The sequence below is a fragment of the Urocampus carinirostris genome, chromosome 18, assembly GCF_059441175.1.
Source record: "Urocampus carinirostris isolate Australia breed hairy pipefish chromosome 18, RoL_Ucar_1.0, whole genome shotgun sequence".
NCBI lineage: Eukaryota > Metazoa > Chordata > Actinopteri > Syngnathiformes > Syngnathidae > Urocampus > Urocampus carinirostris.
Genome location: NC_142366.1, coordinates 343,742 through 415,830, shown reverse-complemented (window position 1 = coordinate 415,830; position 72,089 = coordinate 343,742). Strand labels below are relative to the sequence as shown.

Genomic DNA, 72,089 nt, shown 5'->3' with positions numbered 1-72,089 from the left:
GAATTAGCCTCGTAAATCATAGGACAAGAGAAGACAGGCTAAAAGTAGTCCGCTATTGTGAATATATAAAATCTCTGCAGTCGGTAGAGTCCCCTATTTGAAATCCTTTTAAAATGAACAGGTCAAAATAAAAATTAAGATAAAACACATGGCCTCAATGTGCACTGTAAATTGAACTAATTTGTGTGGGCCCTATGTCTGTCATCTGTGTTGTCATCCTTTCCTATCACGCTTAAATTCCAATGTTTTATGTTGTCCTTTGTGTTTTGAAAAATCGAGAAAAAAAAAGAAAAAGCGACGCAAATTAAGTGCACATTGAAACGAGAAAAAACTTCTTTTTTTTTTTTAAAGAGTAAAAGCATTTAAAATATGTTGTTTTTGGGTGGAACCGGGAGCACATCTCGTAAGGAATCGAAAACGTTCGCTTTTTGGAAAATCGGCGTTTCACACGAACTAGTAATTTTTTTTCGGTCCAATTTTTTTTGTTTTTTCAATTGGAAAACAATAAATTCAGGAGTGGAAAGTTTAGAAAAATTATGTTTGAGTTATTTTAGATGCGTTAAATGAAGTTAATGCCAGAATAACACTTAAAAAAGATACAATAACAAAAATAAAGATAAAATATTCCGGTTTTCAGTTCAAAATTGGAAAATGAAGGACTGTAAAGACGAAGAAAAATCCAATTGAGTGATTTGGAAGAGATTGATTTGAGATAAAAGCATTTTTGTTCAAAATTATTGAAAAAGAGCGAATAATAATTTATTTTAAATGGAATACAAATGAATAGAATGACTCGTTGTACACGTCATTTTCACATTAAATAGGTGAAGCTAAAATAGTACATTTAATTGGTTTGAAAAAGAAAGCTAAAATTGAGTGAGCTGTCAATTTCCCATTAAACTGGTGAGCTCAAAAGCCAGTGTTAGAAGGCGCAGAAGGGAAAAATGTTATGTTGAGAATGAAAGCAGGTAGGTAAGTTAAAAATACAGAAAGAAGCATACAAGAAATAAATAAAGGGAAAGGTTAATTAAATAAAAATAATCAATTGAAAATTGGCTAAGTACGAAAAACAACACATTATATAGTATTTTTGCAGTCCCTCGTGGTCTTGAAAAACACTTTATAAATGCAGACCATTTATGATAAAATAGAATATACCTTAGCCATACCCATAGTTACAAAATGGGTTAACATATTGTGACTGACAATGAAATTTGGCATGACACTCCATCTTCAAAGTGAGGTAAAGGAACAGAGAAGATGAGGTTAGAGTTATAATCAATACAATATTTACACAAAAAAGGTTTGCATGTAAGATGTTACATACAATTGAGGTTTGTGTAATATACATTTGGTGAAAAATAGTCATCGTAGTGCAAAACATTGTCAGCATTGTGCAAAACATATAACAGTATTTTTATAGATAAGCTATAAAAATAAAAGAAAGTTATTAAAAGGATGAATATCTAATTGAAGGCAAATGAACATAGACATAACATATTGTTTTGCTTTAGAATAAGAAGATGCATACCACACAATACATAAAAAGTGTATTATAGATAAATATGCTGAGCACAGGGGTAAACAAATTAATCAAATATTTTTTTTCCCACAATTGGGTCAGAATTAAACCTCTAGGGTTTAATCCAGCCATTCATTTGCAGTTAAGCAAAAAAGAACAAGAAATGAGATGGCAAAGTATTACAATAATATAAATTCGACTACAAAAATACTATAGTAATACTATACAGACACTACACTATTTCGTTGCCACAATAAGAAAAAATATAGACTACAGAAATATTGTTAGGGAACTATTGTCAAAACACTACAAAGGAACTAAGGTAAAGTTTGATTTTACAGTAAAAGTGTTGCACTAACTGTGTTTTATAAGTTTTAGAAATTTGGCTCTTTTCTCATTTGGACTCAACAATCCCCCATGGCCCACGAGGAGGAAATGGGACAATTGGGAAAGGTAGCACTAATAGCGATAATGAAGATATTACATGGCATGGTAAGTGAAAAAACAATTTTGATGATATTAAAGGAATATGTCAACACTAAGGGTGTTACAGGTGAGAACCAGAAAATGTTTTGTGTTCATATGCGGCCGGTATGAACCATAACCAGGATAGGTAAATCTCGTCTCATCAGCTGCACCACTTGTCCTCAGTGGGGTAGCAGGAATGCTGGAGTCCATCACAGCGATCATCGAGCAGCGATTGGAGGACACCCTGAACTGGTTGCAAGCCAATTGCAGGGCACACAAAGATAGACATTTCAGTCACTCATTCACACTTAGGGACAATTTGGACCAGCCAGTCCACCTGAAATACATGTCTTTGAAAGAGGTAAGTAAACCGGATAGCCAGAAGAAACCGACCTAAACACGGTGAGAGCATGCCGGCTTCGCACAGGAAGCCCGGTGGTTGGATCTAAACACACACACAGGAGGTTCCCAGGTCCTGTCGCACACGTGATGGCCACTGCGCCGCCGTGCTGCGCACACATACACATATGACATATATATATATATATATATATATATATATATATATATATATGAAACAATTTTAAAACTGAACTATCAATAATGATAATGTGGTAGATGTAAAAGAATAGATTTATAGAGATATTGTAATGTACGGAGTTTATTTTGCCCCTAAGGGATTTTGAATTCCGTGAACTAGCTTGCTAAAAGATTTATAGATCCAGGCAGAGATCTATGAGCCCCTAAAATATAGTGATACAAAGACTGAAGTTGTGAATCAGTGACAAATATAGTGTATTTGCGTATTCATTCAGTTTTGATCATCAAATTTCTAATTTATTTTCTGCATTTAATTGTTGATGGTGATGGCAAATGACCACAGGCTTGTATTTCATTTCATCATTTTCTTTTTCCAATTCTCTACTTTCTGTACTTCCTTCTTTCCTTAACTTCTTAGTACAAGATAATTCGTGATATCAATCATCAAAGAAAATAAACGGTTTAAAAGCAAGCTCTCTTTGATGAATTGAACAAGGAAAAAAAAGCCGTTTGTCTAATAAAAAAAGACTTAACCTTTGCTCGACAACAATTACCACCAACAATGACGTAATCTCGAAGCGACGAGATCTCATTAGCTAAGATCGCCGTGCAGAAAAATAAAAACTAATACAGCAAAACCAAAATAACGATAAAGCTTGTAATGCGTTAAATCATTGTTAAAGAGTAACTAAATGATAATGACAATTTAAAGGGAAAAAAGTTGCGTCCCCAGCATAAATGATGCGTCTAGGACACAGGTACGTGGGGAAATGATAACACTGAGTGTATGATGCAAGATAATTATACAGAATACTTTAAAAAGAAAGAATATTTGAGTAACCAAACTAATCATTTCTCGTTGAATAAGCGAATAGCAAAAGGGTAATAACTTAAGACGTGTAGTTTTGCTCTTAATAAAGCAAAGATAAAAAAAGCAAAGAAGATGACTGGAAACCGTCCATAATTTTAGTGTCCATCTTCTCGTTCGTAAATGGACAAATTCAAAAGAGGCGTAGTACGTAAAAATATTATTTCCTTAGTTGTTTTTATATTCAATAATAGATTACCCTCAATAAAATGATGCAGGTCATTTGAACCATTTCAAATAATCAAAAGTCCGAAAGAAGTTTGGAAATTACGACAAATTAACACAGAAAAGAAAATTCGAGACTAGAATTCATTAATAACGTAGCTGAAGCTATTTCAGTCACTGAATGAAATGTTTCTTTTAAACTGAAAAGAAAAGAAAAAACGAGTTTTAATAGTCGGTCCAGATCATGTTAATTTGTATAGCCTTAATCGCAAGGGATCTCGAAGGGCTGCATGGAACAAAGACTATTGCTTAGAACAAAGACTCTTGCTTAGAACAAAGACTAATGCGTAAAAACAAAGATTGTTGCGCAGAATAAAAGATTGATAATAAGATAATATAAATACGAGTCAACAATGTAATTCATAAGTGACAAGTATGTATTGCTCTATATTGAATCAATAACAAAATATTGATTATGATTACAGAGAGGAAAATACAAATTTTTTTGACATTGAGTTCGATTTGGCATTTTTTTAGTTTTTTTTTTTTTTAGATGATTAGATAGTGTGAGGGTTTGGAATTTTGACGATTTTCAGCCCAAAAGACTAGATCCTCTGGGAGGACAGTTAATTTCACACTGAATTTTTTGTAGAATGAGTGTTACAATTGACAAATGATAAATAAATGTGTAACAAATACTGACTTATGTTTTGGTTAAGTTAAAACGAAAAGGTGTCTATGGAAAAGAGCATTTTTTAGAAGACAATGAGAAACAGATTGATAGATCCTGGAAAGGATTATAGGAATTTAAAATAATGGATTAATAGATTTCGAGACATATCATGGTAATTTAAAAATATAACTGTATGGAAAATGAATGAATAGAAATTAATTAAACTAAGATAATGTCTACTAGTACTTAAATTTTGAGAAAATTTAAGACATTGAATAATCCGGCTAATTTACTAAAACATCCCAGTACGTAAGCACGATAAAATTAACGAGACTCTTAAGTGCCACTGAATTCCACAAAAGACTCTTTCTTTTCTTTTTTAAAGTCAATGCACTTTCCAAACGACATATCAATCTGTCAAAAAGAGGTCATGAAAAAAAAAAAAAAGATTTGCTGTGAGGGGGACCACAGTTGAGAACAAAGACATCAGTCATCCATTATCTGCGCCGCTTATCAACAGCGAGGCCAAGGGGCTGATGGAGCACATCCCAGCTGCGCGCATCAACAACGAGATCAAGGGGGTGATGGAGCACATCCCAGCGGCCTTTCAGACAGCTAACAGGAGATTCCTGGACTCGTCAGTGAAAAAAAAAAGACAATAAAGTCATTTCGTGTTTGACTACTTACTTACTTATTGCTCCAGCGAAGGTCGGGGGGTCCCATCCCTGTGCGTTGAGCCGACCAGATGAACCAGGTTTTTCCAATGCTGGCGGTCTTGTGCCAGCTGTTCTGCATCCTCTACGGCAACTCCGTGTTGTTGGAGGTCGCCCGCAACGACGTTGAGCCATCGAGTGCGGGGTTTCCCTCGTGGTCGTCTCCAGCCTGCGGCCTTTGGGTCAAACTGGAGAATGGCTCGTGTCGGATGGTCTGGTGGTAGACGAAGGACATGGCCAAACCAGCGGGTGCGGCGTTGTGCGACCAAGGAAGATGCTTGGGGCTGGCACGTGCGGGCTCTGAGCTCTTTATTGGAGACTCGCTGGGGCCACCTGATGTTCTCGATGGTTCTGAGAGCTCTGCTATCAAAACCATCGATTCTTGTGGCCAGGGTGTCGTTCAGGGGCCATGTTTCTGAGCCATAAAGCAGGATAGGGATTACGCGAGGTTGTAAATGCGGAGCTTCGTCTTGCGTGCGATGGTCTGGTGCCGCCAGAGTGGTTTCCAGAGAGACTGCAGAGCAGATGCTGCCAGGGCTCTTCTGCGGAGAATCTCTGGTTTTAGGTCCCCATTGTCTGTCACCATGGACCCCAGATATACAAAGCTCTTGACAGGCTCTACGATGTCGCTACCAATTTGGATGGGAGGTGGATCTGGTCCATCACGGACATACATGAACTTGGTTTTCGTCCAACTCACTTGCAGGCCAAGCCGCGCTGCCTCTTCGCTGTAAATGCCGAGAGCGTCTCTCAGCTGGCTGTAGGAAGTGCTGAGAATGATGGTGTCGTCAGCATACTCCAGGTCAGTCAGGTGGTAGTTGCCGAAAGACACTCCGGGGATGCGCTCACTAACCCTGAACATCAGATGGTCGATGATGCAATTAAAAAGGTCGGGAGCAGCCACGCAGCCTTGGCGAACGCCGCTGGAGATAGCAAACCAGTCGGAGTCAATGCCGTTGATACGGACACAGCTCTCTGCGTTGCTGTAGAGCAGCTTGAACAGGGCTATGATCTTGGGTGGTGCTCTGAGAGCTTGGAGGATGTTCCACAGTGAAGAGTGGCAGACGGTGTCAAAGGCGGCCTTCAGATCAATGAATCCGATATATAGATGGCGATCTTTACGGAATTCACGGGTCTTTTCTATCAGCAAACGGACGGCAGAGATGTGGTCCGTTGTGGAGCGGTTGGGCATAAAGCCAGCCTGCTGGGGACGGCGGCAGCTTCTGATTGCTGGAAGGGCACGGCTGAGCAAGATCCTGGTAAAGACCTTGCCCGGGATGGAGAGTAAGGTTATGCCTCTGTGGTTTCCACAGACAAGCCTGTCGCCCTTGCATTTCCAGAAGGGCAAGATGACTCCTCTGGTCCAGTCGGTGGGCAGCTGCTCCGATTCCCACACCTGGTTGAATAGGCGGGTTAGCCACTCCACCATGCCATCACCGCCGGCCTTGAGCATCTCGCCGGTAATGGCACAGATGCCGGGGGCTTTCTTGGTGTTCAGCTTCTTCAGAGCAGCTCTCACTTCCTCGGGTGTTACAGGGTCTGTGCAGCAGGTGTCGTTAGGAGGTGCTGTGCTCGCAGCCCCTAGGAGGGTGGGATCAGCCGGGATGGTGCTGTGCTGCAAGAGGAGGCTAAAGTGCTCCTTCCAGCGCTCGAGGCAGTTGGCTTCTGTCATGATGAGGTTGCCGTCTGAGTCCTTTACCAGGGCTGTCTTTATGTGTGGGCCGCTACGGGCTTGGCGTAGTAGACTGAATACGCGGCTCATGTTGTTGTTGTTGGCCGCGGACTCAAGCTGTTGGGCTTCTGCCTGCCAAAACCTCTCCCTATCTTCAGCAATGGCCACATTGCGCAGGCGATTCAGTCTCCGATACTCTGTGAGGTCGCCTCGGAGTCGGGCCTCACGCCGCTGGTCTATGATGTTTAGTGTCCTCTCTGATATCCAGGGCTTTCTCGGGGAGGATCGCGGGCGTCCGAGGACATTGTGAGCAGCCTGGAGGACACTTTCCTTGAAGGCCGCCCAGTCTGTCAGCTTGTCAGGAGCCAGGGTATTAAGAGAGCGGCGGATGGAGCAACTGAAGTCTCTGGCGATGTTGGGGTCGCTGAGTCGGGAGGAGTCGGGGCGAGGCAGAGTCTTGTGCTGGTTGGCTCGGAGCTTTAGCTTGAGCTGGGCCACCAGCAGACGATGGTCTGTGTTGCCAAGCTGTGCTCCTCTGAACACCCGGCAGTTGGTTACAAACGACTTCCAGCGTCGTGATATCAGGATGTGGTCCAATGCCTTCCTGGTTCTGCCATCTGGGCTGTACCACGTCCAGTGATGGATGCATTTCCGGGGAAACCAGGTGTCAGCAACACAAAGGTTGTTTTGGTGGCAGAGGAGGAGGAGGCGGTTGCCATTGTCATTTGTTGTGCTGTCAACGAAGGTGGTGCCGACAGGTGAGCAGGGGACCGATCATTGCTGGATAGAGTGGCGTTGGCATCAGTGAGGATGATGGTGACGTCGTGTGGTGGGGCTTGGTTGACAGCCTGGTGGAGTTGGTCAAAGAACGCGTCCTTCGCATCCTCATCAGCGACATCGGTGGGGGCGTAGGCGACGATCACTGTCATCTTGCCGTGATGGTGGAGGAATCGAGCAGACAGTAGTCTGTCGCTTATTGGTGTCCAGCTGATGAGGGACCTCCGGAGGGCTTTTGGAATGGCAAGAGCCACACCGTAAAGGCCGGTCCGACTCTCGGGGCCACTCCAGATGTAGCAAAGGTTGCCAGCTGTTGTTTCACCATTGCCTTGCCATCGTACTTCACAGAGCCATGCCATGGTGATGTTATAGCGACAGAGCTCTCGGGACAGCAGGGTGGCAGCTCCGGGGCGAAGGAGTGTCTGGACATTCCAGGTGGCGACACGGGTCTTATGACGAAGATCGATCCGTACTCGTTGGTCGGGGGCAGGCTGGGGTCCGTTACCGTGTTGGTCAGTCCGGCTTCTTTCTCTGGTCAGTTTCGTAACAAAGTGTGTTTCTCCTGGGTGAGTTGTTAGCCCTCCGCAGGATAGTCGGTTGGTGGGGCTGCCACCTCACAGCGTACCGACACGCTGGGGTCTTTGTTTGTCTGGAACCTACCCCGGAGACCGGCCCGCCATGGGTGACCCTACCAGGAGCAAGTTCCCGACGGTATCGCTCTCCAGGGTCACTGGAACACGCAAGCCCCCTCGCCGCATCAAGGCCAGACCCATCCGAGGGGGACGTGTTTGACATGGACACATTTTGAAAAAAAAAAAAAAAGTACTTTTGATGGGCCAAAAGTCAAGTCAAGTCAAATTTATTTATATAGCCCTTAATCACAAAAATGTCTCAAAGGACTGCACAGGATTACAGTTACAAAATTACACAATTACCTGATCTTAAACCAGCATGCGGGCAAGGAAAAACTCAAAAACCTCAGTGTGAGGAGAAAAAGCACTACATTACTGGACTTCCGGGGTGAGAGGACGCTGGCGTGTATGTCGCCGCTTCTCACTCCAAAACTTTTCCAAAACTTTTTCAAAGCTCAGATACTTTTTCTGATCTTTCTTTTGCCCTTCTGTTTCAGACTGTGGGTACTTTGGTTGATGTAACCTGAACCAACGTTTCACCTAATCAATCAAACCCTCGTAACTTAGCCCACGGGCTAACGCCGGTAGCTTAAACATACCAACTGTCACTGCACCGGCCTCTCTCCCTCGTCATGGCGTGCCAAAACCTCGCCGCCTTTGGATTATTTCTGATACTCCTGACGTTCTGCCATCATCCAGCGACAGGATTGCTCCATTATTCTGTCGCGGATCTTCTCCGGATCCGGTGGATTGCACTGGGGCCTCCGCCACCGGAGCTGCTCCACCATCCTGGCATCGCTCGCCTGCCACGACGCCGCTACATTCACCGCGGATCGCGTAGACACGTCGAGTATAAAAACCCTGGCTCAATCACTTCGACCTGGTCCACATCTCGACGCCCTCCCATAAACTGCGGCCGTAGGGCTAACTGCCATACATTAGCCCGCCTAGCTAGGTCGGCTAACAGCACTGCCGCCGTCAAACAAGACACCTCCGCCGTCAACTTTGGATTACTGAACGTCCGCTCACTCAGGAACATGGGCCACCTCATCCAAGACGTCCTCGCCGAACGAAAACTCGACTTCCTCATTTTAACAGAAACCTGGCAACAAACAAACGACTTCGCTGCTCTGAATGACTCCACTCCTCCCGGCTTTGTTTACATCTGCCGTCCCCGTGGCAACGGCCGTGGAGGAGGTCTCGCGGTAATTCACCGCGAGAAGTGGAAAGTCTTGCCTGTCTCCGTCACTGCATCGACTTCCTTTGAATGCCTGGTGTTTAAGCTCCCCGGACCCACGCCAACCATTATTGCTACAATTTATCGCCCCCCCAAAGCCACATAGTGATTTTATCAATGAATTCTCCAGCTTAATTACACATTTATCCACTCTCTCGCCAAATTTAATTTTATTGGGAGATTTCAATATTCACATGGACAACCCCAACCTGCCTCTCACCAGAGACTTCACATCCTGCCTGGAGAGCCTCGGGATACACAGCCTTATTGACTTCCCCACCCACATTAAAGGCCACACATTGGACTTGGTCTGCTGCTCTGGTCTCTCTACCTCCAAGCCCACTGCCGATGTTTTTCCTGAATCTGATCATGTCCTCCTCACTTTTAACACCGTACTCTGTCTCTCTACTGTCAAAACCTCCCGTCTCATTTCTTTTTGTAATAACAAAAATATCAACATTGACACCCTCTGTTCCATTATTGACCGTTCCCCACCCCCAGAAGCTCTCTCAAGCCCGGATGACTTCACCGCTCACTACAATGCCTGCCTCACAAATATTCTAAATTCTCTTGCCCCCCTGAAAACCAGGACTGCCTCATTCTCCACATCTGCCCCCTGGTTTTCACCCGCTCTTCGGTCAATGAAATCAAAGAACCGCCAACTCGAGCGACTCTATAAGAAAACCGGCCTTACCATCCATAAAGACATGTACATTACCCATACTGCTAAATACAAGGACCAAATTGCACAAACCAAATCCAGCTACTACTCCGGCCTCATCCTTTCCAACGAAGGAAATTCAAGAACTCTCTTCTCTGTCATGAACAAAATCCTTCAGCCACCAAATTCTCCCCCCCTCCACCTGTACTCCACAGCAACCTGCAACTCCATAATGGAGTACTTCAATCACAAAATCCTTAAGATTCATCACCAACTCCATCAAAACCTGTCTGCTCCCTCCCCATCTGAATTTCCTTCTCCTTGTCACTTCTTCTCCAGTTTTGCTCCACCCACGACTGCTGAATTATCCAACCTCATACTCAAATCCAAGCCCACCACTTGCCAGCTCGATCCCCTCCCTTCATCCCTTGTTAAATCCTGCCTCCCTTCCCTGCTTCCTCTCATATTTGCCATTATCCACTCCTCACTCTCTTCTGGTATTGTCCCATCACTTTTCAAAACCGCTGCTGTTACCCCTACGCTGAAAAAACATGGTGCTGACCCCAACAACTTTGACAACCTCCGCCCCATCTCCAACCTTCCATTTATTTCGAAAATCCTTGAAAAAACTGTTGCTGCTCAACTCCACTCGCACCTGTCCCTCCACTCTCTCTATGAGCCCTTTCAGTCTGGTTTCCGCCCCCGCCACAGCACAGAGACTGCCCTAATCCGTATTGTAAATGATCTCCTCATAGCATCTGACTCCGGTCTAGTCTCCATCATCCTCCTAGACTTGAGCGCCGCCTTCGACCCCATCTCTCACCATATCCTCCTCAATAGACTCTCCTCCATTGGTCTCACCCATACTCCCCTCAGTTGGTTCCATTCCTACCTCACTGGCCGCACTCAGTTTGTCCAGCTGAAATCCTTCACCTCAAAGCCCTCCCTAGTCACCACAGGTGTACCCCAGGGGTCTGTCTAAGGTCCTCTTCTCTTCATCGTCTACCTCTTGCCTCTTGGTCATACCCTCCGCAAATTTAATATCCACTTTCGCTGCTTTGCTGATGACACCCAACTCTACCTCTCCTGCAAACCAAACTCCATACTCCCACCTCCCTCCCTCACCTCTTGCCTTTCCGAACTCAAAACATGGTTCACAACAAACTTTCTTAAATTAAATGCCAATAAAACAGAATTCCTCCTTCTTGGCACCAAATCCACTTTATCCAAAGTAAACAATTTCTCTCTCAACATTGACAGCTCCTTAGTGTCCCCCTCCCCCCAGGTTAAGAGTCTGGGTGTCATCCTGGATAGCATGCTTACCTTCCACTCACATATCAACACCATCACCCGCACTGCTTATTTCCACCTCCGCAATATTACCAGACTCCGCCCTTCCCTCACCCCCCGCACCACTGCTATTCTCGTCCACAGTCTTGTCACATCCCGCCTTGACTACTGCAATGCTCTCCTCTTCGGCCTTCCTCAAAAGTCCCCCCATAAAATTCAGCTGGTTCAAAACGCCTCTGCTCGCATCATCACAAAAACATCTTCCCAGCAGCACATCACCCCCGTTCTCCAACAGCTACACTGGCTTCCTGTTCAGCATCGCATCAGCTACAAACTGATCCTATATACATATATGGCCATTCACAACCTGGCTCCTCCTTACCTGTCCGACCTTCTCCAGGTGCACGTCCCCACTCGCTCCCTCAGATCCTCGTCCTCCCTCCGACTGTCAGTGCCCCCTGCCCACCTGAGCCCCATGGGAGCCAGAGCCTTAAGTCGCGCTGCTCCCAAGCTTTGGAACAATCTACCTCCGGACCTCCAAAACTGCACACCTCTCTCCACTTTTAAGTCCCGTCTAAAAACACACCTGTTCAGGACTGCCTACAACACATAGCTTCTCCATTTCCTATGTTTTTATGATTTTATGTCTTGTTTTTATTTATTATTTCGCTTACAACTTTTTAAATTGTATTTTTTCATTGTCTGTACAGTGTCCTTGGGTGGCCTGAAAGGCGCTTTTAAATAAAATGCATTATTATATTATTATTATTATTAAAAGAGAAACCTTGAGAAAGGACCTCACATGTGGTAATCCCCCTTCCAGGATTGACCAGGGTGGATTACAATTAGCATTACTGTACACATAATAGTAAACATTAGGTAAGATGTTGAAAATATCCAGAAAGTGCATGACATCAACGACGCCCCCAGCCTGCAAACCAGTCCAGAAAGTCTATGACGGCCATGACGCTGCCTCCCGTCTCTGCCAGTTGGTAAATGCAGGGGTTGACATGCTGCAGGTCAGACGCCGGTCTGCTGACCCATCCCAAATCATCCTTCTCCTTCGTATCAGCCAGGCAGGCGTCGGAAAAAGACAGGACAAAACAGAATAATAATAATAATAATAATTTCCTTTGTATTGTCATTCTTTGTAACAATGTACACAGAACGAAATGTCGATACATCTGACCCGTTAGAATATGAGGTGGGCATCAATCATATGTTTTGGAATAGAAGTGTGTCTTAAGCCTCGATTTAAAAACTTCCGTTGAGGTTGCAGATCTTATCTCCAGAGGCAGGGCGTTCCATAACACCGGGGCCCGGATGGAGAACGCTCTTGAGCCCGCAGACTTCTTGGCTCTCGGAGTCACAAGTAGACCGGCATTTTCCGAGCGCAGACTCCGTGCAGGAACATAGGGGGAAATCAAATCGGAGAGATAAGAAGGTGCAAGCCCATGCAAAAATGTATATGGTAATAAGAGAACCTTAAAGTCACATCTTAAGTGGACTGGGAGCCAGTGCAAGTTGGCCAATACAGGAGTAATATGCTCAAACTTTTTGGTCTTAGTCAAAAGTCTAGCTGCCCCATTCTGAACCAGCTGCAAACTTTTAATGCTAGAAATCGGGAGACCAGAAAGCAATACATTACAGTAATCAAGCCGAGAAGTAATAAACGCATGAAATAAAATCTCTGCATCTGATTGGGACAGCATCGAACGAATCTTCGCAATATTACGGAGGTGGTAGAAAGCTATTCTAGTAATATTTTTCACGTGTAACTGAAACGACAGATTAGGATCAAATATAACACCTAGATTTTTGACCGAGTCACTATGGGTGATATTACATTTGTCTAGGTTCAGGGTAGTGTTTGAAAACAACTGACGACAGTGAGCTGGACCAATAATCAACATTTCAGTTTTTTCTGGGTTAAGGCGTAAAAAATTATTTGACATCCATCTTTGAATCTCAGTAAGGCAAGCCTCCATATTTCTAAAACTTTAATGTCCAGTTTTTTCCAGTGGCACATACAGTTGAGTGTCATCTGCATAGCAAAAAGCAACATTCAAATGGTGAATGTAATGTGGAATACGCAAATCAAAGACTGAAACACAACAACATTCAAGAATACGTCTGCTTGAAGTCTTGTTGATACAAAGTGCATATGTACGTGAGGAAGATTGATAAATTTAAAATTTATCTCGCAAATTTATAAATGCTATCTTATTTCACTTGTATTCATAAATAGTGAACTTGGGTTTTAACTCAGGGGGGAAGTTTTGAGACATTCAGTAAAATAAAAGTTAAAACCTAGTTTTGTCTGCAATTCATGAAAAATTGTCTTCTGAATAAGCTCTCCATATAACTGTTTTTTGAAATTCAAATTACGAAATTTGGACGGATAGAAAAATATTATACAAAAGAAATGCTATAGTATAACATAATTTAAAGTGTTTGTCAAATTGATTAACAATAATCAATTAGAATAACCATTCACCATTGGATTATCGCCCACATTGAAAACATTTTTGGACGGTATTTTTTATTTTTGGCAAAGTCATTCACTTTGAGCGTGAATAACCCACTTTCTTTGCAAAATACTGTTATTTTGAACAAATTTATTTAATGAAAATATAATACATCGGTTATGATTTTTACAAAAGGCAAAACAAAGAGTGAATCATAACATTAATTTTTTTTTTTTGCTAAATTGATGACTTGATAATCTACCCTGGTCATCTGCCTCTAGGGGGATGACCAATCCACAACAGGGAAAACACTCAATCACTCAAATCAGGGTAAATGATTCTGACAAAGATAATGGTTAAACTGATTCAGTGACTGGATTTAGTGAAAAAGCTAAATTTGAGGTTTAGAACTAACAATTTAAAAAATAAATTCTTTATCTTCGAGTTGGAGTTTTGGGATATAATTCTCAAAATGAATATAGCAACTTATAGTGGGGATTTTTGCTTTCACTTATAATACAAATAAACATAACTTAAGAAAATATACGAATGTATGAATGAATTAGTGTTTTAATTTAATTTGAGCCACAAAAGGTGTCTCAACAGGGGGGAGAATAAATTATGGTTAACATAAACCTATTAAGTCCCTCTAACTATCCTTTTATCCATCTATATCTTTCCCTAAATATTAATTTCTACGGTATTCATTCATGCTTCTCTCATCCATACAGAAGATAGATAGATAGATAGATACTTTATTCATCCCCGTAGGGCAATTCACACTTCCAGCAGTCTACCCCGTTGTATATTAACAGATGAACATGATGCCCTAGGGGTGCTTGTAGCGGAATGGATGACGTCACGCCAGTCCAAAAGTTCGACATCCCTGCGGCAGATGGAAAACTTTTCTTTGTGAAAATCCAGGGATACACCACCTCGTGTTAGCAAGTCCGCCTCCTCTCCGATTCCCCCCGGCTTTCGTGTCTCTGTTTAGCGGCGTTGAAGCCGGATTGCTCCGGGTAGCTCCGGGTGGCTACACGTTAGCGTCCGGAATGCTAAACGTGAGCCACGTTTCCGCAAAAACACAGCAACTGCGCTCCCTGTGCGCTTCGATGTTTTCCACCAGCACTCGATGATCTTATTTGGTCGTGAGTTCGCATTTACCATGCTTACGGATGGTACCGAAGACTTATAACGCCGCTAGCCGCTTCGCTAGCTCCGGCTCCTCTTCCACAATAGGCTTCTTCATCACGCCGGCACGAGAATTCTTCAGGGCAAGGATTTGAAATTCCTTGAATACATAGTTGTCAAAACGGGAAGAAAAAACACCGAAGATAGGAGCAGACAATAAAACAATAGGGCAGCTGCTGGAAAAGGCAGCCGCTCGTGGCAGCGCCGCTTTGATATAGTGACCCCTGCTGACCAGATGACGGAGTTCTGTCCGCCCAGGGAGCTTCAAACTTAACTTTTCTTCAGCTTCCCTCATCCATACAGGAGATAGTGACCACTGCTGACCAGATGATGGAGTTCTTTTATCCCAGGGAGCTTCAAACTTAACTTTTCTTCAGCTTCTCTAATCCATACAGGAGATAGGGACCCCTGCTGACCAGATGACATAGTTCTTTCAGCCCAGGGAGCTTCAAACTTAACTTTTCTTCACAAGGGCAGCGGCCAGGACTCTCGCCAACAGCTGTGTCTCCTACACACGTCCGCCACGAGGCAAGAGGCCGTTGTCATCTCAGGGAAGAAGTTAGCTTGCCAGATCCGGAAAGAGGTGCAGTTCAATGTGGACCACTAGATGGTGTCACCTCGTCTACAAGCAACACATCATCACGCCAGGAGGCGTGGGGGTGCTTAACGGTGGCCATGCTCATGAAAAACAGCATCAAAGGCTGCCAATGATGTCCTAATCTATTCATCGAAAGAATAGGTATCGCACTCCACAATGATATCTAGAAAACTGGTGGTCGTAAAAGTACCAAAATAAGACTCCTAAAAAACAGTGGGAAGAAAGGAGTTTTGGTTCAATTTCTGCTATTGTTTTGTTGAAAACTTTGGACTTTGCGGACTGCTTTGTTACATTGGTATCAGTTCCCACACATTACACAATTTACATGGACTTAGACAGCGTTGTCTAAAAGGACTTATCCCTACCAGCTAAAGGGAAATCCTCTCCGTTGCACACACAAAGGTCTGAGCGGGTAAGGCTAACCGAGCCCCTGCTTACATTGTCGTCGGCGGGCGACCAACGAAGTCACCCAGGCTCGGGTTAGGCCCTGTGGAGACCAACACGCAGGTAGGGTTCTTTTTTTTTGTGTTTGTTTTGGTTTTTGTTTGTTTTTATCTGTGATTCTTATAGTTAACCACCGCTCATTACTACTACGTTTTCTAGTATAAGTCAAGTCAAGTCAAATTTATTTATATAGCCCTTAATCACAAAAATGTCTCAAAGGACTGCACAGGATTACAGTTACAAAATTACACAATTACCTGATCTTAAACCAGCATGCGGGCAAGGAAAACTCAAAAACCTCAGTGTGAGGAGAAAAGAGAAACCTTGAGAAAGGACCTCACATGTGGTAATCCCCCTTCCAGGATTGACCAGGGTGAATTACAATTAGCATTACTGTACACATAATAGTAAACATAAGGTAAGATGTTGAAAATGTCCGGAAAGTGCATGACATCAACGACGCCCCCAGCCTGCAAACCAGTCCAGAAAGTCTATGACGGCCACGACGCTGCTTCCCGTCTCTGCCAGCTGGTAAATGCAGGGGTTGGCATGCTGCAGGTCAGACGCCGGTCCGCTGACCCATCCCAAATCATCCTTCTCCTTCGTATCAGCCAGGCAGGCGTCGGAAAAAGACAGGACAAAACAGAATATGAGGTGGGCATCAATCATATGCTTTGGAATAGAAGTGTGTCTTAAGCCTCGATTTAAAAACTTCCGTTGAGGTTGCAGATCTTATCTCCAGAGGCAGGGCGTTCCATAACACCGGGGCCCGGATGGAGAACGCTCTCGAGCCCGCAGACTTCTTGGCTCTCGGAGTCACAAGTAGACCGGCATTTTCCGAGCGCAGACTCCGTGCAGGAACATAGGGGGAAATCAAATCGGAGAGATAAGAAGGTGCAATCCCATGCAAACATTTATATGTTAATAAGAGAACCTTAAAGTCACATCTTAAGTGGACTGGGAGCCAGTGCAAGTTGGCCAATACAGGAGTAATATGCTCAAACTTTTTGGTCTTAGTCAAAAGTCTAGCTGCCGCATTCTGAACCAGCTGCAAACTTTTAATGCTAGACATCGGGAGACCAGAAAGCAATTCATTACAGTAATCAAGCCGAGAAGTAATAAACGCATGAAATAAAATCTCTGCATCTGATTGGGACAGCATCGAACGAATCTTCGCAATATTACGGAGGTGGTAGAAAGCTATTCTAGTAATATTTTTCACGTGTAACTGAAACGACAGATTAGGATCAAATATAACACCTAGATTTTTGACCGAGTCACTATGGGTGATATTACATTTGTCTAGGTTCAGGGTAGTGTTTGAAAACAACTGACAACAGTGAGCTGGACCAATAATCAACATTTCAGTTTTTTCTGGGTTAAGGCGTAAAAAATTATTTGACATCCATCTTTGAATCTCAGTAAGGCAAGCCTCCAGATTTCTAAAATTTAAATGTCCAGTTTTTTCCAGTGGCACGTACAGTTGAGTGTCATCTGCATAGCAATGGAAACTAATATTATACTTGCGGATAATGTCACCAAGCGGGATCATATAAATACTAAAAAGAAGGGGGCCAAGTACAGAGCCTTGAGGAACACCACAAGGGACATTAGATTGTTTAGAGGTCAGATTGCCATAGTTAACACATTGCATCCTGTCTGACAGGTAGGACCTAAACCACGAGAGTACAGTTCCTGAGATACCAATGCGTTCTAGACGAACCAATAATATGTTGTGGTCGACCGTATCAAAAGCAGCGCTGAGATCCAGCAGCAGTAACATTGATGAGGCACCAGAATCTATTGTTAAAAGGAGATCATTGGTTACTTTAGCAAGGGCTGTCTCAGTAGAATGATTTGCCCTAAATGCTGACTGGACAGTTTCAAAAAGGTTATTTTCTGACATGAAGTCATTTAGCTGCTGTGCAACGACCTTTTCAAGTACTTTGGCAAAAAATGGCAGATTTGACACTGGCCTATAATTACCTAGGCTTTCTGGGTCAAGGTTAGGTCGCTTAAGCGTGGGTTTAATGACGGCAGACTTGAAGGCTACAGGAACAATACCCGAGGATAGCGATATATTAATAATATTTAAAACTGATGGTCCTAAGATCCCAAACAGATCCTTCACCAGTGAAGCTGGAAACGGATCAAGCAGGCACGTAGTTTGTTTGGCCCTACTGACCATCTGTATTAGATTATCAAGGGACAAATCATTGAAACTGGAGAATGTTTCTGAACAACCGCTGACACAGTCCATACCTAGCACCTCCACATCTTTGATATAGGAGGAGGAAACAGAGCGTTCTTTTAAAATGTCATTCCTGATTAGTTGAATCTTTTTATTAAAAAAATCCACAATGTCATTAGCAGAATAAGTGCAACCATTTGGGTTAAGTTGTTGTCTGGTAAGTTTCGCCACTGTGTCAAACAAAAATTTCGGATTATTCTTATGTTCAACAATAATCTTAGAGAAATATGAAGCTTTAGCTGAGGCAAGAGCTACTTTATATTTCAGCAAACTGTCACACCAGGCCAGTCGAAAAACCTCCAGCTTAGTAGTGCGCCATTTTCGTTCAATTTTTCTGCAACTTTGTTTGAGTTACCTAGTTTCTTCAGTAAACCAAGGTGTACTCTTCTTGGGTCTGAATTTATACTTTAGGGGCGCCACAGAATCAAGAACATTTACCAAAGCAGTATTGAAGTTGTTTGTAATTGAGTCAACAGACCCAGTGTACGAAGGGAAGGCTGCAGTTACCGTAGGTAATAATTCTTTTAAGGCTAACACCGTTTTAGGGCGGATATTGCGACTGCTAAAGCCTAAATTTTCCTTATCACAGTAAACATTAAACAGCACCTCACATTTAACAAAATAGTGATCAGCGATGGCATTAGGATACGGTAACACTGTAACATTTAAGGCTACTACGCCACGGGTCAGGACAAGATCTAGAGTGTTCCCATCTTTATGAGTGGGCACATCAACTATTTGATTGAAACCAAATGTATCAATCAGTGACTTAAATGCAATTGCAAGTGAATTTGATGGGGAGTTTATGTGAACATTAAAATCACCAATAATTACAACATTGTCCGCATAAGTTACTAAGTCTGTTAACAGTTCCGAAAATTCTTCCAAAAAATTTGAGTATAGTCCAGGTGGGCGATACACAACAACTAAATAAATTGGTGTTGACATTAAGGACCTCATAACAAGTGCTTCAAACGTTTTAAAACTAGTAGGGGTATTAGAAGTAAATTTCAACCTATCTTCCGATATAAGAGCAACACCTCCACCTTTTTTGCATGGTCGTGCCAAGTGCGAACTCACAAAGTTAGGGGGAGAAGCCTCATTTAACACTACAAACTCATTTGGTTTTAACCAGGTCTCACAAAGGCCAATAAGGTTAAGATTGTGTTCATTAATAAGGTCATTGACAAGTAAAGCTTTGGAGGCTAGTGATCTAATATTAAGAAGGCCAAGCACTCTCGACCTCATGGAAACGAGGTGGGAGGAGGGGAATTTTTTCCTTTACGAAGGTTTTTCGCCCCTCCACGAAGCTACCAACCTATTGGATTTCTTAATGATGTGTAAACTTGAAACCTCTGGTATTGTTTTCTTCGAAATTAACAACAGGGGGGAATGATAGGTTGGTCGTTTTGGTTGTAATATTTCTCAGTCTTGTACTCTTATTTTGAAGTCGCATTTCCGGTGTATTTTTCTGTTTCCTGTGTGAATAAAGTTATCTTGTCACACGGGAGGAGTCAGTGCTGCCGAGGTCCAGGCCCGGATGGGCTACTCGACAGTGCTCTCCTGCTTGGGAATTGTATTCACCTTAATGCTTGTTTTTATTTGAGTAAATTTGCCAACATAGAGTTTATATAAGTTTTAACTTTAACACTGAGACAGTATAGGACGAATTGTTCATCAAAAAAAAAATCAATTGGGCACTACACTTGATTAAAAAATCCTGACTCTAAATGAATGGCACATCATTCCCTTCCATGATCTGTCCAAACTGGGTGGCTTACAATTCTTCTTAGCTTGTATTTACAATGTTGATAAAGTCCCGGTAAAAATGTATTCTTTACATAGAAAGGCTTTTTCCCCTTGGTCTCTTGTTTTCAAACACAATTTCTCTCCACATAAATACTGTATATGGAACAATCAGGATATTTTATTCAAACATAAATCCCTTTTTATCCAACAGTGGTTTGACTAAAATATTATAATTGTGTCTCAATTATAGGTTTTGGAAATATATTGTTTTTCAAACATATATGACTCGGAGACATGAAAGTTAAAGCCAAAGGAAACCTTTAATGTCAATCGTATCATCAACATAGCGAAATTCTACATTCACAACTGCAAATTCACGAGTAGAAAAATGTCTTCCATTGCCTTGCAATGTAAGGTGAAACATTACATGAAATTCATAGAGCTTTCCCACATCCCAAAAGGCCATTAAACAAATAATATTTGCAAACACTTTGGCATTTTTAATGTAACTTTCTGTTTCCCCCCTGGCAGGTTTTATTTGCATTTAAAAAAAAAATCAATTTTCTTTATTGGTATTTTGTTTTTTTGGGTACAATTTGAATACACTGTTTATGCATCACTGCGGTAAGATGTTTGTATGAAAATATTTTTGCGTTTGTTCAATAAAGCATTAAAAAATAGTAGTATTCTGGTCTGAAATCTGTCGCTTTATAGCTGGTAAGATTGATAATGGGTTCCAATTTTTTGGGGAAAGATATTGTGCTTGTGCCCCCAATGGCAGGTAGTTCCCTTGCATGGCTGACGCTGCAATTGGTTAGTGTGTAAAGCGCTTTGGGAGGTCTTCATTGACTTGAAAAGCGCTGTATAAATGCAGACCATTTACATTTACTTGTCATATTGACCCTTGGCACACACGTCCCCTAACCATGTGACGACACCATGCTGGACGGCAGTAGGCGGAAGTAAACAGTGGACAAGGGCAGTAAATGCTACACAATAACACGAACAGCTATACTAATTGACACCATTGGAAATTACTACTCACAAGAATATTGTGCAGCTGTCAGATGAGGCGGCTCGCCTTGTCAGAAATTACAAAAAGCGCTATTTAGAGGAACAGAAGATAAAATTAGCAATGTTAGCTAGTGAGAGATGGTGTCCTCCTGACATATTCACACATCTTTAACAAATTGTAATACTTTGCCTGACTTCAGTCCACACCATTTCTATCACTTTATTGTAAATTGAGTACAAGTGCTAATCTTAAACGTTATACAATTCTGGGTGCTTACCAGTTCTTCGTAGCTGGTTACTGTGCTTTGTTTTGACGACCAATGCATACCCGGCAGTCCCCTCGAGCCAACATTACTAAAGCGACTTTGTATCTGAATTTTTGGGGAAAATAATGGGACAGTAAAGCACGGGGCATTTGTCCCTTGTATAGAAATCACTTTTGAGCATGTTGAAAATAGATATTTAGGAGAAATGACGTTTCACTTCTGAACGTTCGTCTCTCATTTTAGCCAATGATAATTTGGCAGTTATTTTTGGCGTAATACGCTTTATTTATGGTAAAGCACATAACAGTTTTCAGTACATGTGAAATTTGGAAGATTACCGTTTTTTTGAATCCCTGGCTAATCACAAAAGTAGTAAGTAATGGCAAGGCAACAGTAAGACGCTAACTTGGCTAGTTAGCACTAGCTAACTTATTATTTTGAGTGTCTTTGACGTGGCTTGTGCCTACTCAACATACAATTGCTCGGAAAACCATCAAACGTACTTTGTAAAATATGTTTGCTGCAAATCCGAGAAAACTTCAGGACTGCCAGTTCTAATAAGGTACTAATAAGGATCAGGAAGAAATCACGCTCCCCCGATAGCAGGAGGCTCATTTATTAGCAAATACAAGAATGAAATAAGTTATTTCATATAACACATCTGATTGTAGGATAAAATAAACGCGAGTCCTTTCAATCCATTTGCAGGTAAACATTGCCGTCTTCTGTCTTCATAAAAAAAAAAATCAAAATCGGGCTTACAATTTTGCACTGTTGCACAGCAATAAATCGCCATCGTAAAAAGTATGGATTGTATCTTTTGTCGTCGTTTTTGATATTTGTTTTAGCACAAATCCTAATTCAAGTGCTGAGGGCTAGGGCTTTTCTGCCGTCCAGCATGGATGTCGTTCTGCTGGGGGGAAAGACAACGTGACGTCACGTGAAAAGGGTCAATATGACTCAGAGGCGTGCACTTTAAAGCCAAAGGAAATTTTTATTGTCACTATCGTGGTTTTAGATCAGAAGATGATTTAATACTTGTTGTCTGTGCAGCCCTTTGATACTCTAAACATTTACAAATAAACATGACTTAACATAGTGAAATTCAACATTCAATTTCTCTAGTAGCAAAATTTTTTCATTGCCTTCCAATCTGAAGTGAAACATTACATAATATTAATAAAGCCTTCCCAGAACCACAAGTCCATTAATACAAATAATATTTGCAAACATTTTGGCATTTTTATGTAACAATCCGTTTCCTCCCCTGGTATGTTTTATTTTACTGTTTCTTATTTTTATTTTTATCCTTTTTTAAAATTGGTATTTCGATGTGTTGTGCAGGTTGAATGTACAGTACTATTTACGTAACACAGTGGGAGAATGTATGAAAATGTTTCTGCGTTTGTTCAATAAAGCATTAAAAAAGTAGCAGCAGCAGAAGAAGAAGTAGTAGAAGAAGAAGAATAAGAAGAAGAAAAATTAGAAGAAGGAGAGAAGCTAGCCAGAGGTCGCAAACAAAATTCCCCACTGCACTTTTTATTTTTTAAGAAACATTTTTAGAATTCCAGTTTTATCCCCCCTAATAGGCCTTGCGAGTTCCTGTTGAAGAAAAGGAGCCTAAAATTACTTAACCTACACTATGCTATACCATCTACGCAGCGTGCACAAAACGGGTATGTTTTGCTATTCAGTAACGATGATGTAATGATACTCTAGAAATATTACAAAAATACTACTATAATAATACTATCATACAAAAGTATTAGTACAGAATTATTACAACGTAAATTTTACAACTACAGTAATATTATGAAATACTAAAGGAATACTTCAAAAACATAAGTATGGAAATACTTTAATAATACATAAACAGAAATAATACAAAACTCCATACGGTAAAGCTATAATATGAAAGTACTGGTGCATAAATATTATAACAGAAATACTACAAAGATCCTTCTACAGAATTACTACAACAGATATATTTCAAAAATACAGGCACTGTAATACCACAATACTATAGAAAGAAATAATATATATTAATATTACAAAAAAACTAAAAGAAAAGTACAGTAATGCTATAAAAATACTACAAAAATATAATTAGAGTAATACTACAAACACAAACAGACTAAATTCTGCTATGGAAATGTTACTAAAATACAACTGCAGAAATACTAGAAAAACGGACAGGATAGGCTAAAGGTGGGGTTCGTGGTTTAAGTTGTCCTTAAAAAGTTTTAATAAAATATTTTATCTATTAGGTATGTGTTAACAATGCCCAACTCAGTTCATTAAGTATTTATATATTCTTTCCACTGCTCCTATCTGCTTTTATTTTACGCTTGCCCTCTGTGTTCCGGCCATGGAGTGCATTACACTGGCGGGAGACAGAGGGGGGGAGTGATTTCCCGCGTTTCCTGGCGGTTGTCTTTTATTCTACGATGAAAATGGTGAGAGCTAGAAAATAACTGCTATCAATACAGTTTTAAAGTCAACCCAACCCCCAAAATGATTATTTCAGCCTGAAGATCGTGTCAGCAGTACAATATTTTGAAGTTACAGACACTATCCTCAAATATGATGAAAAAAATAAAAACAGGAAACCAAAACAAAAATGTAAACAACACAGCATCTGAAATACTTGTCTGTTTTCTATGGTTCAGTCCATTTGATACCTAGCACCACTCTTGCCCCCAGCCCTGGTACTCTTTCACTCGGCTTGTGTCGCTTGCGTTACAGCGGTGGAGTCAGGAGGCTCCGGTGTATTACGGTGAGAGTATGGTATATCTCACCATTCTATTACATACCCAATCCTTATTTTTTTGTATGTATGTGCGCGAGTGTGTGTGTACTCTATCAGAAATACATGAGTAAATAAATACTGGGCATAGCGTAGTAAGTTTTTTTGCTTACCACAAACTGAGCAGTGTTGGATGACCCTAAATTACTTAAAATGAAATGAAGAAAAAAAATACTCTGTACTAGTACTGTAATTTCTGCACTATAAAGAGCACCAGAAAAGTCTTCATTTTGTTTTTGTTTTTCAAAAGCTTACCATGCACCTTACAATACAGTGCGCCTTATATATGGATCAATATTGAGTCGCAACAGTTTTTGCAAGTAGTGTAAGCAGCCGCCAACTTGATTTTCCCTGGTAGAAGTAGTGTGCGGGGCCTGTTTTTACTGCTTTGCCCTATCACGTGTGTGACTATATTATTTTTGCACTAAAGTTTAATTTAACGTAAGAGTATCAGACTGTTTTAACAGTCGTATGCAAAAGTTTGGGCACCCCTGATAATTTTCAAGATTTTCCTTCATCATTGGTTGTTCGGATGAGCAATTTCAGTTAAATATATCAAATGGTAGCCAAACACAGTGATATCTGAGAAGTGAAATGAAATTATTTTGGTTGAAGGTATTTTTGACCATTGCTCTTTCAGTCAGGTTTGATGGTTTCCGAGCATGGACACAGGCATTAATTCACACCACGGATTTTCAATAATATTCAGGTCTGGGGACTGAGATGGCCGTTCCAGAACATGGTACTTGTTCCTCTGCATGAATGCCTTAGTATAATTTGAGCAATGGGTTGTTGTCTTGTTGAACTATCCAGACCCAGCGCAACTTCAGCTTTGTCACTAAATCTAGAACATAGTTCGCAAGAATCTGCTGATACTGAATCCATGCGACCTTCAACTTTAACAAGATTTCCAGTACCTGCTCTGGCTACACAGCCCCACAGCATGATGGAACCACCACCAAATTTTATTGTGCGTAGCAAGTGTTTGTTTATCTTGGAATGCTGTGTTCTTCTTCCGCCAGGCGTACCGCCCTTCTTATGTCCAAACAACTCAATTTTAGTTTCATCAGTCCACAGCTACCGCACTTCCTCTGCGGAGTTTGTATGTTCTCCCTGTGCTTGCGTGGGTTTCCTCCGGGCACTCCGTTTTCCCTTCCACATTCCAAAAACATGCATTTCCGGTGAATTGGCCGGTCCAAATTGTCCCTTGGTGTGAATGAGCGAGCGAGTTGTCTGTCCCTGTGTGCCCTGCGATTGGCCGGCAACCAGTTCAGGGTGTCCCCTGCCCACTGCCCGATGATTGCTGGGATGGGCTGCAGTACCCAAGCGACCCTACTGAGGATAAGCGGTGCAGATAATGGATGGATGGATGGATGCACAGTCCACAGCACCTTATTCCAAAATGAAGCTGGCTCGTCCAAATGTGCTTTAGCATACCTCAAGCGACTCTGTTTGTGGCCTCTGCGCAGTAAAGGCTTCTGTCGCATTACTCTCCCATACAGCATCTCCTTGTACAAAGTGCGCTGAATAGTTGAACGATGCGCGGTGACACCATCTGCAACAAGATCATGTTGTAGGTCTTTGGAGCTGGTCTCTGGGTTGTGTTTGACTGTTCTCACCAGCCTTCACCTCTGCTTATCTGAGATTTTTCCTGGCCTGCCACTCCGGGCCTTAACTAGAACTGTGCCTCTGGTCTACCATTTCCTACTATGTTCCTCACAGTGGAAACTGGTAGCTGAAATCTCTGAGCTAGCTTTTTGTATCCTTCCCCTAAACCATGATGTTGAACAATCTTTGTTTTCAGGTCATTTGATTGTTGTTCTGAGGCTCCCATGTTGCCAGTCTACAGAGAAGATGCAAAGAGAAGAACAACTTGCAACTGGCCGCCTTAAATACCCATTCTCAAGATTGGCTTCACCTGTGTATGTAGGTCTAGGGTCAAAGAGCTTACCAAACAAATTTTGTGTTTCAATAATTAGTGCTAAAGGTATTCAAATCAATAAAACAACAAGGGCGCCCAATTTATGCACCTGCTTACTTTTGTTCAAGTAATTATTGCACACTTTCTGTAAATCCTATGAACGTCACATCACTTGTCAGATATCACTGTGTTTGCTATATGATATATGTCACTGAAATTGCTGATCCGAACAACCAATGATTTATCAAGGAAAATCTTGAAAATTATCTGGGGTGCTCAAACTTTTGCATACGACTGTATGTGTTTACTAAATGGAGGAAAAGTAAAATGTTGTACCTTGCTGCTGTTTAAAGGTAGTTAAAATATGTTAAAGATATGCCATGCAAATCCTAATGCTTTACCTCGGAGAAAATCATATAACACCCGTTTATTCATTTTGGGAGTGAATGGAGTTGTCAGAAAGTTGTTTTTTAATCTATTCATAATGTTTGACTGACCTATCTGTTTTGTTGATGTTCCCTTTAGCGAAGCACGATGTAATGGTTGCATAACGTACGGTAACCCCAGCCTCTACTGTAGCGCCTTATACAGGTCGTTTTAAAAAAAATAGCATATTATGATAGTTATTTTTTGTAATGTACTAATAAACATTTGACTTTCATTTATTTTAAATTAATAACACACAAATTAAGTAATTCAGGCTCTTTGATTTAATACTGACAATTTTGGCAAAAATATTGAGGAAAGAAGAATTTCAAATAATTCTCTTCAGTCATACACTCAATATTTTGTCAGGAATCTTTTTGCAGAAATGACTGCTTCAATGCGGTATGGCATGGAGGCAATCAGCCTGTGGGACTGCTGAGTCCCAGGTTGTTTTGACAGCAGCCTTAAGCTAATCCACAGTGTTTGGTCTGGTGTCTCTCAACTTCCTTTGCACGTTATCCCTCAGATTTTATGGTTCAGGTCAGGAGAGCTGGCAGGCCAATTGAGCACAACAACACCATGGTCAGTAAACCATTTATCAGTGGTTTTTGTAATGTGAGCAGGTGCCTTGTGCTGAAATATAAAATCTTCATCTCCATAAAGCTTTTCAGCAGATGGAAGCATGAAGTGCTCCAAATATCCCGATAGCAATCTGCATTGACTATTCTCTTGATAAAACCAAAACCCAGTGCACCAATACCAGTAGCTGACTACGTGTCCCATCACTGACAGTGGGTACTTGACACTAGACTTGAGGCCTTTTGGCATTCGTTTCTCCCCAGTCTTCCTTCAGAGTTTGGCCCCTTGATTTCCAAAGGACACGCAAAATTTGCTTTCATCTGAAAAAAGTACTTTGCTCCACAGAGCAGCAATCGTGTGCGTGTGCGTGCGTGTGTGTGTGTGTGTGTGTGTGTGTGTGTGAGAGAGAGAAAAACGTTTTATTTCAGTTAAATGAAAGAATGAAGTTCAGATATTTGGAGCCGATATTATTTTTTTTTGTAAAAGCTTAAAAAAATGCCGTAAGACTTTTTAAATTGCAAAAAGAAACAAAAAAAATTTGTTATAAATTCAAATAGAACATTGCAGAAATTAAAAGTAGGCTTTGCAGCTTTAGTATAAAGGTACGTAAAAACTTAAAGACATCCCTGATTTATTTTTTAACAATAAATAAATAAAAATGTCAATACTACCAACATGACTTAAATTACTTAAAATAAAGAGTAAATTGAAATTTCAACGAAGCTCGTGAATTTAAAAGTATGGGAACTCCTGTTTTATAACCAGATAGATTAACTAACGTTATGGTAAAAGTTAATCACTCTGCCTTCCACTGTAGCTCCTTTAAATGCTCTCTCTCTCATTCACAAACACACGCTTGATTGACGAATTAGTCTTATTAGTCTTTATTAGTTTCCACTTAAACGTGCTTCCATAAAACAACTCAAATACATTTTTGCCTTTTACCACACACACGCTTTTCTACCACGGACTTTTAAAATTTGCAATGTGGTTGCTTACAAGTTTCTTATATGATTTCAGGACTTTTGGACCCCGGTCAGGTTTCTGTATTGTCATCTCTTCGGTTAGCATCCAAGAAGGCTGGTGGTAGCAGCAAGAATCATGGAGGAAAGAGCCCTGGGAAAAGATACGGCCTCAAGAAGCATGAGGGTAACACTCAATTACAATTAAAATAATTCATGGGATGTTTTAAAAACCTTTCAATTGTAGTTGGTTAATTTTTGTCTAGTTTACTTTGACCTAATAATTGATATTCATAAAATTCCTCGAGGAACAATGGGAAAAATACATTAGTTTTATGAGATTCCTTGCATGTTGTAAAAAAACAGCAATGTTTTGTCGACAAAGTGTTTCACTGTGATAACAAGTTTTTTTTTCATTCTGAAGTCCCAGTGTTACATTAGATTTTCGTAAGTCCCAGTGTTACCTTAGATTTTCATAAGATCCTGGTTGGTGTACAGTCTAGGGCGGTCCAAGGGCATGAAGGAATGACAGTTCAGATTGTATTTTTGCATCAACCGATATCAGATTCAGATTCAGATTCAGATTCAGATCTACTTTATTGTCATTCTAGTACACGTGTATACAGAACGAAATGTCGATGCATCTGACCCCCACAGTTTCCTTGAATGTACAGATATAAATAATGTTGTATTGTATTTTGGCTACGTGTAGTATTTTACCATAGTGCCGATAGTGCAAGAAGAGTAGCTAACCAGATGTGCAATATGGGCAGTCAGGTTAACAAGTCAGGTACACAGTAACATTAACACTGTAACAATAACGCTGTAATTACAATAGTGCAGAGAGCAATGTGCAAGGAGTGGCAAGCTATAAAAAAAACTGCCAGTAGTGCAAAAGTCAGATTAGCAGCCGTTTAGATTTAAGTTAACTATATGTTAGCTTGACCATTTAACAGTCTAATGGCCAGGGGGACTAGACTATTATATTATTATATATTATATTATTATTATATTATTATATATTACCAATCCTAATTTAACATTATGCACGAAATCAATAACCGTATTTTTTGGACTATAAATCGCTCCGGAATAATAAATTGCACCCAAAAAATAAATACATGATTAACCCTTTATTGACAGAGTGTCATACAGGCCTTTTTTATCATTTTCTCCATGAAGGACTTAAAAATCATATTATAAGTGATTACTTCTGGTCCTTTTCTTCAGAACAACCCAAATTTTAAATATCTGGCAATATAACTGTTTAAAAATAATGTATAAACAGTTTAAAATGAAAAACAAAACAAAAAACTGACTTGGATTTTCCAGGATTATAATGAAGTATAGACTGGAACTGAACATGAACACATAGTAAGATAAAATGAACAGGAAATATAACTCTAACCCTAACCCTGGAAATATGAAATATATACAAAAATATATTTATAGCATATGAATAACCTACATTTAATGTTGACAATATCTGTGTATTATTTGTTATTGCAACACCCATTGCAGCCTGGTCATCCTGGAAGGGGGACTACCTCATGTGCGGTCCCTTCTCAAGATTTCTTCATTTTCCTCATGTTGAGGTTGTTGAGTTTTTCCTTGCCCTCGTGTAGGTTTCAGATCAGGGGATGGTGTAACAATAGTCTGTGGCTTGCAATAATCTGTGGTCTGTGCAGCCCTTTGAGACTATGTGATTCAGGGCTGTACAAATAAACATGACTTGACTTGACGACACAGAGACCTTGCAGATCGACGGTAGCGTTATAGGGCTGCAACATTGAATCGATAATATTGATTAAAATCTATTATTTTAAGCATTGACAACTACTTACCTCATCAATTTGTTGTGTTGTGCGATTTATAAACCAGTACGCACGTTAAATTAATGCAAATAAGTGCATTGGATCTCTATGAAGTTTTAGTGTTATTGTACCACTTTGATCTGGTAGAGGTCGCCTTGAGAACGTTTTAGCAAATGTATCTTACATTGTATAAAATCCTTCTTATTGAACATTGCATAATTACCAACAAAATTGACATGAAACAGTCAAGCACAAAGCTAGCCATTTTTAAGGGAACAGAAAGTGCTAGAGAAACACAGATAAAACCAATCCGAAAATAAATTACTAGAATAAGTAATGTAACAAGTCAAGTCATGTTTATTTGTATAGCCCTTAATCACATGGAGTCTCAAAGGGATGCACAGACCACAGATGATTGAAAACCACAGACTATTATTAGACCATCCCCTGATCTAAAACGTACACGAGGGCAAGGGAAAACTCAACAACCTCAACATGGGGAAAGTGAAGAAACCTTGAGAACGGACCGCACACTAATCCCCATTCCAGCATGACCAGGCTGCAATAGATGTTGCAATGACAAATAATACATAGATATTGTCAACATGATTTAGGTCATTTATAAGCTATATAATCTCAGAGGGTAGAGCATTCCAAAGCACCGGTGTCCTAATGGAGAACGCTCTTGAACCTGCCAATCTCTTGGCTCTTGGGATCACTAGTAGACCAGCATTTTCAGAGCAAAGGCTCCGGATCGGAACATTGGGGGGAATTAATTCTGAAAGATATGAGGGAGCAAGCCCATGCATGATTTTGTATAATACCATCGGAACCTTAAAATCACATCTTAAGCTAACAGGAGCTAATGCAAGTTCGCTTAAATCGGGGTAATGTGATTGAACTTTCTTGCCTTAGTTAAAAGCCTTGCTGCAGTATTTTGTGCTAGCTGCAGGCTCTTGATTTTGGACATTGGGAGACTGGAGAGTATTACATTACAGTAATCAAGACTGGAGGTAACAAACAGAGAAATAATGAGGACATGTTTAACCAATTTGTTGATAAAAGTTTGAAAAGTGGGTTCATATTTTTGGATACTTTTTGGTGGATAATTTTTTTTGCGACACCTAAAATTTAATGTATTGCTCTTTCTTTCGGTTTTGTATGATAAGTCTCAACGTAATATGATCATTGGATAAGGTGGTAGGAAAATAGTATCTTAAATAATTGCAGGTATATAGCATTCATTTGTATGTAGTTTTGTTTATTGTTAAGTGTTTTGACAAATACTTGAATTTTTTTATTGTTTTATATTACGGACTATTCTCTTGATCCGTGCATTTTATCATTATCAGTTCAAAACTCCAATATTTGAATAAGGGAGGAAATGAAAAAAGTGTTTTTTTTAAAAAAAATCCTATTCATAGATTAATTGAAAGAATAATCAACCAATTCATCTCTAATTAAAAAAAAAGTTAGTTGCAGCCTTAGGTAGCGTGTAACTAGCCAGCCACTCCCTAAATCCAAAGCCGTCTAATTTCATTGTACTTTTGTATAATGACAATAAATATTATTTATTCAGCTGTAATTCTGTTTTTGTTTGTAGATCTGTTGTTATTTGTTACAGTCATATATTGTCAGTAGGGGAAAATTTTACGTTGGGGGACATTTGTCGTCACGACACGCCTAAATTAAATTGATCATCATAGGCCTATAGCGCCCTCTAACAGTTTAGTGTGAAAATAGCATGTGAAATTGTATACCTGGTAATACTGTGTTAATAATTTCTAATATAAGTCTCACTCGAGTAATAAGTCGTGGCCCTGGCCAAACTAATAAAAAATACTGCAACTTGTAGTACCGACATTATGGTAAAAAAATATACTGTATATTCTCTGGCTATTTAAAAAAAAAAACTACGACTGAAACTTTGCCCCCTACACACACACTCGCATTCCATCTATTAACTCAGAGGCCACAAACTGCCCCTACAAGACCATTTCTCCTATCAGTTGATTAAATTACAGGAACAGATTGACAAGCTTTCCATTATAAAAAGAATCTTTGACTGTTCTTTCACATCCTGATAGGCCAATGTAGAGGATCCCTTGTCATAAAATGTTTAGTTTGAGAAATTTACTGACAGGCGTGCCGAGCAGAAAGGTAACTATTGCCAACCGAATTGTGAGTTTTTCAAAGTTCTACTCCGAAGGCCCGCACTGATGGGGAGCAGGGGTGGAAATGGGCAAGATTCGCCTTCCTCCCCTCCCTGTCCAAACACTTGCTTAAGCTCAAGTCACGCTATAAAAGGTGGAGGCACCTATTTTTTTTAGTCTTTTTCCTGCGGCTCTTTCATGCCATACAAGACGCCTCAGCTTGGGCTCAGCTTCAGGACGGAGTGAAGGTGCTCATCAGTGAGTCGACTTCTGTGAGGTGTTTTGTTCACCTTCATCACAGAGAACAGTTGCTTACATAGATATGTGCTGCCGAACATTGAGAGCATCTGAGCAGCCTGGGTGCATATTTGAGGCATTGTGTCAGGTAGAAAACATGGAAACTGTGCAGAACCAACAGAGTCATATTTTGATTTGAGCATTGGAGTTCAACTAGCTCCATTCAGAGGCTGGTTGGTGCGCTTTTCACATCAATCCCAAACGGGTTACTGAGCAGTTCAAATCTCCCTTTCTGAGCTTCAAATCCCTTAAATTGCCGGCAAAACTCTGCGCTGAGCGCGTTGATTTTTTTCAGCAAACTGCTAAGCAGCATGGCAGGAGAAATTCTTGAGTCTTCCACAGACGCAACTTAGTTTTAAAGGCTTTCACAGCTGCGTACATGTCTGTGATGACGTGGCTGAATCCCTGAAGCTGCAGCTTAAGCACATTGAGATGGCTCATGTCAGAGAGAAATGCTAACTCACACAGAAACTTTTCATCTCTGTTGTGTCCTTCCCTTTTTTCTCCATAAACTGACAGATTTCTTCACGCAGCTCAAAACATCTGTTCAGTACTTTCCCTCTGCTTAGCCATCCACCTCTGTGTGATAAGGCACATCTATGTATTCTGAATCCAACTTCTCCAGAAAAGACTGCCGGTGATTCAAACCATTGACTCTTAGGAAGTTGACTACTCCTTTTATAGAGCTCATAACATGTTCCATTTGCAGAGCTTTGCCACAGAGCGCTTCCTGATAAATGATAGTGATAAACTGTAAGCTTACCTGCATGTTCTCCTGAATCCTGCCGACCAATCCACTCTTTTGACCGCACATTGCGGGCGCACCATCTGTCGTCAGTCCCAGGCTCATTTCAGTTATACAATTGGATACTTCTTCAAAGATATATTTTCCTGTGGTCATTCCATGCATTGATTTTAATCCTAAAAGTTCCTCTGTAACGCACAGGCTCGAGTCTAATCCACGGATGAAGATTGAAAGCTGGGCAGTAATAGACGTGTCGCTGCTCTCATTCACAGCAAGGGAGTATGTGATACAATCTTTGCCCTTTTTCATTAGTTGTTCATGTAGATAAGTAGAAAGCTCACACACACGCTCAGCTATTGTATTTCTGCTCAGGCTCACATTTAAAAATTATTGTTTCTTATCTAGGCATACGTTGTCGCAAACTTTGGCCATGCACTTTTTGACAAACTCTCCCTCATTGTGATCGCTGCTGCCTCAATTAGTATGGCCTTTACAGCAGTTTCACTTTTGTATTTTGCTTTCTTGAACAAGGTCTGCAAACCAGACTTCTTTTCATCTCCACCTTCTGCAGCTTCTGCTTTAGGTCCAGGTCCTTGTACCTTTCATAATGTTTCGTTTCATAGTGTCTTCTCATGTTATACTCTTTTATTACAGTGTCGGGTCTAAAGCGACCACTTACGTGTGGGAGAGCCAAAAAGTATTGACTAATCGTAGAAGGAAATTCAGGCGCAAGGACTTTTTGAGTTTTCTAGACAGCTGCCTTTGGAGAAGGGTCCTTTCATCTTGCTGGCCGCACCCCTTCTGAAAACTGTCCTCCACTGCGCTGTGTTTTATTAAACTCACAAGGGTCTTGTCTCGAGATCATGTACTCTCACTTGGCCCTGAGAACCCTCCAGTGAGGTCCCTCCATAGGCAAGTGCCCTTGGTGAGTGGGGTGCAAATGCAAAGTGGAGATTGTCCCCTAGGAAATTGGACGACACTTGCAAGGTTCCACCCCAGTCCAGTAGATGGCCGTAATACGAATTGGCTGTAGACCTCAGTGACGTATTGGTCTAGGTCACATGTAAACAACTCGAGTCTCAACCTGTGGTGTGGCAGTTGGAGAGTTCGTGCAACGTTGAAAATGCCCGCTACAGCTGTGTTATCACCGATTGCCTGAAAGCTCATCATCTTTTCCGTGTCTTCAATCAACGGAGGAGAAATGTGCTGTACTGAAGACAGCTTCGGCGCTATGTAGCGCTGATTCATCTTTACAAGGTATGTACACTCATTAAAAAAATGACCCGTTCGGTCAAATACAGTAAGTGTTAACATACAACTCACGTTCACATAATACCCTATGTTTGTGTAGACATAAATGGCAATCTACTTATTAGTATCTTAATGCCATTTTATGACATATAGTAGGGGTCTTTAATGTGTGACATGATGAAAAGTAAACAAACAAGAACAGTCCACCTGACCCATAAGCTTGTCAGCTGTATGACCCAAAAACCTTAGTTCATAAGGAATTTAATTCAAAAGAGTTGTCATTGGATATAAAAAAGGTCATTTCAACATTTTTTCATGATGCTTACGTCGCAGTAAAAACTGTCTTTTTATTTTCTATGCCCACATTTATGTCTAAATTGTTTATGTTATCTATTGTGTTCCAGAGTGGCCGTCCCATAAGCGTGGACAGGTTGGACAGGAATGTTCCCATCCTGTGCTTATGACTCGATGTGGAGTCAGAACTCATTCAGGACTTAAGGTTAAACAAGAAGGTCATGTGGGCCCTGCAGGAGCTGCTAAAGAGGGAACAGGGCCATGGCTGGAGGTCCTGATCTACGTGTACTTGCTGGCCCACAGTCTGTCCTACCGTGCGGTGTCACGGGTCTTCAGGGTTCCCAGGTCCACCGTACACAGAATTGTCCACAGTTAATATGGGATAAATTGCTCAAAAGCCATGTTTTAGGCTCTGGAAGTCAGACCCACATTTGCATCCTGTGCTTTTCTGCATTACTATTCATTAAACATATTTATTTTGAGTAACACCTTGGTGGTTTATTTCATAATGATGTGAGATACTGTGTGTGAACTATGTGACTGTTGGACAGAAAACAACTACAAATCACTCCAGCTTAAATAATAGTTTACTTTCAGAAAAACAAACTCACATTGGGCCGAAATACATAATTAAAATAAATAATGTGTCACAAATTGTAACACAAATATACCAATACTTCCATAAAGCTGGAAAACACAAACTGGAACTTCATTGAGTTCTTAATAAAATAAAATATTTTCCTTTTATAAAACAAAGGGAAACATTGCAGAGATGTCACTGTTTTGGAAATTTGTCCACGAGCTTCCCAAAAAGGACGGGAACCGCTCAGTTTTGGCCACAGTTTCCTTGAGCCTTTTCTTCACACCGGCAGACTCCTCTTTCAAAAAGTCAAGGAGTGTATCGTGCATCCTTTATTTTCTGGGTGATTTGGGGTTTGGCGCCGGATTGGAAGATGCCGACGACGTGCCCGGTGGTGTGGTAGCTGTGATGGTGACCAGCTCTTCCACGGGACGTTCTACAGTGGCCTTTAGGTTGGGTGGAAAAAACAAGAATTACTTAATGCTGGTGTATTGTACAAAAACAACTGTGTATAGGATGCTCAACAAGTTGATGTGAGACAGGAAATTATAGGATGTGTTCTGGATAATTATTTGATAGTGAATAGATACATAAAATTGACATGTTATTCTTATGGCTGTAAGAACCTTTTATTGGCCAGCATCACATATGCTTTAGAATTGTCTCCACATTTGGTCAACATTTTGAGAAGGTAATTAGTTTACTTAATATGTGTTTACAGAGAAGGCAGTGGACTATGTGATAGTAATTTGTTTCAACTGTATTTCCACGTAAAATTCGGAGACATTACTCATGATGCATGATGAAAACTAAAGCATTCTGATCTCACATGAAAGAATCATATTGTTAATAAAACACGACACCCGAAATTGTGTGCAGTAAACAAGCGCATATATCTAGAACGTTATTGTGACAATGCTGCTTTAGCGACTGGCCATGAAGATGTAAAAGCACTCGTTTAAGATAAAAACAGGGATGGGCTGAACCGTGATTTTCTGCACAGTTATCCTACTTTACCGTTTGTAGCATGAAGATTTTTCTTTGGCAGCTCCCTTGGTAGATTTGTGCACTTCGTAAGTAGCGATTTTGCAATGTTCATGATTTTCTATTGTATTTACATCTAACTAGGATATCTCAATATATTTCGTTTCGTATATTTCAATACATGCGTGGTTGTGGAAAACTGCTTACATTTGTGCGGTTCCTTTCCAGGCATGTTTGTTGATATTGACAATTCGCAAAGCCTTTTGGGTAGTCACTTCGCTGCCAAGTGAGGTAGAGAGCTCCCTTTTTCGACTCCTTATCACGTGTTCTATCAATTCTTCTTAAACACCCTTTTTAAACAATATCGGCTATTCTGAAAGCGTTTTTGACGTTTAAAAGCACAATTTGTTTGAGCCGTTTCTTGAACGAGTGCGCCACGCAAACACAACAAAGGACGGGGAAAAAAGGGTGATAGATAGGTAACATGGACACACCACGCAACAACAAATAAGACATACAAGCTTGGCCCTTTTGTGTACTTTCTATGAAGTCACCATCTTTGATTTTTGCATTTCGGAGATGGAATATGAGCTTGCTCTGTCCACTCCACGCATCGGCCCGGTATTGCAGTACCTCCGGGAACGGTGCATTCGCAATGATCGCAGCATGGCTTTAGGACTAGGACCTTAGCTTGGCCTTTTGGCTGAGAGTAAGTGTCCCGGCTCCTAGGCTTTGTAGCGTATTATGAACTGACCGATAACGGATAATGGATAATGAATAACGAAGATAGATCAATAACCCTTAAAAACCCCATACACAATCGTTCACAATCACATTCAACCACGAGTTTATCATTTCTTACACACTGATCACACGATCGCTGCAGCGCATCCACACATTTTATCACTTCATTTTTTTTACTTATTAAAATTATGAGCTCAATTTCATTTTATTGATTTTGTTTAACCATCATAAAAGAAAACAAACAAATATTAGGAGCCAATTCACGAGTCATCATTTAGTCATATGATTTTGTGAGGGGATCCTTTGTCTTTCAATTCTACTCCAACGAACGGAGTCCGGTTTTATACGTACCGTGAGAACGTTTAATTTACACTACCGCGTTATCCGCTCCGAGAAACCCTTTTTTCTAAATGAGTCATGGCCCAATTGTTTTCTTTCATATGACTCCTTGGATTTAACGCGGTCCAGTTTATTTTTACCGTACTGCGAGAACGGTCGAGTCCCTGACTCTTGTGCGCACTGATCCTGCTCACCTTTTTCCTTCTTTAACGTCATATTCGTAATCTTATTTTATTCATCAATTTTAATGTTAAAAATGGTGGTGCGAAGCAATTTTAAGTACAAAAACCTGATGCCTCTACTTTCGCCTGGTCCGTTAGGAAATCGTCTCCAGGCGGGCGACCGAAGTAAGAATTCGGAGGCCCGCTTCTTCAAATGGAAGCGCCGACATCAGCTTTCTGAGGCGTCTTTTGTTCTGCGATGGCCGTCCGCCCAAGATGTGATTCCCGGGTTTCAGCACCAAAAATATGTCTGGTCTAGAGCGACCACTTACGTGTGGGAGAGCTAAAAAATATTGACTAATCGGAGAAGGAAATTTAGGCAAAGACTTTTTGAGTTTTCTAGATAACTGCATTTGGAAAAGGGTCCTTTCGTCTTGCTGGCTGCACCCCTTCTGAAAACCTTCCCCCACTGCGCTGTTTTATTGAACTCACAAGTGTGGAGACAAAGCACTGAGACAAAGAGAATGTACCATCCCCCCAGAACAGTACACTTTTAAACAAAGACAGGAAAACTAGGAGATGTCAAAAAGGGCACACTGATTAGAAATACACACCTTTGAACAAATACGTTTAAGCCTACTTTACATACAGCCACGCCAGCTCCGCACACAAGACAAACAGGTTTGACCTTTATAGTCGTAAACAAATAATTTGCTTCCCACGTGTCTTGGAAGGCCCTGTTGTGTATCTTTTATTTGGCCAGTTTTGTCGAGGGTAAAATTGTTAATTGGTCCAATGCGATGTATGACTGTGAGCTGAAGTAAGGAGCACTTGCCGGGTTTTATTGCGTGCCAAAATACTAGAAAAGTATATTGGGATTTGTAGTATTTGCAGCGCTGTATATACACCGCAGTCCAGCCTTAATGCATATTTGATATGATCTCGCGGGCCAATTATAATCACACTGCTGGCCAAATTTGGCCTACGGGCCTGAGTTTGACAGATATGTTCTAAGAAATTACAACGTTGCCATCTTTACTCAACATCCTTCTTCTCCTTTGTAAATTAGAAATGAAAGTTACTCTTGTCAACAAAGTTTTTTTTTTTTTTTTATTACTTCGTTTGATCAAATTTTCTTTGTCATGGAAATTAACATGGCGGTTGGAATCAAACACGTGCATTATTTATTTGTGTGTCTCTCCTATTTTCCTCCTGGACTGAGCAATTATTATCCATATCCAGGGATCAGAATTTTCCGCGGATCCGCGGATTTCCGCTGTTTTTGAACCCCAAAGGTCATTCCCGTAAATCGTCTAAATTCGATGACAAAATATTTTGGGGGGGTGAGGTATGGTACGTGACTGTTTCATCACCCCAAGTTAGCATTTAGACCATTGGTCGATAGGTTCGCTGATAACCAATCAGCGGAGCTTTTGTTCAGAGCATTGGCTTTCTCAAACATGGCGCTCCTTCCGGTCTTTTCAAACGGTGAAATGAGTGTTTGAAAAAGTAAATATGAAAATACTAAGAAAAGAAGACGAGGCTTTTGTCTCCGAGATTGATAAAGGAATCAAGAATAAATTTAAGTGGTCATGGCTGGAGAAGACTGTCACAGTAAATGTTAAAATCGGCGCAAAGATCGAGGAAGTTACAGAAACTTTGAGCCAGTTCATCGCAAAGTGTGATGTTCCAGGGAAAGCAAAGTGTCTATACTGTGTCGATCTGATCAATTATGGTACGCGAGGTTGTGTGGCACTGATCGATCATGCTAAAATGAACAAGCACAAAGCAAAAATAGCTTGCCGGCGATCAAATTATGCACTCGGATCCGCATTTAAAATCGGCAGTGAAACTAACAGTAACACCACCGGGTCAACATTATTGGCCGTTTCAAATCCTTCCACTTCAAATACTAGCAGCAGTCAACCACTGGTTCCCCTGTGTGACAGAAAATCCCAATCTGAGGTATCTATAAATCTATTTATTTATGAAATGATTTTATCTTTTGTGTTTATACAATATTTAGAACAGGATAAACAAAATTTAAAATTTGTTATAAACATGATTAAAATAAATTATTTTGTATCATCATGATCATGTTCAATATTACAAATGCTTTTAATGTCAATATATTATTCTTTTTTTAATTTATATATATATATATATATATATATATATATATATATATATACATATATATATATATAATACATGGTTTCTGTTTTGTTGGATTTAATTCATTCTAGTGCAATTTTCACATAGCAAATAAGATAAATGCTGTTGACTTCAGGGGGGCTTTGCCCCCCACGGGCTCCGCCCTGGACCTAGCTGGGGCCTGCGGCCCCTGGACCCTGGCTATTTCAGCTAAAAATGAAAATCTCCATTCTGATCCCTGCATATCAATGAACTCAAAAATCTTTAAATTAAAGCTAAAAGTAAAACATGTTAAGAGTGATGCTTCCTTAATGATATATTCTAGAGACAATATGAGGCTATGTCGAATTAATTTTGGTGGAAAACCGTTAGCACTTCCTGCTGGCCGAATCTGTAACCAACTGATTAGATCCTGAATTAAATAAAGGTAATTTAAAGCAATTTACTCTACAGAAAACATAATTATACTACTGTATTGTATGAGCCTTTATTTCGTTCACTTTACAGTGAACTTTTAAATCATTTAAACTTTGAATGTTTTATACTGAGCAACTTTAAAAGTGAAGCTACACAGAATCCCTGAAAAACTGTCCAAAAAAATAAAAAAAATAAATATTAACTCCTCAATGCTATAAAAAACATACACACATAGCTTTTAACTATTTACAATTTAAATTTTACCTATGTAGACTGAAGCAGCACAGAAAATATAAATTAAAATGTGTAAAACTAAATGAAAAAATTAATGAGTACTTATTATTGGCATTTAGGAATAAGTGCCCAAGCTGTGAAGGGCTGATTTGGGTTCTGCTGTCAGTGATGAACAATGCACTCTGCTTTAGGGCCATTAAAATTAGTCAAATTGTTATCTTTTGACATAATTGTATAATTTCATTTTTTTGTCTTTTGTATTGCAATGTCTCTGCTCTCTTAACCTGTTCCTGTCCTAGCTTGTCCTGTGCCGCTGTCTCCCCCCTCTGCTCAGTGAACTAATTAAAGCAGCAAGAGAGACAAAAACACGCTTTTAACCAATTAACCAAAATCGAGTGAGGAGATAAAAGGGTGCTGGCGAGCACACAATGGCAATAATTTAAAAAAAAAAATGAGATAGCTTAAAAATGGTGTCGATAATTTGAAAATATTCTACTTGCTGGCACCATATTCTAGCTAAAAAACATCATTGTAGCCTCTGTCAAAATGCTTGTGTTGCGTGTGCAAGTATGTGACTTTCATTTTTTAGGGGGTTTGGGTTGCTGTTTGGGCTATATTTGAAACAGTCCCTTTCTTACTTTCTTCATTTTTATCCCAGCATAAAAGAAAACCGCAAGTACAAGCCTGAAATCACTGCCCTCTCCTCTACAGCCTTGTAATGCATTCCAATGGTAAAAGCAAGATAGAAGTAGAAAGGTGTGATGGCAAAAACAAATATAAAGGCTCTTTAAACTCATTTCAACATTGGTAACAATTCGAGTCATGTTAATTTGTACAGCCCTTAATCACAAATAGTCTCAAAGGGCTGCAAAGACCACATATTATTGCAAACCACAGACTATTATTACACCATCCCCTGATGTAAAACCTACATGAGGGCAAGGAAAAACTCAACAACCTCAGAGCATTCCACAACACCAGGGCACGAATGGAGAAAGCTCTCAAACCTGCGGCTCTCTTCTCAGCTCTTGTGATCACTGGTAGACCAGCATTTTCAGAGCGAAGGCTCCGGATGTCATTTCGCCATATTTAACACAATGCGTCCTATCTAAGAGGTAGGATCTGAACCATATGAGGACAGTTCCTGAGAGACCAATCCAGTTTTCCAACCAGTCTAGTAAGATATTATGCTCCACAGTGTCAAAGGCAGCACTAAGGTTCAGCAGCAGCAAGAGTGATGAAGCGCCGGAGTCCATTGCCAGTAGAAGATCATTGGTTACCTTAATCAGGGCTGTCTCAGTAGAGTGATTAGCCTTGGATCCTGATTGGATAGATTCATAAAGATTTTTTTCAGATATAAAATCATTCAGCTGCTGTGCCACAACGTTTTCAAGTACTTTAGAAAGAAATGGTAGGTTTGACACTGGTCTGTAATTACACAATCTCTCTGGATCAAAGTTGGGCATTTTAAGTATAGGTTTTATAACAGCGGACTTAAAAGCCGCTGGAAGAACACCTGAGGAGAGTGATATGTTTATAATATTTAAAACTGAAGGTCCAATGACTCCAAAAAGACCTTTAATCAGCAAACCCGGAAGCGGGTCAAACAGGCAAGTAGTCGGTTTGGACGTACTCACCACGTGTGTAAGATTATGAAGTGATAGATCATTAAATCATAAAAAAAATCCCTGGACAGCAACCATGTCGCTCAGCTATAATTTTCAGACCTTTGACATGTTGCATATTTACATGGTCTTTAGAAATCTCTTCCTGTATGTGTTGAATCTTATTAAAGAAGACCATAAAGCCATGTGGAGGGACGAAAGCATGACCAACTTGTGTGCCGAGGAGCTTAACGTATTTGGGCATTTGGGTTGGCCACGGTCCAAAATTTTTGGTGTGTTTTTGCTACTTTTTCCCTTTTTTTTTTAAATTTTCTTTATTTTTCTATGTGTTTGTCTTGCTTTCGGTCACCCCTCTCAAAGGATATGACCAGGTTAGATGGATAGATGGATAAATAAAGTCATGGGCTGAATGGGTAGAACTATCTGAAATAATGTTTTACCTCGTTAGCGATGCTAGTATCGAAGAGGGTTTTGGGCTTATTCTTTTGTGCCACAATCACCTTCGAAAAATAAGCAAATAAGCTGACTTTTCAGAGGCTAGGGTTGCTTTATACTTAGACAAGCTGTCACACCAGGTTTGACAGAAAACCTTAAGCTTGGTAGTGCGTCATTTTCCTGCATTCTTGTTTAAGCGATCTAGTTATATCAGTAAACCAAGGCGTGCGTCTTAGGTCGTGATTTAAGGCGTATTGCTGCCACGGAATCCAGGACACTAGCCAGACTAGGATTAAAATCATTAAAGAGTGAATTAATAGAGCCTTTATTTAAAGGAAAAGAAACAACTACCCCTGGAAGAAGATCAGAGAGCTCAGAAACTGTACAAGTGCAAATATTGCGGCCGCTAAATCCTTTAGTTTCTTTAATAACAACATTTAGCCAGCACCTGTCACTAAATAATGATCAGAAATAACATTAGCACATGGTAAAACCGTCACATTTGAGGTTGAAACTCTGAGTCAGAACCAAGTCCAGTGTGTTTACATCTTTACGAGTTGGCAAATCACTAAGTTGATTAAAACCAAATATGTCAATCAGAGACCGAAACGCAACAGTAAGCAAACTGAGTGAAGAATTAATGTGAATGTTAAAGTCCTCCATAAAAATTATTTTGTCTGCACAGGTTACTAGGTTAGACAAGAGCTCCGACAAGTCATCTAAGAAAACCGATTATGGTCCTGGGGTGCAATAAATGGTTACTACAAAAATTGACATGAAAGAGGACAACATGACAAGAGCCTCAAAGGCCTTATAATTATTAAGAGGCACGGGGACTAAATTAACGTACTTTTCAGAAAAGTGCGCAACACCGCCACCCGTCTTCAAAGAGCGGGCTACATGACAACTCACATAATCAGATTCAGATATACTTTATTAGTTGTGATTGCTTCAGCAAGGCACAACTACATTGCCAAGTGCTGTAAGGACAGGGCAATGTAGTTGTGAAGCAGGCACAACTATTATAATCCCCCGAGATCTTATTTAAATTATTAGTTGTGATTGCTTCAGCAAGGCACAACTACATTGCCAAGTGCTGTAAGCACAGGGCAACTATTATAATCCCCCGAGTTCTTATTAAAATTATTAGTTGTGATTGCTGCAGCAAGGCACAACTACATTGCCCTGTTCTTACAGCACCTGCGATTATAATCCCCCGAGATCTTTTTATTATTAGTTGTGATTGCTTCAGCAAGGCACACCTACATTGCCAAGTGCTGTAAGCACAGGGCAATGAGATATTTTTATTATTAGTTGTGATTGCTTCAGCAAGGCACAACTGCATTGCCAAGTGCTGTAAGCACAGGGCAATGAGATCTTTTTATTATTAGTTGTGATTGCTTCAGCAAGGCACAACTACATTGCCAAGATATTATTATGGGGCGGCTCAGGAGGTAGAGGGCTTGTCTTGGGATCAAGGGATCCCAGTTCGAATCCTGGCTCGCCCGTGTTACATGTCGAAGTGTCCTTGGGTAAGACACTGAACCCTTAATACCCCCAATAAGCAGGTTAGCGCCTTAGATGGCTGCAAGGCCGTTATTGGGAAATGTGGAGCACATTGTAAAGCGCTTTGGGAAGTCATTGACTTGAAAAGCGCTATATAAAATGCAGATCATTTCATTTCATTATTATATCTATCTTCTTCCGCCAAAATTCCTTGGGGAACTCCTCCCAGAGCTTTTGGAGTAGTCCAACGATCCATATACCAAAAATTACGGCCCGACCAGGACTCTTGTGCGACAATATGGATAAGCGTTACGATACGAGACCAAAAAAAAGTCCCCATCCGGAATAATGGGTTTTGAGAATCTCCCATCCGAAATACATGGGCCCATACAAATCAATGGGTAGCCATGACAACCAGGGCTTTCCTGAGGGTAGTCATAGTAATCAGGGACTGTGCAGGGTGGCTTGAGGGGGCCCGACCCACATTACCGTTAACCATGGGTAAATGGTGAATTCCAAAGAATGTATGCTAGCGAGAGGATGCTAACAGCTATGTGCGCCGCTAGTATTTGCGCAAGCTAGCTGTAACACTGACGGCAATGGCTACGCCAGCCCAAGTATTAGCGCAAGTTAGCTGTAAACACCGTCGGCAATGCTAACTTCTTCATGCCCCAAAATTTTGGGAATGGCTATATTGTAACAACTTCATATTTACAAATTATGCTAATGGATTCATTAATAATGAGTTATGCTAATGGGTACATACTAATAAGGGATGCTAACAGCTAAATGCTAACTTATTTATGCAAAACATTTTTGGTAATGGAAATATTTTAACGACTTCATATTTACAATCTATGGTAAGGGGTACATGTTGATGAGTAATGCTAACGGATACATGCTAAAAAGTGATGCAATCGGCTAAATGCTAACTCCTTCATGTTAAAAAATTTTGGTAATGGCTATATTTTAACAACTTCATATTTACAAATTATGCTAATGGTTTCATGTTGATGAGTTATGCTAATGGGTACATGCTAAAAAGTGCTGCTAACGGCTAAATGCTAACTTTTTCATGCTAAAAAATTTTGGTAATGGCAATATTGTTACTTCATATTTACAAATTATGCAAATGGACTCATGTTGATGAGTTATGCTAATTAAGACATGCTAAAAAGTGACGGTAACGGCAAAATACTAACTTCTTAATGCTAAAAAAATCTGAAATGGCAATATTTTAACGACTTCAGATTTACAAGTTATGCTAATCGGCTCATGTTAATGAGTTATGCTAATGTGGGGATGCTAAAAAGTGATGCTAACGGCTAAATGCTAACTTCCTCATTCTAAAAAATTTTGGTAATGGAAATATTTTAATACATGGGCCCATTCATTTCTATTGGTAGTCATGGTAATGAGGCCTTTTCCAGAGGGTAGTCATAGTAAGCAGGGACTGTCCAGGGTGGCTTGAGGGGGCCCAACCCCACATTACTTTTAACATGGGTAAATGGTGAATTCCAAAGAGTGTATGCTAGCGAGAGGATGCTAACAGCTATGTGCGCCGCTAGCAAAGTGTTGGGCTGGCATAGCCAGCCCAAATATTAGCGCAAGCTAGCTGTAAACACTGTTGGTGACAAGTTGGGCTGGCTGTGCCAGCCCAAGTATTAGCGCAAGCTCGCTGTAAACACTCGGCAATGCTAACTTCTTCATAGTAAAAAAATTTGGAAATGGCTATATTTTAACGACTTCATATTTACAAATTATGCTAATGGACTCTTGTTGATGAGTTATGCTAATGGGTACATGCTAGAAAGTGAGGCTAACGTGCTAACAGTGTTATTACTACGTTATTACCATGAATGTGTTTTTTAGACCTCCACAAGGCATATCCTTGTTGGTAACGGTTGTGGGTCCATCTCAAATGAACTTTCCAGTACCGGGGGGGTCTGGGGGGGCGGAGTCCCCCCACATAACCAAGTTGAAAATTAAAAATACATCTCTCTGAGTTAAAATCTTTATACCAACTCATAATGCTAACAACTCAATGCTACCGGTTCTCTACCAACATCTGCCAGATCAATCACAACTCTTACAATTGCCGCGGGAATTGTCTAGTTATATCTATCTTCTTCCGCCGAATTTTGACGGGCTTCTCCTCCCAGCGCTTTTGGAGTAGCCCAACGATTCATATACCAAAAATTCCGGCCCGATCAGGACTTCCCTGCGACAATACGGATAAGCGATGTGAGTCTCCAGGGCCCCTCGTGGAATAATGGGTCCCCATCCGGAATAATGGGTTTTGAAAATCTCCCATCCGGAATACATGGGCCCATTCAATTCTATTGGTAGTCATGGAAACGAGGGCTTTTTCAGAGGTTAGTAGGGACTAAGCAGGGACAGTCCAGAGTGGCTTGAGGGGGCCCGACCCACATTACCTTTAACCATGGGTAAATGGTGAATTCCAAAGAGTGGTTGCTAGCGAGAGGATGTTAACAGCTATGTGCGCGGCTGGCATAGCCAGCCCAAGTATTAACGATGAGAGTTTGAAGCTATGCTTACTCATGCTAGCCCAAGTATTAGCGCAAGCTAGCTGTAAACACTGTGGGCAATGCTAACTTCTTCATGACCAAAAATTTTGGGAATGGCTATATTGTAACAACTTCATATTTACAAATTATGCTAATGGATTCATGTTAATGAGTTATGCTAAAACGTGATGCTAACGGCTAAATGCTAACTTCTTTATGCTAAAAAGTTTTGGTAATGGAAATATTTTAACAAATTCATATTTACAATTTATGAAATTGGGTACATGTTGATGAGTTATGCTAACGGGTACATGCTAAAAAGTGATGCTATCAGCTAAATGCTAACTCTTTCATGTTAAAATTTTTTGGTAATGGCTATATTTTAGCGACTTCATATTTACAAATTATGCTAATGGCTTCATGTTGATGAGTTATGCTAATGGGTACATGCTAAAAAGTGAGGCTAACGGCTAAAAGCTAACTTTTTCATGCTAAAAATTTTTGGTAATGGCAATATTGTTACGCCTTCATATTTACAAATTATGCAAATGGACTCATGTTGAAGAGTTATGCTAATGAGCACATGCTAAAAAGTGATGCTAACGGCTAAATGCTAACTTCTTAATGCTAAAAAATTTCTGAAATGGCAATATTTAAATGACTTCATATTTACAAATTATGCTGATGGCCCCATGTTAATGAGGTATGCTAATGGGTAGATGCTAAAAAGTGATGCTAACGGCTACTTGCTAACTTCCTCATGCAACAGAATTTTGGTAATGACAGTATTTTAACTACTTTATATTTACAAATTATGCTAATGGGCTCATGTTGATGAGTTATGCTAACGGGTACGTGCTAAAAAGTAATGCTAACGGCTAAATGCTAACTTCTTCATGCTGAAAAATTATTCTAATGCTAACATGCTAACGACTCAGCAAATTGCATGGGCTCAATGCATTCCGAATGGGCAAATTCAAACGGAACTGCCCATTCTATTTGAACATGTATATTTTAACAGTTTTTAAAGTGTAATAAGTGTTATTACTATGATTTTACCAAGAATGTGTTTTTTAGACCTCCACAAGGCATATCCTTGTTGCTAAGGGTTGTAGGCCCATCTCAAATGAACTTGCAAGTACCGGGGGTGTGTGGGGGGGGCGGAGTCCCCCCACAGAACCAAGTAAAAAAATGACAAACATCTCTCTGAGCTAAAAACTTTATGCTAACTCACAACAGCCGGGGTTATATAAACATACCGGGATCATCTTCCAGATCAATCACAACTCTTACAATTGCCGCGGGAATTGTCTAGTTGTCATTCTTGTACACGTGTATACAGAACGAAATGTCGATACATCTGACCCGCACAGTTTCCTTGAATGTACAGATATAAATCAAATGTTGTATTGAGTTGGAGTATTGAAGTACTAATTATATACTAAATAATTATAGCTATGTATAGTATTATGCAGTAGTGCAAAGAGTGCAAGAGGAGCAGCTAACCAGATGTGCAAAAGGGGCAGTCAGGTAAACAAGTCACTATACAGTAACAATGACACTGGAGTACGATGTGCGAAGGAGTGGCTAGGTATTAGATAACTGTTAGTAGTGCAAAAAAACAAAACAAACAGATGTACATATCAGCAGCTGTGTAGGCTTAATCAGGGGGGAAGCATCATTTAACGCTAAAAACTCATCCAGTCTCAACCAAGATTCACACAGACCAATAAAGTTAAGTTTGTGATCACGGATAAGATCATCAACAAGTAAAGCTTTTGGAGCAAGAGACCAAATTTCATTCGTGCTGTATCTTTTAACTTAGCTGAGGTCTTTTGTGGAAATTGGCACAAGATGTCGTCGTTCGGCCATGTTGGCAGGCAAGGTCGGTGAAGAAATATTCGTAAATATTCACCACAATTCCATCATCGACGGTTCCTTCTCTGCCGTTTCCAAAATCAGTTTTGCGGTCCTGCCGATGGACCTCCCTTAGCTTAGCACCATGGCCTGAGCTACACCCGCCTTTTGTTTGCGATTCCTACGCCTTTGCCGCCGCTTCGTAAGTGGGTTGTCCCCATGGAGAGCCCGCAACCCTTTGTATTTCTTGCAGCATATCAAAGGTGGCATAAAAAGTGCCCAGAAAGTTGTAATTTAGACTCAAACCCAAATTTATAAGTTCCTCACGACTACAGCTATTAAGGCTAAGCATGTGTCCAGAAAAGAAAGCAAAATATATAAGAGAACAGTATTTAATAGAAAATTAGCTGTAGAGCAGTGAGCCACTGTGTCCGTGAGCACCGCCGTCTTCAAAGAAATCCCAAACACATACTAACAACACGTACTTAATAGAGAAAATACTTTACTCTTAACTTCTGAAAGACATCTCATAAAAACGCACCCCACTCTAAAGTTTTTTGATTTCTTTCGCTTTCATATATTTATTTAGAAATATTATATTTTCTATCAATGTTTACGAGACTCTGGCGGGACTAAGTAAACCCTGGCGGACTGCCAAAAACTTTTAATGGTATGGGAAACACTGCAGTGTGAATGTACTAGCCGTAATAAATGGATTATATTCAGATTTTTTTTTCAACACATATTTCTCCTTTTAAGGAAACTTTGTCAGGGCTGGAAACATCCTGGCAACACAGAGGATGATGAGATATTACCCAGGAGCGCATGTAAGTGTGCTTTTGTCCTTTTTCTTTGTTTCCAACTGTATGTTATATTGTTAATTACAGACTTTTCCCTTCGATTTCTATGCATTTGTGTTTTAAAGGTTGGAATGGGAACCAATCACACTCTTTTTGCTCATGAAGATGGTTGCGTAAGGTTCACCAAGGAAGTTTACATCCCCCACCCCCGCAGCCTGGAAACTAGCCAACTCATTAGCAAGATAGCCAAGGGATATTTTCTTTACAAAACCTTTATAAACGTTATTCCAGTCAAGCAAGAACCCATCTTCAAACTGGTTGGCATGGTTTAAACCTGAAGTGGAAGTTAATATCTTGTGCAGATACAAACCTATATTGTCCTAAATGCCTCAACACCGAATTTGTCATATATTCGTCCACTAGGCTCACACAAAGACTTTTATGTCTTCATTTGTGTAAAAATGAAAATAAAGATTTTCCTATTAAATATTTTCCTTCTTACATTAAAAAAAATAAAGTTATGCAATTTCAATGTTTCGTGTGTTAAAATCCTCAAAGGATTCTAGTGTCTTTGTGAGGTTCGGATGCAATCTGGCGACCCTTGATGAAGGCTAGCTAGGAATCTAAGAAAGTCTGACCCGAATGCTGCCTATCAGATTTGCCAACATCTTTGCGAAAGTTTGACTCTGATATTGTTGATTGAATGAAAGCCAATATCTTTGAATGGATCGTTCGAACCTAAGTGTGATAATCAGCTGGAGTGCTGATTATCACACCCGTTGCTAATTACTCTGCGATCTTAAAAGGAACGAACACAGGGGACGCTGTCAGCCGTACACTTAGTAAGACTTTGCCTTTACCTAAACCACTATTGTTGTTTATAATTTTTGTTCCTATTCTTCCTCCATTGGAGTGCTTTATGTTCATCTCCTATATTTCCCAATTAAAAAGGACTCTCAAAAGTCAGTTTGTGTCGGCACCTGTGTCCAGCCACAAGTCCTAAAAGAACAAACCGACCAGTAAATTCAGCAGACGCACGGCTAGAGTTGGCAGGACATGAAGCTGCTATCGCCCGTCACGAGGAATCCATCCAAATAGCCCACGACAGTCTCACCATGCTGGCTCGGACCGTCGAAAGACTGGTCCAGAATCTGCATCGGACTACCCTTTCCGTCTTGGACGGTCAATGAGAAGGAATGCCTCCCACTGTGTCCTACGATTGCAACACTGAGCCCTTTGAAGGTGATCTGGGTAGGTGCCAGAGATTCACTTTCTAATGTCAAGTCAAGTTATTTTTATTTGTATAGCCTTGATTAATGCCGTTTGATGGATTCCCTGCTGCTGCTGGCTAATCTTAATGAAATCATTGATCGGGCCATTCAACTGAATAATTACCAGCGCAAGGGAGCTCATCGCTCTGAATCACTGTGTATTCACCATTCGCCGCCATGTTAGCGGGCCCTTCCAGCAACAAGTTACGTGGAGGGAGGAGCCTATGCAGCTGGGAGGTGAGCATGCTGGCTGGCTCCAAAAGGAGGAGGAGCCCAAGCCCTGCGGACACTATGGCCATTCTAACGCGGCGCAGCCTAATAATGGTGCTCATCCTTTGCAGTAGGGGTGCTGCCGAGCGCAAAATCCCCTTCCCCAGTATTAAAGTGCTTAATTCTTCAGGGCATGTTTTTTGGGGCAAGTCCACTATAAAGGTACCTCTAACGGTCGATTCTTGCGCTGATGACTCTTTTTGATATTTCATTTGCTAGGCTCCAGGCGGCCCTTAGTTGAACTTCCTGAGCCCCGAATTATTGAGGACCTTAATGGTCTCACTTTGGTTAGGGCACCCACCGCACAACGTCCCTCAGGCTTATTTCGGGGAATCACTGGGCTCTTTTTTTTTACCGGTTTGACTACAGGCTCCTACCGCCGAGGCTCCAGAAATGCCAAACCGAAAGCATTATCCGGGCTATTTTGACCGGCTTCAGCTCCAATCGATCATCTCTCAGCCTGTGTGGGGGGCATGGCTTCCTGGCGGGTGGAGGATTGAGTTAAGGAGGTTCTTCATTCTACGTCTAACCTGGGCGGCGATCCATCGGATGCACTTTTCGTGCCATAAGGAGTACATTCTGAGAGACTGCAATGGACTCATTGGTCCCGATTGGCTAGTCACCCAGGCATGGCTCTGACTCTTCACCTGCTTCGCCAACGCTTCTGGTGACACACAAAGGCGGAGGACACCCAGGGCTTCGTCTCTGCTTGTACCGTGTGTGCCCGGGGAAAGTCATCCCTCCGGCAAGTCTCCTCTGTTTTACGACGACCCTGGTACCATTTCGCCCTGGACTTCGTGACGGGACTTCCACCTTTTGAGAGCGGTTCGTTGTCATTCACTGGAACCGGCCTGGGCAGCGGGCGTGGTTGTCAGCCAAGGATCTCCCGATCCAGGTGGGGAGCAGGAAGCTGGCTCTTTGATTCTTGGGTACCTAAGAGGTGGACCATATGGTCAAACCTGCTGCTGTCTGTCTGTGGCTCCCGGTGTAACTGAGGGTCCATCCGACGTTCCACGTCTCCCGCGTCAAGCAGGTGGCTGAAATGTTCCACTCCCCCCGCCCGTTGATCATTCCCATGGTCTGGTTCGTCGATGGTGCTCCGGCCTACACGGTTCGGGAGGTACCCGATGTCCGCTGTAGGTGCCGGGGTTTCCAGTACCTCGTGGACTGGGAGGGGTATGTCTAGGAGGAGCAGTTCATGGATCCCAAGCCGCTTCATTCTCAACAAGGACCTCCTCAGGGCCTTCTACCGTGCCCATTTGGACAAACCTGGCCGGTCGCCAGAAGGCGTCCGTTGAGGGGGGTTACTGTGAGAGTCCAGCTGGAGTGCTGATTTAACACACCTGTTGCTACTTACTCTGAGCACTTTAAAGCAGCGACCACTGACTCTCCAGTGTCGGTTCATCCTGCCGTGCCAGGGGATGCTGTCAGCCCTACATTTTGTAAGACTTTGCCTTGACCTAAACCACTATTGTTGTTTTTTGGTCTTATCCTTCCTCTATTGGAGCGCTTTAACTTCATTCCCTATTTTTCCGCATTAAAAATAACTCTCAAAAGTCAGGTTGTTTCCACACCTGTCTCCAGCCACAAGTTCAAAGACTAAGACGTTGACTTTTAAGTATTACTTGGATATTGTTGATTGAAATTAAACCAATATCTTTGTTTAACTTTAATCATTTTTGTCTTATCAATCAAAAATGCAGGTATGGGTGATAGGGACAGTTGATTGGATTTACGGAAAAATCCTGACCATTCTGAAAAAAATACTATTAAGCACGTGAAAAGAGCTTGTGAGGTCAGAGCAGACGATCGGACTTTAATAGCATTGTAATGAGATGGAATGATTTAAAACTACCGTATTTTCCGCACTATAAGGCGCACCGGGTTATAGGGTGCACCCCCCAAAAATAGTTTTTGGTCCTATATTTTCCATACATAAGGCGCACCGGATTATAAGGCGCTACAATGGGAACGTGGACAAAACATTCAGATAGTTCAGTCCAACTTATTACCCCCTTAACATTTCGAAAGCTTGCAAAGAAGCAAATACGTGTCTCGGACATGTACGGAAACAGTGTCTGTACGATGCCACCAATCACTCAAATGTCATTCGGAAGTTTAAAGTCTTGGGATTCAAGAAATGCCAAACATTTCTTAGTTTCCATTTTATTTTTTGCTGGCAACTGTGTGGACAGCAAAGTAAGAATTTTATTGTGCAGGGAAACGGGGTTCTTTACTGTGCATATGACAATAAACACTTTGAATTGAAATTAGTTTAAAAATAGACTCATCACAGAAACATCAAGATCGTTCTAAAACAAGATACCGGGAAAATATAAAGCCACATAGCTCACCTAAGTTCTCTTGCAGCCATCACGTTCAATAATGTTACGTAACCATGGTCTTCTTACAACCGTAAGTGTAATAGTAATAAATGTTTTCTTTATGCCGTAGTGCAACCCAACGTGTGGTTCATATTCATCTTTTTCGGCCAATTGCAGGCTTTTTTTCGCCCCTTTATGCGAGCCTGTAAATGATAAAAAGGATCTGCCCCCTTTACCTCCGAATAACTTTAGCCAATAGTGACTGATTCAAATGATTGACACATTGTTTAGGAAATGAAACGCCGGTATATAAATCCCAGCATACACCGCGGACTACTTCGCCTTCGGGGGAAAATCTAGTCGGCGGCTGCTTGCCTTAGTTGCAAGACTTTGCGATTTAATATTGATCCATTTATAAGGTGCACCGTATTATAAGGCGCATGGTCAGCTTTTGAAAAAAATAAAGGCTTTTAGGTGCGCCTTATAGTGCAGAAAATACGGTAGTTTGGTATTCTTGTCTTGTTCATTTGCTTGTGCGTATCAGCAGGTCTCACTCGCATAAATTATTGTATTAACACATATAAGGCGGAGACTAATAAGTACATGAAGCGGCTTTTAAGAAACTTTATTTCATCTACAGAACGAAAATTAAAATTTTGCTCAGTTTCAAACATGTGGATTGCGGCCCCAAAGTGGCCCTGAAATAACAGTTTAAAAAAAGCGTTGCCAAGCTAGTTTAATTCTATTGGTGTTTTTCAAACAATAGCGTGAAAGGGAACAGAATAACCTCCAGTGTTTGTGAAAAAAAGAGTTCTCATAAGTTTTACTCTGTAGTTCCCTCTTGCTTGTTTAAATCCTAATAATTTATTTTACAAGCACAGTGTGTATTATTTGACCTCTAGATGCTGCTCTATTGTATACTGCAACCAAAAAGAGTTCTAAAATACTCAGGAAAACAGTCTATAGAGACTCAAAGTGACCAAACAGCACCATTTTCTTTTCATTTCATTGCCTAGCAATGTTGAGCTACCTGTACAATCAAGATGCCGGACAAATATCTCAGTTCCCTCTTGTTGATGCTCATGTAAAAATAAATGCAAATTTCTTGACCTATGTAAATTTCCAAAAGTGCAAATGTATTTAATAGTTCAATTACACGATAAGAATATTACTTGAAGCACTTTTTTCTATCTTGGCAAAATTGCAAAATTTCCCCCGTGCTGTCCCAGTCTGATGCCGAGATTATAATTAATGCGTTTGTTATCGGAGATTTGATCGGCAACTTCAGTAGAAGTGTTTAAATCTAGTCTTAAAATACACTTTTATTTATTGGTTTATAAATGATGTTTAGTGAAGTGTATTTTCTCGAGTGCTGGCAGGAACTTGATTCGACCATTGTTGACAGAGGCAGATTAAGATTCTCCATTGTTAAGTTGGAATGAAAATGTATTTAGAGAACATGGCGCAGGACAAACACGATACAAGCACAAGGCCTGTACAGACAAAGGAGAAAACGTGGGGGCCGCAGCCTTTAAGACGGACGAAAGACAGAAAAAAAGCACCTAGGCTTTCCTGACCACAAATTTTATCACATGGAGATAAACGCCCACTCTGAGGCAGGGCAAAGTGTCTCAAGTCTCAAATTCACGTCCTCGAGAGTGGGTCTCCTCACACAATAGTCGTAATAAGCACAACCCATATAGAAAGTAAAGATTTGCTGAGTTCACATTAAAAACAAACTTTAGCTAATGAAAACCAAAAATAAATTGCTCTCATTTTTACCATTATTCAGGATAGACTTGCCCCAACCACTAATTGGGCCAAGTGAGAACTGTTATGCACTCTACCGTAAAGCTTATGCAGAAATAAGCTTTATGGTAGAGTGCATAACAGTTTCAATACGAGCGATTTGAATAGAAAAAGGCAAAATAAACATGTTACCTGCTCAAAAGTGATTTGTATACGGCGTGCATTACCGTTTGATTACATTCACAACAAATACAAAGACGGAATGGTTTAAGTTGTATTACATTCCCAACAAATGCAAGACGAAGTGGTTTTGGTTATATGTTCGCCATTAAATTCCCTAAAAGTGATATAAAAGTTAGATAAAACGAGGTAAAAGTGGTTGTAGTAGCGAGGGGATGCATTTCTCGGCATAACGCCGGCTTGGCAGCTTTTATAACCGTGGTCCACACGAGAAAATGACGCGGAAATGACGCGATGAGGAAGCGGAACAGTCGCCGGCGTCTGTTTTGCGGCATACCACTGATGAACAGCGGGTTGGCCAATTTTGTGCATTTTCCATCGCGGGCAACCACGGGCAAAAAAAAAAACTTTTTACCCGTGATAGAGACGCAAACGGCTGTGTGACCAGGCCCTATGGAACCTCATATTATGTTAATAATTTCTGATTAATTGTTTTCTCTGCTACTTGCGACACGTCTCACTCCTTGTGGCATTCCCACAGACGTCCTTCCCCGGGCCACTCACACTCAGTTTATGTATCAGTACACAATAAGCAAAACAGGCACAAATACATCAGAGCATAAATGTTGTTCAAATCAGATAACCTTCTTTCTCTTTCTCTTTTTATTTATTTTTAAAACACCCCCCTTTTTGTAATAATTACAAATGAATAATTGTTTTTTAAATACTCCACAACTTTGAATTTGTCAATTGCTAAATTGACCAATCAGTACAAACTCACATTCTGAGCATAACATACCTAATCCTTAAAGTTTAACCTTTAATTATATCTGAGATGATGTGACCTAGCCGTCTTTATTGAAGTCCAAAATCTGTGGCGGCTTACTGTTCATCTCCAACAATCAGCACTCTTCCTAAATAGATTACCACAAATTGAAACTCTTTCAAACAGATAAAGGACTAAGTTTCAAATTTAACACCGATGCTTCGTACAAATACACTCATTAAAGGGACCTTTAGTGCATCCCAGTGGTTTAAAACTGTCTTTCAGTTAAAAACATTGATTTAATACCAGGCCAAAATACATGAACCATCATCCCAAAGCCAATTCTCGTAACAATAATAGGTAGAGAAATGGGTAACTCCCCCCATACCAAGTATTCATGGCCATGCCCGTTTGGTGTCTTTTCCGCTTGCTGTGGGAATGATCCTCATTCACACCAGACAACCAAGTCACCTAGTGGTCAAATATTCCTCTCTGGGGCTTCAAGACGGTCCAATTTTTAGTTTAATTCATGGCACGTCTTAACAACACTAAAAGTATTTTGAATTATTTTTTAACAGTCACTCTCCAGCTCACTGTAGACTTACCTCATTGTTACAAAAATTGTTTACTTCAACCAGTAATCCTTTATTTTGTTAACAATTAGCACTTTTCTCCCCACATTCTTCATATGACTAATGAAAAGAATCTCAACTGCTTTACATATGCATACTTAAATGTGTAGATTACCTTTTTGGATCTACCAGCTACTTTGTAAATCCCTGGAAGCTTAAAAACTCAAGCAATGTTTATTTTTCACCACTAGATAGTGCCCGAGTCAATTCAGTACATTCCCTATGCATATTTAATTAAAATCAATTTACTGTGGACTCCCAACAATATTGCTCGTGTGTTAAACCTCAAATATTAAAGAGGTATTAAAAGTTGAATCACCAAATCAGCTCAGTATTAAACTTTTGGAGAGGACGTCGTTGGGCGTCGTCCCAGAACATACGCAGAGACAGAAATATGGCAGAAAGCGAACGTCCTTTATTCAGCAACATTCAAGCCACGTTCAAAATTTGTCCAAGAGATTGCTGGGCTTTTTATACTGTGTTCAACAAGATCACAAGATGTTTTTCTCAGAATCTAAAGTATTTTTTCCGGCCTCGGCTCGGTTAGTCAACAACTTGTGATTTCTTGCAATAACATCTTGCCATGACTTCCTGCAATAACATCTTGCCAGACTTTCTGCAATAACATCCTGCCAAATGTCTGCACACTATAGGCTATTGTCAACTCCAAGGCTGCAGTTAATCCACAACAATCATCCCCCTTGGAGTTAATCTCCAACACAGATACAAAAAATAATTATTAATGAATGAATGAATTAATTTATTTAACTTTTATTGTTAACGCTTGGCTTGTAAATCTTCAAACTTCAAACATTTACTTAAACATTTCAAACCATGCAATAATCGATACATGATAAAGGTCCACACATTGATTAACTGATAAGCGATAACAGATAATAACAGTGCAAAATTACGAGTATATGAATGAATATGAATATACTATATGTCCAAGTTATCATTTGGTGTTGACACCTCGCCTTTAACATTTCGGAGACCATGTTTTTTCCAAATTCGTCATCGGGTGTCATGAAGTCAGTGGTCGGAGTCAGAGACAATTCCAGCAGGCATCATGCTCAACTTTTGTGACGCCGCATCCTGACCATCTTAACCGACAGCTTCCTCCTTGGTGGTGTGATATACATTCCAACAAGAGAATCACAATTAGAAAACAATGAAATTGTAGCAATTATTCCTAGCGCTATACTGTATTATGTGTCTGATTAGAGTACTGCTGGAGATTATATATATGTAATTAGTCCGGATCATCGTTTTTATTGATTTTCAATGGTAGATTCCAATACTAACTTTATTTCCATATTTTTGTTTAATTTTATTCTGTTTACTTTAGCATTTTTATTTTATTTTCCTCTCTTTTTGCGGATGCTCCACTATCTTGCATAGTTTTTCCTGATTGTTGGCGTTTTCATATAACCTTGTGACAAGAGGTCAATGCAATTTATGGTGATGAATTCAGTTCAGCCATCTGATCTTCTTTATCTTGATATGCTTCATCTCTTATTCCTTTTTGAATCCTAATATCATGTTTACTCTGAAGTTTTGTGTCTAATCTTGTTGCCTGCAATGTTTTCATTAAAAATTTCAATGTAGACGTTTACTCACATACCCGCATTGCCTCCAGTTCATCACATCATCTTCTAAATTTCTTGTTGCTATGTTCTGATTGCACGATTTTAAAAATGCAAATACTTAGTGCTTTCGTCAACCTAAATTAAATTAAAATTATTTTCCTATTACCTTTTTTCCTTCGCAATCACCTTGACGCTTCTGAATCTGGCAAGAAATATAAAACCATCTAATATAATGTGTTCATTATGTTAAGCAAAACAAACAAGTTAGATGGAAAGCGTATTCAAAATACAATTGTCACAGCAAAAATTGACATATTCGCTTTGTTTAATAAAAGCTTAATGTTATAAACATTTCTCCTCTTTATTTTGTCTCCTAAAATAAAATTGAAATGATTCAAAACAGTCCATATTGACTTTATACCAACTTCCTCTATGTAGTTATAGATCATCAATTGTGGACAACCTAGATAAGTGGGTGAGTTTACCATCAAAATGTATCAATCTTCCTCATATATGCAAACATTTTTTCATTAACAAGACTCTAATGTGATTTCAACAGACGTGTAGTCTTGAATGTCCTCTGTGTTGCAGTTTTTGCCAAGGCTGCGGCAGATAAAAGTGATGCAACAAATGCTGATCAAGATTCTGCTGAGCAACAGGTAATTGCTTTTATGAGTCAAAAAGGGATATCTATCAATGCAGAGGACATAGAAGCATGCCATCCATTATCAAGAGGTGAGAACCAGTATAAAGCTACCATAGTTTGTTAACAGGAAACGAAAACACACACAGAGAGAGACACACACAGGTTTCTGCTCAGCCAGATTTATTGAAAATGACCCACAGCAAGATAATGACAGTTATTTTTTGTAACAGTTAACATTGTGTGCACTGTCTCACACACACATAAACTCTCAGTTCAAGCAAGTCCACAAACAAAAATATAACAATTTTCAATGACATTTTTCTCTTACTATGCTGCTTAGTGGGACTTCTGGCATTCCTTGTCCTGAACAATCCTCCTCAAATCTGGCTTGTATTCTGTTGTTGCCACTCGAAGCAACTCTTTCACATGGGTGTCAGTCAAAACAGATCGATGCTTTGATTTCACATGTTTCAGGGTGGAAAACACAGACTCGCAGACGTACGTTGACCCAAACATCGACAGGATCTTTAGCGCAGCCCGTTTGATGTTGGGGTATTTTTCCATTGGCACACGTTTCCAGAACTCAATGGTCCCTTCCCTGAAAACAGCTTTCAGTTGATCCTCCTCACAAAGATCAATCATCTCCAACTCCGCCGCAGCCTCATCTGTGACGAGCGGGATTTTCAAACAGTCCATTTCCGCATTAAATGGGTCGACAAGGAACGTAATCTGTGGTCTTTTCAGTTGTAGATCACGGAAGCGGGTCACAAAGTTTTCGTGCAAGTTTTCAATCAGCGTTGCATATCTGTCTCTTTTCTTTTTCAGGCACTGGTGACATGTTCACTGGCTTTCAGAAGAGTGGGAAAATGCGTTAAATCTTTTTTTTAATTTGCGGTCAGTTTGTTGATAAACGCAAACACACATTGCACGAGGTCAGGCAGCATTTTTAACTTGCCTTGCAGGGTCAGGTTCAGTCTGTCCAAGTGCCACAGCATGTCGACCAAAAATGCCAGATCCATAATCCACTCGAGGTCCGAGAGCTGGGGATAGTCCTTGCCCTTCTCTTCCATGAACAGTTTCACGTCATCCAAAAGCTCAAAGAAGCGAGAGAGCACTTTGCCTTTTGACAGCCACCTCACAGTGCAGTGCAGCGGCAGGTCACCTGGAAGCCCTTGGTCAAGCTCAGCGATGAGACTCCTGAATTGCCTGTGGTTAAGCGCGTGTGTGCGGATGTAGTTCACGATTTCCATCACAGGCTTCATGACGTTGTCTGAATTCAATGATTTAGACACGAGTTGCTCCCTGTGGATGATGCACTGGAAATTCCAAAAGTCGGCAAATGTTTGATCAGTTTTACATAGCCCCACAAGCCCGTTCACGGATCCGATCATGGCCGGCGCTCCATCTGTGGCTATTGCAGTTAGTTTTGCTATGGGCAGGTTCGCTTTTGCAAATGCAGCCATCATCGTTTCTTTCACATCTATGCCACGGGTTCTGTCTTTCAATGGCACAATATCAAGGAATTCTTCTTTGATCATACATTCGTTTGACACAGACTGTGCAAAAATTGCTAACTGAGGCTTATCTTGTATGTCACAACTCTCATCCAATGCCACACTAAAATACTCACATGCTTGAAGGTCAGAGTGCAACTGTGATTCAATAGCAGTGTTAATGTCTGATATTCTGCGTTCAACAGTGTGGCGCGAGAGTTGGACATCTGATATGCTTCGTTTTAGTTTGTTGTCTTCAGGAGACAAGATTTCAACAGCGTCATTAAGGCATTTTTTTATGAAGTCCCCTTCACTGTATGGTTTTTTAGCCTCTGTGATGTTCCAAGCCAGTTGATATGAAGCAAGAGTTATGGTTTTTGAGTGTTTTGTTAATTTTTTGAAAAACTGCATCTGCATTTCTGCCTGACTTTTCAAAGTGACCAACCTCTGCTTGCGAGGTTCAGTCCCTTTTGGAAATTCCTGGTCGATGTAAGGATGGATTGAGTTGAAGTGACGCTCAAGATTTGAAGCTTTGAAATGCCCCAATGATGCCTGACATATAAGGCAGAATGGCTTGCCATTACGTTCAACAAAAAAATATAAATTCTCCCACTCTGTTAAAAATGTCCTGTTCTCTTCTTCATATTTTCGTTTGGCTGTGCATTTTTTCCCTGCCATTTTGAGAGCGCTTGAAACAAACTATTTACAACTCAAATAATCTCGCGCGTTTGGCATCACATCAGACGTTATTCTTCTTCTTTTCAATTCAAACTGGCTCACCCGGTCAGCGCGCCACCTAGTGTAAATGAAAGCCAGCCAAGCAGTTTTCAAGCTTGTCATGTGAAAGCCCCTGAAGCCCCAATGAGTGGATCCCCGAGTGCAGGTAACAGGCTAAACTAGCAGCTGTCTGTCGGCTCGGACTACGTGCTGGGACCCTGTGTGTACTATTGATGAAGTTTGGTGCAGTTCTGAGCATTATTTGTGGCTAGTAGTGGCGTTTGCGGTCGGACAGTGGCTCCGTACAGCGCCGTATGTGGCGATAGTGCGGTATTTGCTGAAGTTGGTGGATCTCGTGAATCTAGCGGTCGGGTAAATTAATCTCTTGAGTGGGGTTGTTACGGTGTGTTTGACCATGGTTTACACTTATGCATCACGCCAGAATATCGCTTAAAGAGCCGCATGAAATCAGCCAAAGAGCCGCATGCGGCTCGAGAGCCGCGGGTTGGCCACCCCTGCTGTAGAGTATTCATAAAGTTAAACGGCACTCTAGAAGAAGCAAAAATACTTTGGATTCGAGATATGCAGGAGCTGGACAGATTTGCCTGAAGTCCTAGATTGAGCGGTAAATACATATGACACTGGACAATCTCGGACAATGATGGATTCAAATGATACAATGGCATCCTGGACTGACAACATGGACACCTTCATTACAGATCACAATAAAAAAATCTGTCATCATATATCAGGCCATGATCTACCGGAACTGAGTATTATTGATCACACTGATTCCAATACTGTAATTCAAAATTAGATGATATTGATCCTGAACACAAATTTTTATCAACTAGCTCAGACAATTGCAAAGATTATACTGGCAATGAATATAATACTTTTGTTAAACCTGAAGGGAAATTCTCAATAATTCACTTCAACAGTGAAGCATGTACACAAATTTTGAAGACATCACAGAATGCATACAGCACTTTGAGAACCCGTTTAGTGTCATTAGTTTCTGAAACGTGGTTCAGTGAGGAAAAGGGAGTTGAGTGACGCAGCTACCCATCTCTGCCAGCTGGTCCATGCAGGCGTTAACATGCTTCAGGTCAAACGCTGGTCCGCTGACTCATCTAAAATTGTCCTTCTCCTTCGTATCACCACCAGAAAGGCAGTCGGAAAAAGACAGGACAATGCAGAATATGAGGTGGGCATCAATCATAAGCTTTGGAATAGAAGTGTGTCTTAAGCCTCAATTTAAAAACTTCCATTGAGGTTGCAGATCTTATCTCCGGAGGCAGGACATTCCACCGGGGCCCGGATGGAAAACGCTCTCAAGCCTGCAGACTTCTTGGCTCTCGGAGTCACAAGTAGACCGGCATTTTCCGAGTGCAGACTCAGTGCAGGAACATAGGGGGAAATCAAATCAGAGAGATAAGACGGTGCAAGTCCATGCAAACATTTATATGTTAATAAGAAAACCTTAAAGTCACATCTTAAGTGGACTGGGAGCCAGTGCAAGTTTGCCAATACAGGAGTAATATGCTCAAACTTTTTGGTCTTAGTCAAAAGTCTAGATGCTGCATTCTGAACCGGCTGCAAACCTTTGATGCTAGACATCGGGAGACCAGAAAGCAATACATTACACTAATCAAGCCGAGAAGTAATAAACGCATGAATTAAGACCTCTGCATCTGATTGGGACAGCATCGAATGAATCTTCGCAATATTACGGAGGTGATAGAAAGCTATTCTAGTAATATTTTTCACATGTGACTGAAATGACAGATTAGGATCAAATATAACACCTACATTTTTGACGGATTCACTCTGGTTGATATTACATTTGTCTAGGTTCAGGGTAGTGTTTGAAAACAACTCACGACAGCAAGCTGGACCAATAATCAACATTTCCGTTTTTTCTGGGTTAAGGCGCAAAAAATTAAGTGACATCCATCTTTAAATAGGCAACAAAACACTATTCATCTGTGGAGATTTCAACATCGATCTAATTAATCCAAACAAACATAAAAACATTGATGACTATATTAATATAATGTACAGTATGAGTTTGTACCCAACTATATTAGAAGCGCTGCCTATCCCAAGCCAAGAACATTATCAGGGACCCCTCTCACCCCCATCATGGACTGTTCACTCTGCTAGCCTCTGGGAAGAGGTACTGCAGTGTGCGGTGTAAAACCACCAGGTTCCACAATAGTCTTGTCCCCCTGGCCATTAGACTGTTAAATGGTCAATCAAACACATAGTAAATCTAAACTGCTGCTAATCTGTACATCTGTTGGTTTTGTTTGACTTTTTTGCACTACTGGCAGTTCTTTATAGCTAGCCACTCCTTGCACATCTGTTCTCCTCTGCACTATTGTACTACAGTGTTATTGTTACTGTTTACCTCACTTGTTTACCTGACTGCCCATTTTGCACAACTGGTTAGCTGCTCCTCTTGCACTCTTTGCACTACTGTAAAATACTATACATAGCCATAATTATTTAGTATATTATTAGTACTCAATACTCCAACTCAATACAACATTTTATTTATATCTGTACATTCAAGAAACTGTGCGGGTCAGATGTATCGACATTTCGTTCTGTATACACGTGTACTAGAATGACAATAAAGTAGATCTGAATCTGAATCTGAATTAACGCCTAGTAGAATCACTTCACACTGTGCAACACTCATTGACAATATATTTACAAATAATATTGAATTTACAAACATCAGCGTATTACTGGTTTGTGACATTTCTGATCACCAACCAGTATTTACAGTGTATGATGAAAAGGTTACTAGACACAAGAATCAACAATGGAATATGTTTGCAAACGAGTTAGAACTGAAGAGACTATTATATCACTCTTTGAGGACTTAGTTAAACAAAACTGGAATGCTATATATGGTACAGATGATGTGGATTGTGGGTTTGACATATTTTTGGAAATATTCACAAACAAGTATAACAAAAGCTGTCCAATGAGACAAACTAATATTAAGAATAAATCTGTAAAGCATCCATGGATAACTAAGGGTTTATATATTGCTTGCAAGAAAAAAAAAACAACCTTATATAGAAAATTTATTAATCCTAAGAACTGAGGAAGCCGAATCCCGATATAAAACATATAAAACCAAGTTTACAGGAATAATAGGAGTGAGAAAGAAATTATACTATACCATTTTATTACATGATAACAAAAGTAATATTAAAGGTATTTGGGATGTATTAAATAGTATAATAAAAGGAAAGAATATAAGTAATGTATATCCAAACTATTTTATTGATAAGAACAGTGAAAACTATCATTTAAATCAAGTTGTGGAGAATTCCAATAGTTATTTTGTAAATGTTGGACCAGAGCTAGCTGCAAATATCCCAGAGTGCAGTAGTAAGCAATTTGAGTCACTGAACTCCAAAAAATGAACTCCAAGACCATGTTTTTATCTAGGGTTACGGAATCAGAGATCTTAGACGTGGTTAACAACTGTAAAAACAGAACGTCTATGGATTGTTTTGACGTCGATATGGTACTAGTTAAGCAATAGCATTGTGAAACCATTGACCTACATATGTACCGGTAATCTATCATTTCTAACAGGCAAATTTCCAAATCAAATGAAAATAGCAAAAGTTATACCAATATACAAAAATGGAAACAAACACATCTTTACAAACTATAGACCGATCTCTTTGCTTCCTCATTTCTCTTAAATATTAGAGAAACTTTACAATAATAGACTAGAACATTTTTAGATAAACATAAATTGATCAATGAAAGTCAATATGGTTTTATAGCAAACAGTCTAGCAACAATGGCTGTCATTGATGCAGTAGAAGAAATCACATAGAAAAAAGTATTGACTTTAAAAAAGCATTTGGTACCATTAATCATAATATAGTATTAAAAAAAACTGGAAAGATATGGCATCAGGGGCGTGGCTTTGCAATGGATTCAAAGTTGTTCGACGGGGAGGAAGCAATATATGAAAATGTCATCTGAATACTTGGTCATCTGTTGTGGAGTACCACAGGGTTCTATCCTGGGCCTAAAGTTATTTAATTTATTAACGATATTTTTAATGTTTCAAAACTATTGAAAATAGTAATATTTGCAGACGACACTAACATTGTCTATTCAAATGATAACTATTTTTATTTGGTAACCTGTATTAATCATGAATTAATTACCGTAAATTCCGGACTATAAGCCGCTAATTTTTTCCCAAACTTTCAACCCTGCGGCCTATTCAGTGATGCGGCCAATTTATGTAATTTTTCTAACGGCCGCCAGCGGCGCTCGAGTACAAAGGGTATAATTTAGACCGGTGGAATATATGCGCCGAGGAAGACTGCAACTTCTTGGCTTGTGCACAAAGTAAATTAGCGTAAACATACCCTCATCATGCAAAAAGAAAGGCACATGACGCAGCTTTCAAGCTAAAAGCAATCGAGCAGTCCGATAAAGAAGGAAACAGAGCTACTGCATGTAAACTTTACCAGACCCGTTTACTGTGTTGCGAGCGTGTTGCTAGCGTGTTTTGGAATAAGGGAGCGTGGGACGACGTCTATATGACAAAGTTTCTTTCCGACACTGAGGAAGACGACTTTGATGGCTTCAGTTCTAAGGAGGAAGATGAGGACGGTTTACCGTGATTTTTACAAGTACGTTATGTTTTTTTAACAGACCCGTTTACTGTGTTGCTAGCGTGTTGCTACCATTAACTGCCCTGTCACAGGCACCGTTTGGGATGAAAGTTATACTATTATTATTAAAGCTTGCAAAACTCTCTCGGTGTACTGTCTTTCTTTGTAAATATGTGTAACCATGTATAGTATGTATTTGCAACTGCATATTTTTGTAATGTATTTACTTGTATTTATTTTAGAAACTTATTCTGATATGATTTGCACGGGCGAATGAGAAAGAAGGGCCGGAGCAAACGCGGGGCTGAGGGGAAGTGGAGTAAAGGTGAGACGTGTTTGTGGACGCGGCGGACAATAGTGGATATATATATTTTCCCACCCTTACCTTTGGAAATATACACTTTTTTCCTTGAAAAAATTTCAACGGGACCCGGACTCTGCAGGTCTGCATCAAACCTTAAGTACTGGTATCATTTTCCGTTCATTTTGCCGGCTGTGATTTTTGGACTGTGTACTTTAATGAAGGACATTCGGTGACTCTTTGATGCAACAACGCAAGGCAGACCTTTGAAGTTAGCTTCTGTTCCGTTCGGTTGTCGAATTTTGTTCGATTCGAAAATGTTGAAACAGTTGGTAAGAGAATGACTCATGCAGCTGCTGATGAAATTTTTTGACTGTTTGAAGAAAGGATCGCTTCTTACGAGGAGGAAATCGTCTGACCATGACGGCAACTTAAAGCAGTTCGCAAGAGTCAAATGGCCATCCGACTTGATGTAGTGATGACAAAATGAAGCCCCATAAAGCAGTGAAGCCCTCAAGGAGCATCCCGGGCAGAGGACTGAAGGATGCTGCTTGGGAGGGTGGGATGGAATCCTACTTGAGAAGACGGAGCTATGCCCTTGCACAATAGTATTGCCCTTTACAAATTGTTAACTGCTGTTAAAAGTGTGGATAAAAATTGTTCAAACATCATATTGTTAGAATATGATATAATGAAATTGTGAATGTATTTAATTGCTGTTAAAAGAGTCGATAAAAACTCATATTGTTGGGACATGATATAATGAAATTGTGTGTTTAATTGCTGTTAAAATTGTCGTAAAAATTGTTAAAACGTCATATTGTCAGATATAACGAAATTGTGAATATGCTTAATTGCTGTTAAAATTGTCGAGAAAAATTGTTCAAACCTCACAATGTTTATTTGCTGTTAATAGTGTCAATAAAATTGTTCAAACCAAAAAAAAAAAATCAGTTTAAATCGCGGGACTTAAAGTCGGGTTTGGGTTATTTTTGTGTTTGTGTTACATTTTTCAATGTGGGCGCATGCGGCTTATATACAGGTGCGGCTTGTGTAAGTACAAAATTGTTTTTCCTCTTAAAATGTGGTGGGTGCGGCTTATAATCAGGTGTGCTCTATATTCCGGAATTTACGATAACCTAAAAGTATGGATGGCTCAGGAGGTAGAGCGCTCGTCTTGGGATCAAGAGATCGCAGTACGTGTTACATGTCGAAGTGTCCTTGGGTAAGACACTGAACCCCTAATGCCCCCAATGAGCAGGTTAGCGCCTTACATGGCTGCACGGCTGCTATTGGGAAATGTGAAGCACACTGTACAGCGCTTTGGGAAGTCTTGACTTGAAAAGCGCTATATAAATGCAGATCATTTCATTTCATTTCATATAAATAAATTATCTTTGAATTTAAATAAAACCAAAGTAATATTCTTTGATTCTTGCAAGGCAAATCAAGATTTAGAAGTAAAAGTGGATGGTGCTGCAATAGACACTGTATCAGAAATTAAGGCCCAATCCCATTTCTCTCACTCGGCCCTGAGGACCCTCCAGTGAGGTCCCTCGATAGAGGAGTGCCCTCCGCCGGTGGAGTGCAAAGTGGAGATGGTTTGGACAAGACTTGCAAGGTTCCACCCCTGTCCAGGCGATGGCGGTAATATTAATTGGCTGTAGACCTCAGTGACGTATTGGTCTACGTCACATGTAAACAACTCGAGTCTCAACCTGTGGTGTGTCAGTTGGAGAGTTCGTGCAACGTTAAAAATGCCCGCTACAGCTGTGTTATTACCGATTGCCTGAAAGCTCATCATCTTTTCCGTGTCTCCAATCAACGGAGGAGAAATGTGCTATACTGAAGACAGCTTCGGCGCTATGTAGTGCTGATTCATCTTTACAAGGTACGTACACTCATTAAAAAAAATTGACCCGTTCGGTCAAATACAGTAGAAGTTAACATACAATGCACGTTCACATAATACCCTATGTTTGTGTAGACATAAATGGCAATCTACTTATTAGTATCTTAATGCCATTTTATGACATATAGTAGGGGTCTTGAATCTGTGACATGACGAAACGTAAACAAACACAAGAACAGTCCACCTGACCCTTTAGCTGACATAATATCGTCACCAAACTTCCCTGTACGACCCAAAAACCTTAGTTCATAAGGAATTTAATTCAAAAGAGTTGTCATTGAATATAAAAAGGTCATTTCAACATTTTTTCATGATGCTTACATCACAGTTAAAGCGGTCTTTTTCTTTTCTATGCCCACATTTATGTCTAAATTGTTTGTTATCTATTGTGTTCCAGAGTGGCTGTCCCATAAGCGTGGACAGGTTGGACAGGAATGTTCCCATCCTGTGCTTATGGTTGGATGTGGAGTCAGAACTCATTCAGGACTTAAGGTTGAGCAAGGTTATGTGGGCCCTGCAGGAGCTGCTAAAGAGGGAACAGGGCCATGGCTGGAGGTCCTGATCTACGTGTACTGGCTGGTCCACGCTCTGTCCTACCGTGTGGTGTCACGGGTCTTCAGGGTTCCCTGGTCCACCGTACAAATAATTGTCCACAGTTAATATGGAATAAATTGCCCAAAAGCCATATTTTAGGCTCTGGAAGTCAGACCCACATTTGCATTATGTGCTTTTCTGCATTACTATTCAATAAACATCTTCATTTTGAGTAACACCTTGGTGGTTTATTTCATAATGATGTGAGATACTGTGTGTGAACTATGTGACTGTTGGACAGAAAACAAATACAAATCACTCCAGCTTAAATAATAGTTTACTTTCAGAAAAACAAACTCACATTGGGCCAAAATACATAATAGTAAATAAATAATGTGTCACAAATTTTAACAAAAATATACCAATACTTCCATAAAGCTGGAAACACAAACTGGAACTTCATTGAGTTCTTAATAAAAATAAAAAAAATTCCTTTTATAAAACAAAGGGAAACATTGCAGAGATGTCACTGTTCTGGAAATTTGTCCACGAGCTTCCCAAAAAGGACGGGAACCGCTCAGTTTTGGCCACAGTTTCTTCGAGCCTATTCCTCGCTCCGGCAGACTCCGCTTTCAAAAAGTCAAGGAGTGTATCGTGCTTCCTTTTTTTTCTGGGTGATTTGGGGTTTGGCGCCGGATTAGAAGGTGCCAACGACGTGCCCGGTGGTGTGGATGGCGTGGTAGCTGTGATGGTGACCAGCTCTTCCACGGGACGTTCTACAGTGGCCTTTAGGTTGGGTGGAAAAAACAAGAATTACTTAATGCTGATGTATTGTACAAAACAACTGTGTATAGGATGCTCAACAAGTTGATATGAGACAGGAAATGATAGGATGTGTTCTGGATAATTATTTGATAGTGAATAGATACAAAAAAATGACATGTTATTCTTATGGCTGTAAGAGCCTTCTATTGGCCAGCATCACATATGCTTTAGAATTGTCTCCACATTTGGACAACATTTTGAGAAGGTAATTAGTTTACTTAATATGTGTTTACAGAGAAGGCAGTGGACTGTGTGATAGTAATTTGTTTCAACTGTATTTCCACGTGAAATTCGGAGACATTACTCATAATGCATGATGAAAACTAATGCATTCTGATCTCACATGAAAGAATCATATTGTAAATAAAACACGACACCCGAAATTGTGTGCAGTAAACAAGGGCTTATGTCCAGAACGGTATTCTGACTATGCTCCATGTAGATGTATAAGCACGACTCGTTTAAGATAAAAACAGGGATGGGCTGAACCGTGATTTTCTGCACAGTTATCCTACTTTACAGTTTGTAGCGTGAAGATTTTTTTTGCCAGCTCCCTTGGTAGATTAGTGCACTTCGTAAAGTAGCGATTTTGCAATGTTCGTGTTTTAACGCGAAAATACTATTTTCTATTGCATTTACGTCTAACTAAGATATCTCAATACATTTTGTTCCAAATACATGCGTGGTTGTGGAAAACTACTTACATTTGTGCGGTTCCTTTCCGGGCATGTTTGTTGATATTGAGAATTCGCAAAGACTTCTGGGTAGTCACTTCGCCGCCAAGTGAGGTAGGGAGCCCCCTCGGTCTTGAAGTGGTTACGAGATGGTTTGAGGTCACTTCTGCCTCGGACTTGAGAGTATCGGGACACACCCCATTTTCACGTGAACGCGCAAACCGAGTGACTAGGGCACATAGCGAGTGAAAGTGCGAAGAATGGGACTCAGCCAAAGTTTTTACGGGTCATAATAGACAATAAATTAAGCTGGAAAACACACATCAGACACATACAAACCAAATTATCTAAAAGTATTTCAATAATTAATAAAGCCAAATTCATTTTAAGCTATAATGCATTGTATTTCTTATATTGTTCTCTAGTTCTGCCATACTTAACATATTGTGCAGAAGTCTGGGGCAATAATTACAAAAGTTCACTACAGCCCCTTTTTATCCTTCAAAAACGTGCAATAAGAACCATACGCAGGGTAGGATATCGAGATCATACTGTTATTTTATTCCTGCAGTCCAAATTATTAAAATTGGAGCACAGCGGCGCAGTGGTTAGCGCTTGTGCGGCACAGTTCATGTCATGGGAACCTGTCGTGGGTTCAAATCCAGCTCCAGACTTCCTGTGCGGAGTTTGTATGTTCTCCCCGTGCTTGCGTGGGTTTCCTCCGGGCACTCCGGTTTCCTCCCACGTTCCAAAAACATGCATTTCAGGTGAATTGGCCGGTCCAAATTGTCCGTAGGTGTGAATGAGCGAATGAGTTGTCTGTCCCTGTGTGACCTGCGATTGGCTGGCAACCAGTTCAGGGTGTCCCCTGCCCACTGCCCGGAGATGGCTGGGATGGGCTCCAGCCCCCCCGCGACCCTAATGAGGATAAGCGGTACGGCTGATGAGATGAGATGAGATTTCATAAATTTTTTCACTGCACAACTACTATTTAAGGTCAACAAAAACATAGTGCCAGAAAACATCCATTAATAATTCATTTGGAAAGAGGGAAGTTGTAACTTAAGGGACTGTAGTAAATTCATAATTCCAAAGGTGAGAACAACCAGGAAAAGTATGTGTGTGTCTGCGTGTGGAGTCAAACTTTGGAACAATTTACAAGATGAGATCAAACAATGTCCAACTATTCACTTGTTTAAATTTAAATACAAAAAAACATTAATGACGGAATACAGAAATGAAGAAAATGGGGTATGAGTGATCCAAGAGATTGGGAATAGTGCGTCTAGAACTATGGTTAACTTTGTTGTTATTGTTGCTATTGTTATATCATAACTGTTATTATCAATATTATTACTATTGTTGTCATTATCATTGGTGTATTTAATAGGGAAAATGAAGGGGTAGGGAATTTAAGAATCTGCTTCTTACTACCCCTTTTCAAACATATTATGTAACAATATTTTGTTGTTGAGTTATTGTTTTTTTTTCGATTTCTATTTTAATGTTCGAAATAAAGTTTTCATTCATTCAGTTTTGATGACGGCCTTGAGGTGTAACCCACAGTTCATGTGACGATCACTCGTAATCCACTGCTGGAATGTTGCTTGCCCCATTCAAAATATTTTTCCAAACTGTGTCCATCTCAAAAAATGAAATGACTCCATTGTCTTTGTTAGTTCCATTGCAACTGGCTGGCAACCCGAAGACAGCTGGTGTGTGCTCCAGCACCCCGCTACCCCGCTGATGATAAGCGGCACAGACAATGCATGAATGGATGTCTTGTTAATTTTTCCACCCGTGTATCCCCCATCACAGCAAACAGTATTTTGTTCATCTTTGTTCAGATGTGCCACCTTTTGACAATTCAATCTGTCCTTTAGAGAGTCCATTGACTTTCAAAAAATGTGTTTTTTTTTGGTGGAAATTAGAATGCTGCTAAATCAATCATGCCCACATATTGGGATGTATTGGTCAATCAACTGGACTATTCCATAGCCTAAATTTTTACTCTTAAGTTATATGACCATGTAGAAATTATCTTCGCTTAATCATTTCTTATCCATTTATTTTACATGCAATAATACTCTTAAATTCATGATCTGTCTCAAGATCGATTAATCTGATATTTTTAAATTAATATGATCTTTCTCAGGATCGATTAATCTGTTCCTCATTATCTTTTGAAAACGCTCTTTCCATAGGATAGGCCAATTGTTTTTTAATTTAACCAAACATCAACATCTGTTACCTACTGTTAATCGTTTGTCAATTGTAAACGCGCTCGTATTTAAAAATTTACGGTATGACTTATCTCACCCACTCTTGCAGCTCCTCTTATCACTTCTTCTCCTACGCACCAGCACAAGGCAAACTTTTCTTTCACTTGAATGTCCAAACCACGCAGGTCCACACAGGGAGGGCGGCAACTGCTCCTAAACTCATGACCTTATTACCCTGCCACGAACGTGCTAACCACTTAACCGCCGTGCCGCCTGCAAATGTTCAACCACGTCCAATTCTAAACTGTCACACTGCCTAAAACATCAAAAAGCTCATAAAATGCCAAATTGAGCTAAACATGAAATTTTTTTAATTGTAACTTCCTGTCACTATAATCATAATCAACTATTTTTTCTCATTGATTCAAATAGAATGACGCATACTTGTCACTAATAAATTGCCTTATCGACTCGCTTTTAACTATTAATACTCTTGAGCTTTTTTG

General features: G+C 40.4%; 2 protein-coding genes, 3 long non-coding RNA genes and 2 pseudogenes across 5 annotated transcripts; 4 read left to right on the top strand and 3 right to left on the bottom strand.

Moving 5' to 3' along the window:
- The first annotated feature begins 22,655 nt into the window (after positions 1-22,655).
- On the top strand, positions 22,656-49,777 carry mrpl27 (mitochondrial ribosomal protein L27). Its single transcript, XM_088322098.1, has 4 exons — positions 22,656-22,875; positions 27,952-28,080; positions 48,771-48,838; positions 48,937-49,777. The coding sequence occupies exons 1-4, from the start codon at positions 22,842-22,844 to the stop codon at positions 49,141-49,143; spliced, it is 438 nt and encodes a 145-aa protein (XP_088178224.1). The 5' UTR covers positions 22,656-22,841; the 3' UTR covers positions 49,144-49,777.
- On the bottom strand, positions 32,076-33,536 carry LOC148347957 (general transcription factor II-I repeat domain-containing protein 2-like; annotated as a pseudogene).
- Positions 36,570-36,659, top strand: LOC148347956 (U2 spliceosomal RNA; annotated as a pseudogene).
- An 8,797-nt stretch (positions 49,778-58,574) lies between the features above and the next one.
- Positions 58,575-59,701, bottom strand: LOC148347954 (general transcription factor II-I repeat domain-containing protein 2A-like). Its single transcript, XM_088322844.1, has 2 exons — positions 59,194-59,701; positions 58,575-58,903 (listed from the first exon to the last, which is right to left on the bottom strand). The coding sequence occupies exons 1-2, from the start codon at positions 59,699-59,701 to the stop codon at positions 58,575-58,577; spliced, it is 837 nt and encodes a 278-aa protein (XP_088178970.1).
- Positions 59,702-59,811: 110 nt separating this feature from the next.
- Positions 59,812-65,258, top strand: LOC148347953 (uncharacterized). Its single transcript, XR_015847544.1, has 2 exons — positions 59,812-61,655; positions 61,724-65,258. It is a non-coding gene; the product is annotated as an uncharacterized LOC148347953 (long non-coding RNA).
- A 1,669-nt stretch (positions 65,259-66,927) lies between these two features.
- On the top strand, positions 66,928-68,098 carry LOC148347952 (uncharacterized). Its single transcript, XR_015847623.1, has 2 exons — positions 66,928-67,307; positions 67,726-68,098. It is a non-coding gene; the product is annotated as an uncharacterized LOC148347952 (long non-coding RNA).
- On the bottom strand, positions 68,089-69,627 carry LOC148347951 (uncharacterized). Its single transcript, XR_015847622.1, has 2 exons — positions 69,392-69,627; positions 68,089-68,648 (listed from the first exon to the last, which is right to left on the bottom strand). It is a non-coding gene; the product is annotated as an uncharacterized LOC148347951 (long non-coding RNA).
- Positions 69,628-72,089: the final 2,462 nt, after the last annotated feature.

Coding starts and splice junctions, on each gene's coding strand:
- mrpl27 (XM_088322098.1), top strand. CDS start 22,842: ATGCTATACCATCTACGCAGCGTGCACAAAACGG. Junction 22,876..27,951: donor ACGCAGCGTGCACAAAACGG/GTATGTTTTGCT, acceptor ATATGATTTCAG/GACTTTTGGACCCCGGTCAG. Junction 48,839..48,936: donor GATATTACCCAGGAGCGCAT/GTAAGTGTGCTT, acceptor TGTGTTTTAAAG/GTTGGAATGGGAACCAATCA.
- LOC148347954 (XM_088322844.1), bottom strand. CDS start 59,701: ATGGCTGCATTTGCAAAAGCGAACCTGCCCATAGCAAAACTAACTGCA. Junction 58,904..59,193: donor ACTGAACCTGACCCTGCAAG/GCAAGTTAAAAA, acceptor CGCTCGTCACAG/ATGAGGCTGCGGCGGAGTTG.